We start from the raw sequence: 72,089 nt of genomic DNA, 5'->3' as shown, positions 1-72,089 counted from the left end.
TAATATTTCTTAAGTATTGCGATAAGGAACAGAAAAAAATGTATGACAAATCTTCACAATAATGGTGTGAAGAATTTCAAGCATTCTGCCCATGTAAAAGAAAGCATTATTACCTTCTGTACTGCAATATCAAGTATGTTTGTTCCGTATTCTTGTTCTAGGTTCTTTCCTTTAGATTCCGTAAAGAGTTTCTAATTTTCACTGTATTACCAATAGCTTTAATTATTTTGAGTTCTCCATTTATATAGCTACTGAGGCAGCTGCAGTTCTAGGAATTCTATACATTCTTGGCTAAATAGTCCTTGAAGAAAGGCACAACAAAAGAAAAATTAAGAAATGAGAAAATTTGTATGCAACATGGAAACTTGTGCTCTGAGAAATCTGAGAATTTATTTTTTAAAATGTTTTTATATTTTTAATATTGTATTTATTTGTATTGAAAAAATATGAGATATTTAACTTAGTAGTGTTTTATATTCATTAACTCCTATAGGTTCCTAATTCATTTCCTTTTTATTTGATTGTTTTCTGCTTTACCAATGTTAGCATGGCTATGTTTAAAACATTTTCTATTGGACAGGGACTGGCCTCAAATTTTGTATCCATTACTGGCATGTAAAAAGAAACTTTCCATATTTTCATATGAATCAAGCCAGCGAGCATGTGCTAAATAATATGTTCTTCTCCCAGTCTTGAACATTCTGCCTAACACAGTCTCTGAAAGCAGTATTCTCCCAGGCTTGCATGAACGCAAATTTGATAGACCAACTGGTTTAGATTTTTTGTGTTTTACCTGGCCCTGCCTAGGTGTTTTGTAGGATTCACACTGGGGAAAAGAATGTGGTCATCTCAGGAGAGTAGTCCCGATAAAGGAATGCTCCCCCTCTTTCATTTCTTTGGATGAAGGACAGTCTTGCTTCGCTAGTGCCGTACGACCTTTCTAATAGGATGGGGTTTTTTGTACCTGACATGCTCTTTAAAAAAGAAATTGTATCCTGAGAACGAAAAGACTGCAATTACTGTGCATGTTTAACCGACTGTCTTTTCCTACCAGAAACCCGTGTGCTGTATGCTGTTACTGGCAATCATTAGGCCATAGTAGTAGGTTTTGCTCTCATTCCAAGAGGATCACCACTTTATCCCAGCTTGGAAGTGAATCCTGGGAATACATGCTTGTATTTTTTCTTTGCGTTTTGTGGTTATAGAAAGGATAAGGATATCAAGTTAATAAGCCCTCAAGTTAATTTTGGCTTTTATGTCAAGATTTAAGTCTGATGTGATTTTCATATGAATACTAATGGCTGACATTTTTGCCTTTATTGTCAGTTATTTAGAGCCTAATATTGCTGATACACAAAGTATTGTTTTTTGTTGCTGTTACACTGATGAATTATTTCAGACCTTTAATTTTACATATATTTTGGTGTAGGTATAAATTCCCACCTTTTTTTTTTTTTTCCTTTTTTTTTTTACTTTTTTTTTCATGTATTCTACCTACCATTAATGGTTCTGCTCATCAGCATTACCATTAATCACTTCTCCTCCTAGTAACAGGGACAATTATGGCATTCTCAAAAGTCAATATTTTTATTGAAAAGGAGAATGAGAAAAAAAAATCCAATTTTATTTATGACACTACTTACTTTCAACTACTGGTCAATATAATTATTGATATCTGACTAATGATACCAAAGCAAATCAAGAAGCAGAAGTGTTCTGGCCTTCTTTGTTCTGTCAATGCAGACTGATATAGCCTATGCTTATGTTATTCACACTATGCCTATGAATTTCTCAGTAGAATCTTTGTAAAGAAGCTCTATCAAAATTTTTTCTTATACTATCATCTCATAGTATCTCATCCTCATCTTCTAGAAAAAAAAAAAAAAAAAATCACAGCTGAGACACTTTCATTGTTAGGTAAAGGATATTTAGAGCCCTGGAAAATTCAGCAAATACTTTTTTTAAACTATAGAAAGCTAAATGGCCCTTGGACTTTTCGTCTGTAGGGAATAAGTCAAATTTGACAATAAATAACTCAAATGTACTGTACATTTAAATATAAAAATGTCCCTGTTGTCTGTTCTAGTTGAAGCAGTATGGAAAAAGTCCCAGTATGCATATTGAGAGAATCTGCCATGAAGTCTCTTTCTGTAAAAATGAAAGTTTTGATGTTAAAGGCCAGTATACTATATTTTATAGTGCTTTGACTGCTGATGCTGCTATGAATTTAAGAGTGAATTTTTTTCTTAGCCTGGCTGGTCCAGAAGTAAACTTCAGTTCATATTTCTACTTATTAGGACAGACACAGAAGTTATGAGAAAAAGTTTACAAACTGTGAAGTGACTTTTGATTAAGACCAAAGAGAAAAAGGATGTAGAAATAAGAATGTGTATTTCTTGTGTACTCCATTATCAAGCATTAAACACATAAAATAGCAATAATTGGTGCATGAAATGAAGTAAAATGAATAAAAGAAATAAAAAAAATATTTCTTTTTCTTTATATCTTTTTTTTAGATCTATAATTTAGAGATCTTTTAGAGCTTTAGTTTGTAGTTTATGTTGTTATTTCTGGTTGTTTATTCTATGCACGATGCTTCAGTAATTTTTTCTCAATCCTTAGTTTTGTTTATGGTTTGAATCATTGACAAGATAAACATTTTTAACTCAAGGAAATGCAAGTCAGTTGAGAACTTAAAATATTTTTGGGTTCCTTCACAATAATTGGTACATGTTGATTTGGTTGGAAATTTTGAAATATCTTCATTAACTTCAGCAAAAGAGAATAACAGAACCAATTAGGTTGCAAATGACCTCTGAGATCATTGAGTTCAACCATGAGCCACGGCACTAAGTGCCACATCAAGTCTTTTCTTAAGCACCTCCAGGGGTAGTGACTCCACTACATCCCTGGGCTGCATCTGAAAGGTTCCACAAGGAACAGCGTGGGATAAATCTTAACTAATAGGAAGCAATGTATCATACTCACACTGTATATACTAGTTTGTGTCAAACAGAACATAATTATGATGAGAAGCTGGTTTGAAAAGTAGTGAGTTGGCTGCTTATAGCTCCTCATAGCTATTTCACATCAGTTGTCAATGGATGAAACAATTGCTTTCCAAGACACTTTTACCTGTAGTTTTACTTTTTGTCTCTGACCACTGACCTGGCATGAATGGCATGGACACCTGATACCAAGTTGACAGGACAGAACCTTTATACTTTATGTATAAATATTTGTTACATAAAACACATATTGCTTAATGTAGTCCATTCAGTGTACAATGACTAAACAGAAGAGTAAATATCTTCAGGTTTACTCTTTCTCTTCAATCCTCGGTCAAATCCCTGTCCTGCCTTTGCCTTTCAGCTATGTTTCTAGTTCCTCAGTGTTTTGTCATAACCTTTTTCTTTGGCATCTATTTCCAGGTTAGTTTACTACACAAGTCTACGCCTGAAATGCTCATGTCATCTTAGGTTGCAACAAATGTAGTGGCACACTTCCCCAATAATGCATTCTCTCTGTTTGCTGATGCTAGGAAAAGACAACAAACCAAATAAGATTTGACATCTTTGCCACAACCATAAAATTTTCTTCTTGACTATGGTGGACATGCCTGTTGCATTAATTCTTCCTGTTCACATCAGCTGTCTGCAGACAGGCAGGCAGGTACCTACTTTGTACATCTCTGAGGGCAAAATGTCAGATGCTTGGGTGTTCTACAGATCATATTTTTACTTCTCTTCTTCAACTCATGTTTTCCTTCATGACTTCTTTCCAGTAACTAGTAAATGGGTAGAGTCTGTGACCTACATCTAGGACAGATTTGACCTTAATTAGCTCCGTTCTGTCTCCCTCTGCTTAGGCCAGCCCAAACCTGTCTTCATCACCAAATAGTTCCAGTTTCATAGTTCCTGTTCAATATCCAGTCAATATTTTTTTTTAATGTGTAATACAAAATACCTCTTTACCTTCTGCTATCCATGTTGCATGATCTTCTGGGCTGGATTTGCACTGGTTCTTTTTTTTTTCCGGTATTGTAAATTAACTTTTTTTTTCCTAAGAGCAACTTCTAGGCCAGTATGGCAAATAATATCATAGACACAGTTAATTTCTGAGTCTATCACATTGTTTATGGGTGCTGTAGTGTGATACATGGCAATTTGGTAATTATCATCACACCAGGCATTTAACTCTCTGAAGAGCAGTGGAGGTGGAGAGCTTTGGACTTGACTGATGGTCTAAGAGGAAATCTATATACCAAAGTAACAAAATTTCACATGTATTTTAGTATAAGCTGATTTTTTTAAAAAAAGAAAATATTAACAATACTGGGGAGAGATATGAAACATAGATCAGATGAGATACAAAACACTTCCGCTGGGATAGTAATTTACTGATTTTGGCTAACATAATAAACAACTGACTACTGCCATGGCTATAAAATATCAGAAATAATTTAACTTAAATTGAAACTACTATTTTAAGTTTTTTTTCTTCTAATTTCTGTAATTTCTGCTGCTTGATGATAAGAGGGGAAAAAAAACCCAAATAAATGGTTTTCTAAGTGCATCCATATTTTAAAACTTCAACTATCAAAATGGAACTGAAAACCACTCTTGTATAGGAATTGTTCTCCTGGGTGAGGAAAATAAATAATAAATAATAAATAAAAAAATAAATAAATAATAAAAAATCATAAGGTTTTCTGCAATGGTGATGCAATACAGCTTTGATTTAAAGTTTTTATGTACTTTTTTTGTTTTTGCTTTCTTGCTTAGTCCAGTTTACAAAAGGTAGTATTTGAAATATATTTTATTTTAAATTTATTTTAAATTATCAACTAAAATTACTGTTTTAAGTTGCTAAAAATACCTAAACTCAAACTTTTAATACTCTAATGTTTATTGGAAACTATTAATACATTGTACTTTCTAAAGATTTTAAAATGCTTCAAAAATAGGCAGGTACATGGCAGTTAGCAACAAAATCCTAGCCAGTCCTGACTAGAATATTGCTACCCACAGGTCATATTCAGAGGTAACATATTTCAGACGTTACAAAAACAACCATAAAAAAGAAAAATCCACTTTGAGTTGGAGATAAAATAACTTTTTCATATAAAAAGAGCACAAAATCCAGTGAACTGAATACCTTAAATGCCACTGGCACAATGCATTCAAATGCTTCTTGCAGTAGTCTAAAATCTGTTTTCAAAGAGCATGGTAGTTGCATGTCTCATAAAAGCAAAATATATTTCCATATGAGATTATCTTTGAACTGTCAGAAACCTCCTCCAAACATAAAACCATTGAATGAGCTCTAGGAAATCCTAAAGCAGGAAGTAAACAACCCACTGATCTCATTCCAAGCTATCTATGGTTTAGTTGAGGGAAAGAATTGCAGTACAAAATCTGCCATCAGGACCTTAAGTGAACTGAGTGTGCCTAACTCCTAAGCAATTGCCTGTCTCTCTCTGGTATCTCCCATTTAAGCTTTCTTTTCAATTAGAAAAAGCCAGAGTAATAATAGGGAAATGGAAAAAGAGGGACATGGGAGATGTTCCTCAGTGGCTGCAGATATAAACTTGTCTGGCAGGAAAAACAAAGATCATTATGGAAATTACTAGGTAATCATCTACCCTTGCTGACCTGAAGCAGCAGTGCTAGCCTATAGATCTGAAATCTTATATTTAACCTTAGAACATGATGTTTGTAAACAGATGTTTATTAAAATGTTAACTGGTTTTTACATATATACCCTGTTGCTTTGTGTTGAGACTAATCAAGATACAATACTGGCAATCTACACACTAGTCTTGAACTTTTTACTAAATATAGTCTTTTTTCAAAAATTATTTACATGCATAAATTCTGATATTTTGTGTTCTAGACCTGTGTTAACTCTTCTAGAAATCCATTACTGATGTTTGCAAGCAAGCATATAGAATCTAGAAACAAGGATGAAAAAAAGATCAAATCTGTGTCTTCCAATATGCTTCTATATACTTAGATATCTGACCCTGCACAGGCTTTCAGAGGTTAAAAATGTATTATTCAAATCCATGTACTCTACATACTTGGATAAATATCAACTGCAACAGTGTGAATTCAGCTGCAAGCTCAGGAAATTATTTGCTATTTCTGAAGTAAAGAAACCTCTACTAAGAAAATAATTATCTTCTATGTTCTCTGTTTATATTGTTATTTTCCTAAGCATTTTTCTCTACAGTCTGCTGTTGGAGACTCTCAAGTGGGATGGATGGGGCTCTGTCTGGCCCATTGGCTGAGTCCATACAAAGCTGTTGTTCTGTTCTGAATATTCTACTTAACAGCACACCACCTTTCTGAGAATGACAACTTACCTTTTTCTTCTAAGAGGGTAAAAAGCTGCAAAACACACAGGAGAATATAGAATAAAATTCTCAAAAAAAATCTAATGAACTCCCAGTTGTTGCAAAAAATTCTGTACTTTATATAATATTCCTGATACTTTATGCTTCTGAAGGGAAGAAAACAGAATTAGCCAGGTAAAGACAGTATTAATTAAATAAAAATCATTAAGACCAGAAATTAGCTATAGGTATTATATGACTTATTAAATTACAGAGAGGAATAAAATAGCATTAAGCAATTTGTAGTGAAATGTATATTCTTTATGAGGTTATTTGTTGAGTATATGGATGAACATATCGAGACCCAGTTTCTCTCTCAGAAACATTTCAGAATAACCTATTTTCAAGGGTAAATTAAAAAATAATAATAAAAAAAACCCTTTAAAAAAACCCAAAACAAAACAAAAAATCCAGAAGGAGCTTTCTTGCAGTTGTGGAGTCCTATGCTTAGAGCAGCTCCATTATGTGGAGCTCACTAAAGCTGGTGTAGAATGGCTTGCTTTGAGAAAACAGGTATCCGAAATGTGAAGTGGCTGTAGGGAAAAGTTACTATAGAAGTGAGGTTTCTACTCCTTAGAAAGCTTCCTCCAAACACTAGGGGAAAAGAATAAGTTGCTGTTGAAAAGAAAAATAAGAATTGGTAAAGAAATATATAACTTTCTTGGTTGATCTTGGCCTTAATTGTGGGGAAAAAAAAAACCAAACCAAAAACAAAAACACGACACACACCAAACAAACAGAAACAAACAAACAAACACAAACAAACAAACAAACAAACAAAAACAGCAAAAAAACACCACAAAAACTTCAAGTAAAAGTTTTCAATTTAAACTGATTTAATAAATTTCAACTGCTTCAAAATTTCAAATTCAAGGACATAGGCATAAAATCACTCTATTAGTTAGCCTTAACAGCAACCTTTATCATCTTTATTATCCAGTATGGTTTTTTTTAAGTTCCCCAAATATTTTTTTCCTCTCAATATTACTCATATGGCTTGAAAGGTTTAAATATCTTCAGTATCCCCTTCTCATGGTAAATGTAGAGGCCACCACCTTGAAACAAACTTGATAGTTCCTGTAGGAAGAGCTCTCTGCTGGACCTTCTTAGAGACATCAATCCTATGTGTCACCTTTGTTGTGCAAAATTTGAGGGTAATTCTGTTTAGAAACACAAAAAAAGTGTTGTTTTGTTTTTTTTTTTTTGGTTAGGATTAGCATAATAATTATATTTATGTTTGTAATCCCATAGGCAGCAAAGCTACGTCCCTAGGCATCCTAAGTGGAGAAGCAGCTTGCATTGGCGAGGTGTGGAAGCACCACATATAGGCAGCGATGTTGGTCTGGTTTTGCTTTATTATATCCCTTCTTATGTGTGAAAAATGCTTTGGTGAATAAGTTCTTAAAAGGCCCTGAATTTTTTTGTGCAATCTGTGTGAAATCTGTTGACCATGGTATCTCTATTTTAAGTGTGCACAGAGAGAGGGACACAAACCTTTATGTATTTAATAGCTACAAATATATAGGTCTTCCATATGTGTGTTTTATTTATGGAATGTTTTATTAAATGTATTGCATTGATAAAATATTTTAGATTGTAGTTTGACATGAAAATGAACGTTCTGGGTGATTGGTCTAAGCATTACATATTTTATCATTTAATAAATTTGTTTTTATAAGAATATTTCAACTGCATTAGTTAATTGTCCAGGGCATGCTTCTTCCTGACTGCACAAATTATTTAGTCAATTTTACTTCACTATTTTAGAATCATACTATTATTGCTATAGATAATTACATTTAATTATATAATTATTTACTGAGTTAAATAAATCCATAAAATAGCATAGATATTCCAAAATTGCAACAATCACATATTTATTTTTCCCTTAAAAAGAAAAAAAAAGTGGCATGCTGCAATCATTTTAGGTAGCAGGGCAGCTGTAAACATATTTTAGGCTCTGTGGCTATTTCCACAATTTATTTGCTTATGTCAAATTAAATTCTGTACACAAATTTCCCTGCATCTGCTTATGAAAAAAAAGAAAAGTGTTTGAATGATGTCAACAGTGGTTTTCTAAAATACAGGAAATCTGGCAACAATGTTGAAGAAAATAAATTGGTTTGAGTAGAAGCCCAGTTAAGCCTGAAATCTTACCACAAAGGCAGCTGCATGGACAGTGTGTCTCAACACTGGAAGTCCTGGTAGCTATGGAATGAAGCTGAAATCTTTTTATTGCTGAAAGCAGTGATCTTACACCAGTGTTTCCGAACATTATGAGACTTTGGGTTTATGAAAAAATTGGTCAGAGTTTTGTGTTTTGCTTTGGAGTAATTTCCTACTTAAGACCCACATATGAAGTATCGGAAAGTAACTGAACGAGATCTAGTTTTATAGTCATATGTTATTGTTGTTTAACATTCTCTTACAATCACGGAATGGAAATTCAGTTCCCAGATGACTCTGTAACTTTGGAACCAGAAAATAGCAACTTGAGAGCCAATGTTCTTTAGCCATAACAATAACTTTCCTCTCAATAATATTTCCTGTAAGTATAAATCTTACCCATTTTTCTGACTTGAGTAAATATTTGTGTTCATATTTTTCCCCTGAAGTGGGAATTTCCACAAATAATTTGTGAATCAGAGATTCGTGACAGTGTCTGTGACCTTTATTAGTCATCATATTCTTAAACTCTGTTAAGCAAATATAGTAGGAAAGTAAACTTAATTAATTAATGTGTCTTATTATAGCATCTCACTGTCTGTGCCTTACTGCTATGTGGCCACTCTTAATCAGTTTTTTAAATGAAATTACTACGAAAAATATTAATATTCTTATTTTTAATTTCATTTTTGTTTTGACTTTTAACAAATATATATGACATTTCAAATGTATGTGCAAATATTTAGTAACATGCGCCACTAGTACCCTAGCATATTTATTTTCATTTCAAGTGCAAACACACAACATTTAATAGCATACTTTGTGCAGATATTTTTCTTGTAATTTCTTGGCCCAGACACTGTTCAGATTTCATGGAATGGTACTCATATAGTCACTGAACCAGACTTATTTTTTAAATGTTAGAGCTGGAGAACCAAGTATTTTGAAAAAAGAATTCTGTTATGAAAGATACTCTTTGTTTCCAAAAGGAGAGTCATTCAACATTTCTTGAAGTAGACTGAATATATATGTATAACTCACAGTTAATTTTCAAGACATTTAGATAAGCAGTCACAGATAACTTTTAATTTAAATTCTGTACCTTTTCACTATTCAAAGAAGAAAATAGCTTTTTGCAAATTATCATTTTCAGAGGAATCTGAGTCACACTTGTTCCTAGGAAAGAAAGTATTACTGCCACTTATTTCAGTATTTTAAAATGGCCATCACCTTTAATAATATACATGACAGGTCAGACATCAAGTATTGTATTATATAAAATGATTCATATTCTAATTAACTAGGTTTTTTGGTTTGTTTGTGGTGGTGGGTTTTTTTTTGGGGGGGGGGTTTGTTTGTTTGTTTGTTTTTGTTTTGTTTTTGTTTTTGTTTTTTTTTTTTGTTTGTTTTGTTTTTTTTTTTGTTTTGTTTTGTTTTTGTTTTGTTTTTTTTGTGAAATAGGACTCGGGACTTTCAGAATGAGGTTTTGGTTGTAGTCAGGATTTCCAGGGAAACACTGTCTGTGTTGGCTAATGTCACCGAGACACACAAAGCAATCATACGCAGACAAGAGATTTTCGCAGAGGTTCCTCTGATCCAGCTCCCAGCTGAAAGAGCGGAGAGAAGACACCCCTTTGTTTATTCTTTTACTTTTATACATTTGTGGGTCTAGCAGAAGATTGGCTTTTTGGGGTTTCCACCCCTCAGCCTCAGTGGCCAGACGAATTGTCAGTTACAATTGTTTTCAGGTTAGAAATATGCAAACAAAGGACAAAGAATGAAAAACAAAGGATTTGTTTATATTACTTCTGTGGGAAAGGTAGAAGAACTGCTCTAATATTCTACAGTAACTAAAAGATCTGACTCCATTTATGAAAATCAAAAGGCTAATAAAAAACTCAGAAAAACCAGCGTAACAGGCTAATACAGTGCTTTAGCTGTTCATTTTAAAAATCCATTATTGCCTATTTCTGCTCAGGGTGTACTGCTTTTTCATATAGTAGATGTCAGAGGACATAATTTTATTTTTTTTTATACCCATCTTTGTTCAAACACATAAAAGGAATTACTTTTCTTGATTACCTTTTAAAATGCTATTATACTAATTTTCTAAAACCAAAATCTGTTTTTCTCTGTATATAGCTTTGATTTTTCTGTAGTACTTCTTGTTTTTCTTTACAAGAATTGGTTTCATCCAACCTTTCTTGATAGTATTATTTTATAAGAAATGTAAGCAATAATATATGTTTGGAGTGACTTTCCAGGGCAAATGGTCTGGGAAGCTGCTGGAAGAGTGGCCAGACTTCTGCCATAAGCTGGGGACAGGACACGTGTCACATCTTTCATGCCAGTTGCCCCCAGAAAAGGTACCTGGCTTTTATACAATTTACCCTTCGGTGGTGTTGTTGCAAGCATTGTGGTTTTCTTCAAGTAACCCTAGCCACACCTTGCTTTCCTTGCTTTTCTACTAGAACCCTGAGATGGAGAATCTAGAACCTATGTAAGTATAACTATACCCTATACACCTGTCTGTATGGGTACATATGTACGTATCTAAAGGAGGGTTCACCAAGAGGAGGGATCCAGGTTTTTCTTGGTGGTGCCAGCCAATAGGGCAAGAGGAAACAGAAAGAAACAGATACGCAGGAAGTTCCACAAAATTCCACTTGAACATGAGGAAGAACTTCTTTACTATGTGGTAAAGAAATGTGCCCAAAAGGTTGCCCAGAGAGGGTGTGGAGTCTCCCACACTGGAGATATTCAAGGACCATCTGGGTGCAATTTTGCACCATGTGCTCTAGGAAGACTGCTTGAGGAGGGAGGCTGGACCAGATGACCCACAGGCATGAATTAGATCTCTAAGTATAACACTAGTTTTAATAAAAATAGACAACAACTATCTGTGTATTTTTCTCTCCTGCATACTTTTGCCCCTTTCTATTGTAGTTTTGAATTAGAAGCCACATCCTCCATTGGTTTTCCAGTTCTGGTGCATAATCATTTCTTTGTATCCGTACCCAGGGATCATAACTGGGACAACCCAGATTTCACGGTTTAAGAGTCCAAAGGTTTGAAACTATCCAGTCACATGAAAATTTATTGTGAAGTGTGATGTTTTCTTCAAGTTGTGAAAACGTTTTTCTTCCTAAGTTGTGTGTGTGTGTACATGCATGCATGTGTCCTAAACTGATATATAAACAAAGCCTGCTTGTCCAAACTGTGATTTTTTGCTTCTAGAAATGATGAATGTAATGGCCAGTATTGGATCATTGTCCTAGATCATTTTATCAGTAAAAGGTGCTATGAGAATTAGAAAAATGATGGCAAAGCCCGTTCTGGGGATGTTACTGTGAGCAAGCGCTGCCTGTGAGGCCAGAGGTGTATTTCTCCCTGATGTACCTTGCCTATGATTCATTACAAAAAGGGGACTGTTAGCATTTTGCTTATTAGCCTCAAACAGGCTACTATGAAAAAAAAAAAAAAATATATATATATATATATATATATATCCCCTTCAAAGCATAGTTAAAAACACATCATGGCACAGAAACAAATATCTATTAAAATTGGGACTATAATGACCATTAGTTGAAGGTGAATATTTCTGAATAACTTTGTGATTAGAACAAGTATAAATGCATGGAGATGCGGAGAAATACGGAATAATAGAAAAAAGAACAATTTTTTTTTTTTTTCATTTTAATTAAGGCTTAACAAAGTAAAGACAAAGCGTATCCAGAGTTCAGAATTCTCATGGCAATCTAAACATTTTACAGAACAAGATTTGTAGTCTCAGGCTAAATGAATGGCATAATTAGCCAGAAGACAACATATTATGAAATGTCACTGCAGAAAAAGAATTCTTTCAAGATTCTGAGGGTGAAGTATTTTTGGAAGAGTACATTAATATTTATTTATTTTCCTCAAATCTTTTGTTGATGCTGTTGTTTTGTTGCTTGCTGTTTCAAAAGTGTGGATTTAACATGGTAGTAGTATGGCCTCTTTTTGTAATTTTTTTTTTTTCCTAAGAAAAACCTAATTTTCTACTGACTTAATTGGATCTAAGTGGTGATTCCTCAGTGTAGTTTTGTACAAATCTTCCAGAAAGTGGGATGATCTACTCCATAAAAGGGGCCAGACAATTAAATATGGCTTTACATTAGTTAAAAAAACCACTCTTCCCTTACAGTTTGCACTTACAGAATAAAGGGAAATGCCAACTAGATTAAATATATTTTAATAAAATTTTGAGTGAACATTTCTGATTCAGGAAACACTGACCTTTTCACCACTGGCACATCTCAGAAGAGAGTTTTCTGCTTAAACCCTTTTTCTGAGTATGAGAAAAATAAAATATTATTGTGCTTTTTCCAGATCTGCTGGAGCACTTTCTTGTGTTTTCTTAGATAATTTTCCACTTGTGTCTCTACTTGCATGTTAACACACAATGCGCTTTTTTTTTTTTTTTTTTTTTTTCTGAATTAATAAAAGACAGTGTAAAGGCGAGCTCTTGCAACTTTGATGAAATTTTGCGTGAGGATAATACATATGTTGATCATATCACTTATTTTTCATTCTTCTTCTAAATTTATACCATTAAAGGTGTGTTATTATCACATTGCACAATAATTCCTTTTGAGATGAAAAGAAAATTTATATATAAGTTTAGATTTCTTAACATAAATTACTGTCTTTTGCAGAGCAATAAGGATAAGGATGAGAACACCCTTAGGGGTGTATTTTCTGGAAGAGGAAGTTGTATCCTGTAGGTTCTTTGAAAACTATCTCCTAGTCAATTGGAATCTGGGAACAGGAAGAAGAAGAAAAGCAGAAAAATTGTACTAACTCATATTCAGATGTGAGTCATGGATGGTATATATCACCATAGATATATTGTTATGATGAAATTCAGACTGTTTAACACCAAAAATGACAACCTTAATCCTGGCTTTTTCTTTTCACCTAGCTTTCCTACTCTGTATTAATATTTCCTTTTCAGTATATTCTGCCAAAATACTCTCAAGGTTTTGTTACAGATTAATTTTTCCAGCTCTTAAAAATATTTGCATTCTCTTCTGCTGGAGTCCATTAAGAGCAAGAAAGAAATACTCAATTTTAAACTCTGCTACAAAGATACCTGCAAGTACGAACCCAAAATTTAGCGTCTTTACTCCTTTGTTCAATGACTAACATATTAATTATCAGGTTGATTTGGAATTAAAGTATTAAAATGTCTTTCCTGTAAACTCTCACACATACCCCAACACCCACACGCTCCCCTCCTCCCCAAAAATTTTTTAAAATCCTCAACAATGAAATTTTCAGTAGCAGAATAACATTTTATAAGAAAAATCCCAAATTTTCTTGACTCTATCTTAGACTGTGATATTAATACTGAATCCTTTTTTTTTTTTTTTTTATGCTTTTTAAAGGATGTCTCATTATTTAACCTGCAGTATAACTTGTGTTATGAGATTTACTACATATATATTTATGATATATACTACAGATTCCAGAAATTAATTTAGACAGGTTGGACTATTTAGTGCATAAAAAGTGCTAACCCTATATTGCCAGATCTTTGGGCATGTTTAGTCTCTACCAACATCCACTGAATTTTCCCAGATCGCTCTTCAAAATACACCTCAGTTCCTCACTATAAAGCTACAATTTAAGAGAATCTGTGCAAACCCACCCAGGCTCTGAAGTCCTATCCAGGATTTCTAAATAGAACAGATTTTCTCTTCAACTCTCATTTCTCTTTACTCTTTGCTCTGAAGAACCTTGGCCAGAACACCATGATGAAGCTGGCTCTGATTTTCAGTACTTCTGTTTCTTTCTATTCATGCTTGCATGCTGTAAGGAGAAAAAGATCCAAAGAATGCAAAGCCTGTGAATATTCCACAGTTAAAAGGTTCCCAAGAAATATTAGATCAATGCTGACATATGGTGATTTTCTGTTTAACTGATCTATTTTAACTTCCTAAAATATGCTTAATATTTTGTGAATCTTAACCATTTGTTCTTTTTACTTCATCTGGATTTTGTTTCCACTTTCTAGTCACTGGGACTTTCTGGCAGACACAAATAATTAAATAAACTTTAACTAGAAAGCTCCAGATAGGAATGGTCTTTATTGATGGCTCACAAACAGTGTTTTTAATACTACAAAGCAACGCTAAAGGTTTGATGAAGTTTTTGTGAGTTTAGGGGAAGAGGGAGGGGGAAAAAGGCTGAACATCATACATATTTTGTGTATTTTTAAAATATATCTGTTAAACATGAATAATCTCAAAATATTGAAAATATGTTTCCCCTCCACTTTGCAATTCTGTCTAATGAAGTAGCTTTCAAACTTATTTTGGGTGCAGCTTACACTCAGAGAAAATGAGAAGCAGAAACAAGCAAAAATGTTTATTGTACTTACTAGGTTCCTCAGAGAACCCCATCTGATAATTAAACGTAGCTGGTTCAACTCATCTGGCAGATGGAATGATCAGCTGGTTCTTTTGAACAGTGCTCAATATGCCAGTATGAGTACTGTTTTTTGTTTTCTGTTTTCTATTATGTTTTTTCCTCTTCACCATGTTGTGTATTCTTTATTTTTTATTTTAATCTTTAATGTCACGACAGCCAAGTGAAATGTTCTTTACTATTAGACTTTGTCCAGGAACCATCAAAAGCCTAAACAGTGACCAAAAAAAAAAAAAAAAAAAAAAAAAAAAAACCAACCCCAAAAGATTTTTTGATGTATTATTTATATTTCATTCAAAAAATGTGAGGCTGAGGTAAATTACTTACTGAACAGTACTATTATGTGACAGACTGTCCTCCTCAATAACACTCAAGCAGCTAGTTAAAAATAAAAGATGGTGCACAAAGAACAATGCAGGGTTTTACTCTCCTAGTCTCCCATGTAAATGTCAATAGACATAATTAACATGCTCTGAACAAATGCCAGTTGGCTGAATTTTGAAAACAGGTTTTAAAATACCAAAAGTATAAAGGCTAAGGCATCAGCATATTTTTAAAGAATTACATAGATTTTGATTAAGTTCCTTTTTTTTTAGTTGGTTATTTTGAGCATGTATGTAGTATTCTAGGTAAAGAACACATTTTCCTAATAAATAGATTGACTTAGGGTTTTTTTCCCCTTTAAAATTTTAGGACTTCATTTCAGGAGTTAATGTCAATGAATCATCTCTTGAGAACTATTGTTCTTCCATGTGACCCAGTGCAGTTCTGCCTGTTGTTTTTTTTTTTGTTGTTTGTTTGTTTTCTTTAGATTTTGCTTTTTTAGTTGCTTGCCTCAGTTTGGGTGAGTGGAAAAAGTAAATGCCTTAAAGCCCAGAGGAAAATTATCCATTAAATAAGAAAGGGGCGTATGTGACTTCTTTGAAAAAAATGAAACATAATTGGAAAAAAATTTCAGGACTGTCTATGAAAGAGGTTTCTCAAGTTGCAGGGAAAACAGAAAAAAAAGCTACCATAGTGTTACAAAATATAACTATTCACATACCATATTGAGAATTTTGCCCTAAACCCAATGATAGAATAGAGAGAATACAAAAGAATAGATGGGAAAAAAGTTTCTACTTGCCTTATTTTCAGTCACTAAGTAGACTGAAAATTCCTCCAAGAGGAATACATATGAAAAAAACCCAACCCGCCCCCCCTAAAAATTGGATGCAATCATTTTCCACACTTATTTTTTTCTCCTTCAGTTTTTAATACACAATTCAAGTTTAGGAAGATACAATAACAAAGAAGACTGAAAATGAAAAGTGGGATATTACAGCTGATTTCTTAGAGAAACATTGGTAATACAGCAAATACATTACAGCCATATGTATACATTAACTGACAGATGAAAGCAAGCAAGCTGAAAACACCACAGGAAGTAATCCATACACTGAATGCGTATTCTCATTTTTCTAAAGAAAAGGGAAAAGTGAATTATCTCATCTACTGAGCATAACTGACCATAATTTCTGAAGAAATTGACTTCGGAGATGAAAGGGAAAAAAATTTGGATTAAAAAAAAAATAAATTAAAAAAAAAAAAAAAAAAAGTAAGAGCCTTTAAAGAATAAATTTGGATAAAAAATTCAATTTAATTAAAAAAAAATATTTTCTAATAGAATCCTGGGAAGGGTCTGAAGGGAACAAATAATACTGATAGGAAATGTAGTACTAGGAAAGCTAATTTACAGGAAGCTGAGCTATTTTCTTCAAAGTTCTCAATTTTGCTGTATTAGTAAAAAGGTGTTTTGGTTTGGTTTTTTGTTTTGTTTTGTTTTGTTTCTGCAGCTTTTGTATGGATAAATAAAGGTGTGTTTGTCAGAAGATAGTATTTTCAAATATTTTTAAGCTAAGAAACACAAGGTGACCTTAAACACAAACATCTCCTGATTATATGTAACAACTCACTCTTACAAGCTTTTATTCTGCTCATATGCACTCCAGCATGGAAATAACATAATTTGCTTTATTCTTAATATGCCATTTTTACTGCCCTTCAGGTAGGGAAAAATGCTCCCAATTATATGAAACCACAATTTTTAAGAAATAGAATGAAGCCTGAATGAACTACTTACTTTTATTATCTCATAATTTATTTTCATCTAAACCCTCATCCCTCACCCCTAAAAATCAAAACAAACAACAAAAAAGTAGCCAATACATCTTTTTTGCTACTAACTAGTTTAATGAAAATATAATAATTAAAGAAAATAATTTTGTAGGATATGATCCCACAAAGGGATCAACACAATTCTGCTAGGAATTGGAACATGTCTAGGAATAGCAACCTACGTTAGCGCTGCTAAACTATCGGCCCAGAGGGAGATTTCTGGTCTTCAATACACAGTGGTACACAGCAATTCTTGTTCTCATTCCTCAGCCCACAGCTGTATCTGCCTAGGGGAGATGGCTATGATCTCATTGCATAGCTTGTGATCTGGACTTACATGTGGTGCTCTTACTCCATGCAGAGATTTTCTAGTTTTGGTTTTGTTTTGTCTGTCCAGTTCACCATGTCTGAAACAGTGCGTGGCCCTACCAAGGGTAACATTTTAAACCCTTAAAGCTTAGGAGCTTTACATATCTTCCCTGACATAAGGCATGAAGGTGCATGGCATGAAAAGCATAACATATGCTAAAATTCTGAAGGATGGATGACTTCATATGTAGGCTGGGATCATTCATTGTGGGATTGTGTTCGAAGTATCTGTTGGGATTTCTCCATAAACAGAACTCTTCTCAGAACTATTCCTACATGGACTCCAAAAAAAGGAGTCTGTGCAGACTCAGCTACCTGAGGTATAAATGGCCTGGGAACATGGAAATGAAATCGGAAACAAATTTATTTTTTCATTTTAGAAGTACAGATGGACATGTAGCTCAGCTACTACAGCTTTATAAGAGTTAATTATTCCAGTAACCAGCAGGTTTCTTCAAGGTCTAGAGCCTGCTGAAACTGATAAAGATGGAAGGTTTTCTAGTATTCCCAACTGCTAATTTATCTTACTAAAACCAGAGATGACTAAAATAAAGCATATTGAATCAATGTCAACTTCCTTCTACAGAGAAAGATTTAAATGGAAAGATAAAAAAATGTAACTAGTCAATTATTTTTTCACTTTTAATGACTGTGATCATTATTCTATACTGGGTACAAGGAGAAAAGCTTTAAATGAAATTTCTACAGACAGATAAGAAAATGTAATGAAAATTAGATTAAAATATTAACACCTTCTAAAGTTGAAAATAAATTTAGGCATTACTTTGTGTGAAGATAAAAGAACTCAGACCTAAAAGAACATAAGCTGGGACTAAAGGTCCCATTTCCCTTAACTCCAGATTTTCATTATTTTAATTCTTGTTCAACACTCTCCAAACCCTGACTCTTTTGGAAAATAAAGTTTATACTTTTGCATGGAGATTTTTGAAGTAACAAGAATCCTGGATATGTAGAATTGTCTCATTTTTGAATGTGATTACTAACTCATTATCTAATCCCATACCTGAGTGCTCTCATGATCTAGACATTTTGCCTTATATATTGTTTGATCTCTTATATGCATACAGAGGACTGAGGAGACAATACACTTTCACAGTTTTCACACATTTGATATTTTAAGAGACTTTGAGAAATTTGCAGATGTCTGGAAAATTTCAAGCATTTAGACTTCTTAAACATGAAATCAGCATTGTCTCAGTAACAGTCAGCATGTCCAGATGCACAGAAATGAATGTGTACCAGCACGTTCTCCAGCACTGGAGAACCAGTGGAGAAAGTGAAATCTAATTCCAAACTACAATTAAAAAAAAAGGAGGCAAAGAAGGAAAAAATAGCATGGATGTTTGGTGTTTCTGAGGGAAAGAAGGGGAAATTGAACAGATGTTTGGTGTTCCCTTTTATGCAAGCTGCATGGTCACATTGCATAGGGTGACAGCGAGATTGTAATAATGGCATTTGGGTTGAGGCTGCTGAGCCTTTTTTAATGAGTATTTATCTACTTGCAGTCAAGTTGATTGATTGATTGATTGATTGAAATCACTTTTTGTAACCACTGAGCAGGGATTTGGGCAGGATATTCTGGCTTAAATGGGGATAGCCACCCTCTTGGGCTTGATATGGGGCCTTTGAAGCAAGTGTTTTCCTGATGTAATGTTCTCATGTTTCAGGATAAGAAAGTGTTTCCTTGGCCAGATATCAAATTAGCCTCTCAGCAATTTAAAGCTCAGTGCTCAGGTTTTTTTCTAGATACAGACGATATGCTCTCATTGATACCTTCCAGTAACTACAATAGGATGAAGCCATGACCTAGTTTGCTGTTAAGGAATAAACAGCCTTGTAATGTGCATTTCCCTTCAATACACAAATTCATGTATTCAGTGTGTGCATCCATGTGTGTATCCTGAAACCCTCAGACAGTCAGTTTCTGTTTCTCCATTGCCTATCATGAAATGCCTAGAAGCTTTCACTCTTCTCGTGGGTAGGAGCATAGGTATGGGTGGTGAGTTGGAATTGAAAGGTAAAGAAGGAATTTTAGTTAATTGCTTGAAGGCTGGGCCTTGGAAAGAGACAGAAAATCAAGAGTAGCTGGTGCAAGATTCTGGTTCCTATCTGCAAAAAAAAGTGAAATATTTGTACCTGAGAATCCTCTCTATTGACAGTCATCAATGTAGGAAGTAGAAGATGTTTCTCTATTCTATTTCTCTGTAAATTTCTCAAGTATTAAATTAGGCATTCTTTTACCTTCTTTCTTAAAATTGCCCCATGAACCTTGAACAAAAAAGGCTTGAGAGCCCCATTCTTTACTGATTAGATACTCTCCCTAGAGGATATAGCTACAGATCCATATCTATTTAGACAAAGGAAACAACTACAGTTAAGAGTTTACAACATTCAGAATGAGTGCTTTTATCCTCTAAAGAGACCTCTCACCATTATATTTTGAAAGAAAGATGGACTCTCTACCTCTTGCTCAAGGAAGTCAAGATTTCAGAATCCAAATGAGGTTTCTAAATCCTCATCGACACATCCCATCCTCAGACACATCACAAAGTGAGGCACTTCTATCATCACAGAAAGAAAGAATCCATTTAAGCCAAATCCTTCCCCAGAGGTTGTGCACAGCAGGCTATGTGTTGTGATGTATTTTAATATCTGCAGTTGTTTCTAAGGCAGGTACAACTATCACAGGTTGTAATGGGAATATTAAGAAATAATTACAAATAAGCAAGCAAACAAAAGCAAACCTGCAACAATGACAATAAAACACTTTGACAGAGATTGCAGAGGAGGAAAGTCATACTAATATCTAATCTAGGGAGTCAGGTGTCTGCTTTGGGAATATGGATTTCATAAATGAAGCCAGTTAGAATTGTCAGTATTTTGCTTGTTAAGGTAAATTAAACCTACTTTATAAATTAAACCATAAGTTTCTCATGTTTGCTTCTGTGTAAGTTTGCTTCTGTGTACTTAGTATATTTTAAATGGCTTAAAGGTTTTTGAGTTACTTAGGCCTTATGATATGTTGGTAAATTCTTTCAGAAACTTTGGATCCCAGTTTCTAAAAAGTCTTTGAAAACCTTCAGTAAATGGAATAAATAAAGGAAGTCAGGAGGCTTTAATGTGTACCTAAAATTAAGATTCTCAATCTGTACTATGCTGCCCTGTACTAGGGCAGTTAAACAGCTTGATTTTTAAAGTACTGCAACCTCAGAATTCTTCTGGATAACAACAGAATGCTTGTACGTTTTCTTCTGGGCAAAAGTAAAGCTCTGCAAATAACTGCACCATGTTTTTGCTGTAAACAGTACTATACTGCCTGTTGAGAAGCATATGTTCAACACAGCGCAGAGTTCTATTAATGCAGAACCAATGTCAAAGATTTGGCTGCTCCCCAGAATTAGTTGACAGCATTGTCTGGGCTCTGTGCATTTCATAGAGTCTCTCCACACTCTAAGGAATTTGTGATTTGAAGTGTTTTGAGAGAAGTAGCTACTGCAAATCTCAATATCCCTCTTCCCAACAAGAAGGCAAAAACAAGTGATTGCACGCATCTGGTAATTTTTTTTTTAAAATTTTTTTTTTTTTTAATGAAGTGACACAGAAAGATATGAAATGTTGACATTTAAGTTAGCGTGCAAGCTCAGAGCTTTTGGCATCAGCCATTTCAGTCAGCTGAAATGATTTCTACTGCTGTCGCTGTCTGCAGCTAGGTATATCTTTCCATTTTGCAGGTATCATATTTTCTATTTATTTTGTTTAATTGTATCTTGCAGGATGGCAGTCACAGTTTTTCCTACTGTAAATATTTTTTGGAAAATGCATAAACATTAGATAAACATATAGAAGGCAGATTTTGTTTTTATGGATGTTTTTCACTTTTTTTCCCCTTTACATACTGCAGTTTCAGAGTCCAAGATCTTCTTTCCCAGATAAGCAGCTGATGTCTTTCACAAAGGCAAACTACATGTCTTCAGCTCGTTAATGAGGGAGTTTGACTCATATCACAGATAAGAAATATTCACTGATAGTAAACTGCAGGCTAAAGGATAGGATAAACCATTTGCATTCCCTTGCTGTCGATCATTTGGAACTGTTATATTGTAAGACTTTTAATCTTATTTATTTACCCTGATTTATTAAAAAAAAAAAAAACTAGCATAAATGGGATCTAAAGGCATTTTTATGCCAGCTTTTCTACAAGGAAAAAAAAAAAGATTCTTCATCGCTATCTCTAAAATAATGACCTAATGAAAAAACTTTGTCTAGTCAGTTCTTTAAGGGCAAACAAGATATTCTGTTGTGATAGTGCTTAGATCTTAGTTGAAGCTAAGACAACTCCTTTGGTTAGGAAGAAAACCTTTTGGTTATAAAAATACTATTTAAAGACTTCTTGTACTTATTTGATTTGATTCAATAAGGAGTTTCCCTATATTATGGTTTAACTCCAACTTGCAATTAAATACCATGCCGTCATGCACTCGTTTACTGGTGGAATAGGGAACATAATCCGAGAGAAGTAAAATCCAGGCCTTGAGATAAGAATATTTTAATGACTGAAATGAAGTACTACTCCTGCTACTAAAAATAGTTGTAATTTAAATTGATATAACAAAAATATATCCTATACATAGGGAGAGAAATAAAACTCCAGTTAAAACAAACAAACAAACAAAAAACCCAAAAAACCCCTCCAAACAACAACAAAACCCCAAGTGATGCACAATACCATTTCTTGCCATCCATTGACTGATGCCCAGCCTGTCCCTGAGCAGCAATCAGTGGCTCTTGGTTATCTGCCCCATTTTATACACTAAGCATGACATTCAGTAATGTGGAATACTCCTTTGGCCAATTTGGATCAGCTGTCCTGGCCATGTTCTATCTTGGCTTCTTGTGCACTTCTTCACTGACAGCATGTGGCACTGAAAAAACCTTGATTTAGTGTGAGTACTACTTATAACAACCATAACATCAGTGTGTTATCAGCATTACTGAATGTATACTGAATCCAAAACAAAGCACCAGTTACTAAGAAGAAACTTATTTCAGCCAAAACCAAATGAGATTTTTTTTTTTTTCCAACTAAAGATGTTCTGCTTGGCTTTTTGTTGCATTGTGAATGGTTGAAATGTGTTATAACCTTTTGCTGACCTGAATTTATCCCAAACATTCTGGCTGGTATGAAAAAAATAAAGAAAGATACTCACTTTAGACAGGACGATCTTGCCAACCAATATAGCTGCATCAGTATGTCATCCTGGGAAGAGCCATGAGGTATGGAAAAATACTGTGAAAAATCAGCTCAGTGCCTGTGGTTTAAGCAGAATCTTTTCCTCTTGTGACAGTATCTGGATGTCAACCAATGTAGTCAATCACATATCTTATGATAAAAACCTGTGCTATAAGCCTAAGGCACTATCCTTATAGGTTATGATGGGGATTTTTCTGATCATATTTTTCTCTCTTAAGAACAAATAAGTTGAACTATATTTATACCAGAGGATATCATTTACATCAGAACTGGTTCTCAGCTTCAGGAACAACCAGGTGTTTTGTAAGTGCCACAACTCCCTTAGGTTCTGCCTTCCAGGAGGCAGAAGCAGCCGCAAGCTGCTCTGAGTGACTCAGAGGGATTTTGTTGGGGCAGACATTCTTTTACTGTTCCTTCCAGTGTGACAGAAGCAGTAGTAACCCCTCTCTCTCTCTCTGGGGAGGCTTATTAGTAGATGTAGAACAGGCCATTTGACTCTTTGCACAGTACTTCTTCCTTAACAGAGATTTTCCCTTCTGTGGGGAAAAGACAGATGGGGAATATTCCTATGGGTTTATGTCAGCTCACGATGCAACACTTGGATCACTCCAACTCAGCCTGCAATGGAAGCACTCGAAATTCAGAAATACTGGATGTTATATTCTTTACACTGGCTGAATAAGCCACTTTAGGTGCAAGCACAATATGAACTTTCTACTGACATCATTCCACAGGATTTTTTTTTTATTTTTTTTTTTCCTTCTTCTTTTTCGGAACACATGAATCACTAGAGTACCTAAGAGGGCATGCAAATATAGACTGAATGGAGACTGCAGAAATGAACATCAAATTGCATTTCCTGTTTCTGTGCTTAACTACAAATCTAAAGTTATGGGGTTTGGGTTTTTAATCAGCTTTTTGTAGGTTTCAATTTTTGTGCCTTTTTTTTTTTTTTTTTAATCTAGTATAGATGTATATTTTAAAGAAGCAAGCCATAGCACCTAAGAGACAAAGAAGTGGAATGAAAAATACCAAATTCCATTGTTTTGATTTCAAAAATTTATTTGAACATAATTTGAAAAGTTATCAGTGTTGACTGTTGTTTCTGTTCCTTTTATTTTCATTATGAGATTTGTGGAAAGAATTAAAATATAGCAGGACCTGTTAAGTAACAAAGATATATTGAACTATATGTGTACATTAAAATAGCATAAGATCCTAAATAAAATTCCTTGTAAACACTGGATTCAGCATACAACAGACATCTGTGAACTAAACAGAAAGCATGGAGGAATTGGAAGGAAATGTGTCTGGTCTTCAGCCCAGAAACTAATGATACTTGAATATACAACTTCTGGAAATATATTCTAAAAACTCTTAAAAGTCTGAGAAAATTGAAAAAAATAATACTTGACTTTTTAGTAGACTCATCATCAGGCCAAACATGCAAAATATTCTAATAACTGCAATTTTCTGACTGAAAGAGGAAATAGATACTTCATTCTCACCTATAATTGGAAAAGGAAATAAAATAAAACAAAACAAACAAACAAGCAACAACAAAAACAAAAACCTAAACAAACAGAGAAAACTAGACAAGATTCTGTTTGTTTAGTTCCACTAGCATATGTACCGACCACTGACAAAGGGCAGCAAGGAAATGATAATGATATGTTTGTACTGAAGGCTTCCTCCTCTGTTTGGATCTGGATGGCATCAAAGTAAAATATCTGACAGCTTCCCTTGGCTTGTCAGACTATAATAGCAACTTACAGAAACAAAGCCTTGCTTGCAAAGAGACTTGGAATCACAGCAGAGGAAGCTGCTGTGTGAAACAGAGATGAGGAAAACCTAGCAAAGGTGGGAGACACCACCATATTTTAATGCACTATTTGAATTTCAAGCTTCATAACTAGTATCACTGAAGTCAAAATAGTTCAGCCTCTGAGGAGATCTGAGCTCTGTCAACTCATTTTTAAAAATGTTTTCTGATTGACATGAAGGAAGCTTATTTTATATTAATGGAAAGCCTTTTAAGAAACACAAAAGAAAACAAATAAAGAGAATAAGCACATATTCAAGCACTCTCATAGGTCCTAACACTGACTACAGTCAAGGGACATTGCCCACTTTCCACTGTTGTTCACATATTATTCTTTTTGCTCAGATCATCTCCACTGATCAATTATTAAAACATCAGTTAATTATTAAACAACAGTTAATCAAATATTAAGTATCTGGACATTTTTGAGCCCATTGTTATCAGATGACTTTACATACAAATCTAAATATCATTGAATCTTCTTACCTAATCGGAATAGCTACTGCCAAGTCTGCATCAAGGAACAGTTCCTGGTGGCAGAGATTCCCAAATCATGACAACCACAGGGTCAGTGAAGGCAGACAGCTCAGTTATGAAAGTTCAAAAAGCCTTGTTTGCATGGTGTCATGGGTTAGTACAGTTTGGTTTTTTAGTTATAGAAGAATGTAGAATAATTCTCCAGGTCAAGACCTGGGAATTGCTTTAGAAGAGACAGGAACCTATCAGAGAGTTAGTTAGAATATTGGCATCTGTTTTAACTGAAATTGTTGGCTGCGACTTTGGGAAGTGCCATATAAAACCCCTTGATTTCCTGCAGGTGGGTCCTTTTTCCTCTTTCCTTTGGCCAGAGAGAGACAGGTAACATCGAGCTGGGCCTGCTGCTCCCCCCTTTTTGGGGGGAGCTGGCCTGAGGCCTGGCCGGATTCCATCGGCTCCCAGGTGAAGGCGGGGGGAAGGAGAGGTTGCTGTTTTGCAACAGGTACTTTCTTCAGACTTCTCTAGGGCAGGGCCGGGCCTCTGATAAGAGCTATGGGCGCCATTTGGGCCAAGGCCACCCCGATTTACACCAAGGAGTGGGCTGAGAAGGCATTTATGATCTTGCCTGGGGTTTTTTTTTGTGATTCCGGTCTGCCTGAGTGCTCCGATCTCTGATGTTTCTGTGAGTTCTTCCTCCCTCACCAGTGCGGCCTTGAACATCTGACACCACGAGCTACAGAGAGAGAGATAAAGACTCCAAGCAGATTTAACTCTTTCTTAGCAACATGAAGGTTCCAGAGCTTAGCCCTTCTCTGAGAGAGTAAGAAAGGACAGAGTGAACATAAAGAACAACAGCATGAAGTCAGTAGAGCAAGAGTGAAAAGACTATTGAGACAGAGGGTTGAAGAGTTGGTTGTTCTATTCTTACTTGAGTCATGGAAACGAACTCTATATTTAGATCATTCCTTTAAATCATGGGAAAGATATGCATTTGGGGAGATGATTGTTTTAATCTGTGTGTGGATTTCAGCAAAGGTATTTGTGATGGACTAAGTAATGTTACTCCTATAAGATGCTCGAACAGAGATAAAGATGAGAAGCCCTCTGCGCCAGTGAAGAAGTGAGAAGATATCTCTGTACCTTGAAGTGAAGAATCCTTTGCTTTAGAGTTAGTCATCTTTAAAAGGTGACACCCCAGTATGCAAAAGTCTAAGACCCATGACCCATGAGCTGTTTGGGAACCTGCTCCTGGGAGGGGTCACAAAGGCAGGTTTCTCCGGGCGGTTGTTTTTGTGACAGTTTAAAACCCACAAGAGAACTGTTCTAAGTTGTCAGTGGGATCCATGACTCTAAGAGAGACTCTTCTCCTAAAGAATTGATGAAAGACTCTTTTCAGATAGTGAAACTGACTGAAAATTACAAGTTTTGTCTCTTTATGTTGTTTTGTAAGAAAGTTAACAGTTTGTAAGGGGAGGGAAGAGTGTTTCATTCCGTTTTAGCTTTTTTCCAACTTTCTTTTTTTCCTATTCTTTTAGTGTATGTTAATAAAACTTTTTGTTAATTTTAAAGTTGAGCCTGCTTTGTTTTTCTCCTAGTCTCTCTCCCACAGAAAGAGTAAGTACCAAGACCAAAATTTAGTGAACATGAAACCACTACATTAATTGGTGTTTCTGCCCAGTTTGAAATTAAAACTATGACACATGGTCCTATGCTGAACCAAATAAATGCTGCCTTACAAATCTCATCATCTTGCTACTACTCCAGGCTTTCACTTTTGCAGCTACCACAGGAAAACTCAGAAATCCCTGGTTTCATGATGCAGATATAGCTTCAAAAACATGGAAGGAGAGGCAAAGACAGATCCTGAGCCACATATAACTACAGAGGAAAACAATTACACAGATTTACTTCCAGAAATGAGTGGGAAATTAGTACAGTGTCTGGAAAGTGAGAATGCAAAGCTCTACCTAATAATTAAGAATTATGTAAGATTAAAATTAAATTTAAAGAAAAGCATCAAAGCATTATGAAATAGTACTCCTAAGATGCAATGTTATATTGAGTTTTATATCTGCAAATAAATGTAGTTTTTTTGTACTACCAGCATGATAAAAAACCTCAAAATATACTGTTGTTTTCATTTATCAATGAAGCATCAAGTCTCTTGATGCTATCCACCATCATGTAGGATTCAAAAACTAAATAATTTCAACAAAACTTTGTGATTAATATAAGACAAAATTTTGGAAAAAATAATCATATTAGCTTTTTACCTAAGAAAGCTGAAATTCCAAATTGACAAGATCACTTGGAGTAGTATCTCTGACAAATGTTTATCAGATTGGTAATTTTGTGACAGTGAATGCTGCTTTGCCTTCATTTCCATTTGATATAACTTGCTGATAGTGGACTTTGTGACCCCAGAGCTCTCAGTAAAAGCTGCAGCTTAATATTCATGAATTCAATCAAGAAAACGATAATTGATTTTCATATTACAGGATCTGTTTGCAGAATAGCCAACAGGAAAAAAAAAAGTAATTTGGAGAAATATGTTAATGGATTTTTGTTTGTTTTCACAGGTGACTTAATTTTGTTAATGAGTTTATGAATTATAGCTTTTTGAATTATTTCTACATACATAAAAGGACAGGATGGTTAATTGAAAAAGATTTGAGAGTAGATTTTGACTTTTTTCCCACTTTTTCTCAGAGTGAGCAGGAAGAAAAATCTTTTACAGTCTTCTTTATGTGACAACAAAAATGAGTTTCAAAATTTATCTATGTAATTACTTTCCTACCATTTAAAATATTTGCTGTCAGAAAAAGTAGTATTGATAAAGAGACAGTTTATGTTTTGCTTTGGATAAACTTTCCATAATAAAAACTTAGCAACATGAGGGGTTTTTGTTATTACAATTCATTTTTGTACAAGGGACCTATCAGTAACAACCTTGACTCTTGATCATTTATTAGAAAATAAACAAATAGGTGGAATAAATGACTTGTGGAAAAGACTTGGGCTATGAACTCTCCCAGATGGTCATTAATCCACCAGAAATGCTACAGACCCTGATCGTTAAGGCATAATAAATGTATTAATACAGCATCTAAATGCTGAACTGCATTTTCTTTTTGTTTAATTAACCTTTTGGAAATGTTTTACTTATGAAGAAGGGCAATATCTGTTTGCCATGGAGATGACACATTATTTTTTTTATTCACAGCAAACAAATAAATTATGGCGAGCTCTTCATGACTTTGTACACCTCACACTTCACACTCCTGAGAGCTGTTGACTATTGGAAATGAAGGACAAGGGCATGATTAGAAAGGCTCATTATGCACTGGTTCAATACTTTGGTGCTATTCTTCATGAATGTGTTTAGCACTCAGACAGAGCAGACTATGAATTCTCAGCAGGGCAGGCAAAATTGAATTTTGCTGTTCTACCACAGAGAAGCTAAAGGGCAGAGGAAAAGGGCAAAGCTAAGATGATTGATCTGGGAACAGATCCTTGGGGACCTAGGCTTCCTTTTCCTGCAGCTACTTGGGAACGCTTTTCTAGGGAAGCTGTCATGGACATCGCCAGTGATTGTCATGCGTGTGAGTGGGGAATACTCCTACTGGTTTGGCTGCCTGGCTACACACAGTGCGTGCTCCTGACATGCCAGGACATTTGATTCCACAATGGCCACACCAGGGGCAAGGCTGGTTTTCCAGAGTTCCTGAAGAAATTGAGGTATACAGTCAACAAGAACTGTCATAAACATTAATGTCCTATCAGCATTGCCAACATGATCTAGTGCTAGTCATTTGGAACATAAACTTGATCTTGCAATTTCTAAAGCTAATTGAGGGTTGTAGACATTCATCCTCAATTAGGGAGTTCCTGATTCCCTTACTAGCAAGACTTTGAAAATTCAATGTTTATATCTGTCTCATAACCAATTATGTTGCCATATATAACACAATGGATGTCTGAAGACACTTCATTTCTAGATGCCTACTAATATTTATTATTTTTAAGGAATATGGTACAAAAATTAGTATTTTAGAAGTGGGGGTGTCCTTTTTTTTATACATCTCTAAATATTCTCACAGCTTTCAGATGAATAAGTAGATTGCATTTTGAGCATCCATCTGCCTCTCAAATATGCATATTTAAATATAAATATGATACACCATTTTAACATAGACTATTCCAATTTTAACAGTTATTATGTACTAAGTAAAAGCTTCCCCTTTCTTGCTTAAAAATCAATCAATCAACCACAGCTTGAGACATGAATTCTCAGCTATGAATTATTTCTGTTATATCAAGAAAAGTTTTGCCAAGGAGTTCCCAAATTGTTAGAAAGAAAGTTTTTGTTACAAAAGTGTTGATAAACAGTTTAGTTTATGCTTAACATCTTCCTTTAATTTAGGACTATAAATTCAATCAAAAATTCTGAAAATGTCGCTTTGTCAGATATGTATTTACCTTGGAACAAGGGGCAAAATATTCAGCCAGGTTAATGGAAGACAAGGCAGAAAGATAATGAAATATTTAGTTTAGCCTTTATCTGATTTATCATGCAATTTTCAGCCTTATTATCCCATTTTGCTAAATAATTTATTAAATACATTCCCTTTACTTGCACCATTAGGATCAAAAACTTAGGAACTTGATAACACATAACAAGTACACTAGAACATATGCTATTGTCACTAAGACCTATAACCTTCACAACAGTCTGAAACAGATTACTTATTCTACCATTAGATGTTGTGAGGTAGAAATCAATCCCCTTAAAATGAGCAAAAATTGGCATATAACTGGTTGGGAAAACTTTGTTATCTCTTTATTTGTTTGCTTGTTTGTTTGTTTTTCTTGTTAAAGAAAATTAGAATTTCTTGCAATAACTTTCCTGTAAATTTGCATTTTGTTTGTAGCAAATGGAAAAGTTTTTATTGTCTTGCATCCATATTTTAAAAGCAAAAAAAGCCAAGCAAAAATCAATCAGGTTCCAGCTTTATCCCTACAGCTATTGAAGTTGGAGTACCCTAAAGTAATATGCAATTTAATCAGTGAAAAAAGTATAGTGGAGAAAACTTCAAATTAATTCATTACACTAAAACACTTACATCTTCATTGTATTTAATTGTTGTGAGGTTACAGAAATTCTATCTGCGCTATTTCATAAACATTGAACTTAAGCCTCAGCACTAAAAGGTGTCTATTGGAGGTGTCTGCCTCAGGCTGAGCATTTCAGGTGAATTTTAAGCTAAAATAGCCTATTTTCTTTTTTTAAAAAAAATAAGTTGATGCTAAAAAGTCCATTACAAAACTGTACCATTTCCTTTCCTTTGAACAAAGAAAAGGATCTCACCAGGGCTGAGATGGTGCTCTCTGTCTAGCATGATTATTGTGTCATTTCACATAGGAATTAAAAGGTTGAACTAAGCTTACAGGGGTCAGGGGAAACACAAGAGCAAAAGAATGATTGTAAAAAATGGATTTTTCATATATTAAGTTGAAACTGCATAGCACTTAGCTTCTGTCGTAAGAGGCGTGAAGGCAGAAGTTTTTCTGGCATGCCAAATAAAAATCAAGACTACAAACATGGAGCTTCTGCCTTCTGCTTAACCTGCACTCCCCCCTGCCGATGTCTTGCTGAGGCAGAGGAAGGGGATTGGAAATAAGTGAGTAGCCTGGAGGGAAACAGGGAAAGTGGGAGAGTGCAAGGTCAAGAAACAAAAAGCAGATGTTATGATGTTGGAAAATAGGACTCTTGAGGAATGGAAGAGGGTTAGGTAAGAGTTATGAAATTGGAATAAAAACTACTTTATCTCCTCACCATGCCACAGCATGTTTTTTTTCCTAGTGCCGGAGTAGAGGGAGAAGGAAAGAACAAACCCATTCCATGCAAGAGAAAAGCTTAATATACATAAATTGTAAAATGGAACATTTTGTCAGCATAAGCTATCTTTTTCCTTATGCTTGTTATTGCCATCGTTTTGCTCTTGTGCTTATTGTGGTCTGGATGCAGATCCTAACCTTTAGACTGACAGCTCAGAGGTAGCCCTTCTCATGAGTCCAGCATTATGGAGAACATTTCAGACATCTATTGCCAAATGTATAAACAAGACTGGGAAATTCCTAAGGAAATAATAGAGTAATGAGTTTGACAGAGAAACCGCATGGAAGGAATAAAGTATGAAAATCTATGAATAGTAGTTTATATCTTGGTGAAGTAATTTAAATAGATATATATAGTGACCACTCTTTTATTGCTGATTTTGTTTTCTTGAAAGTGATTATTGTAGTCTCTTCATTTTGATGTATGACCATATCTTACCTTGGATACTTCAGAAGTCATTTTGGAACAGCAGGGCACCTTTGGTTCTAGAGTAAAATGTGGGGGAAAATTTTGATATTCATATTTAGACATATCTTTCCAGAAAGCTGTTGTGTGCAAAAATAATCAAAAATTGCTGCAAATTCTCAAATATCTGCTTGTAGATTTGCTATGAAGGCTACAGAAATGTTATCTCTCAGTATCCATCCTCAGAAAGAAAGGAACTTGGCTTTGTGCCCTTATCTCCACACATTACAAACCCTCTGGAAATTCACTCCTTATTTCAATAATACACTAAAATGGATTCACTTCTATGTTAAATTAGAATGCTTTAAAGTCCACTACAAAACTGCAGTGTAGTTAATAAATGCTTACTAAGACAAACCTCCAGAGATAGCAAAGCCTCTGCATAAGTGGGGATAAGTGGAAACAAGCTCCACTTTAGGAAAGCCATTGCCATTCACTTTTAAAACATTACAGCAAATTCTCTGCTTCTGCCCTTTGGTTGGAATTTCAGAATAAAAAATACAGAAGCGCTGACTAGACAAGTCAGTATAATGAACAACAATATTTTTCTGATTATTTGAGGTTCAGATGCTTCCTGTTTCAGAAGAGTATGTTTGGAGATGCACACCACACCCAAAGAGGTGTTTCCATATAGGAAAAGGTTTAAGAATCACCCCAAAACCTTTTAGAGGAAGAACACTAGAAGTTTCTTCACTCTCCTGACAGTAATTGGCTCAGTGCCAAGACAAGACTTTTAAGCCTCTTTACCTGTTCCTCAGATAAGTAGCTATTCTCTGTTGGGCTGCTTGCCAAAAAACCCACCTAAATAATTTAATACTTAAAGGAGAGCACAAGGCTTCTCAGTGCATTATCAAGGTATTGTAGCAAGTGGGTGAGACCTGTCCCTGTACTGACAACTTGACTTTGTTCCTTTATTTTTGCATTGTTTTTTTCTTTTATTAAAACTTTTTTGCTTTTTCATGACATACTCGACCATGCCATCTCACTAATTATTTATGCCATTTTCTGTGAGGTGATGGACACCCTCAGAGATATTGAACCCTTGCAGAGCTTATTACACCTGGCTTATTGAGAAATTCAATAAATATGCTACTTTACTTTTCTTTCTCTCAATGGTACTCAACTTGAAAAGCAAAGAAGCCTGCCTATGAAGAAGGCTGATGGCTTAATTTTTCATTTGGTGGGGTTTTTTTTGTTTGTTTGTTTGTTTGGTTTGGTTTTGTTTTTAATTTCACATGTACTGAGAAAATTATCATTTACCCTTGCTCCTCAATTTGAGTCAAAAAAAGTCCACAGGTAATGGAGATTTGCCACCCACACTCTTGTGAAAAAAATTGTCCTATATATAAATAAATCAAATGATAAATTCAACTGCATACAGCTTTGCTTGTATATGTTATAACTGGCTTTTACTGTAGTCTCTCACAATTCAGCATTTTTATTAAGGAATTCTTTCTAAGATTTTTACCTCCTCTTTTTCCTTCCTCCTTCTCATAGAGCTGCCACAGAAGGGTGCTTAGCAAATCTCACTGCCCCAAATAAAGCTGTGTTTGAAAATAATGATGATGACAGTCTCACATTACATCATCATGATTTTATGTCTTTTTACTGCAGTCTCTTGTTATTGTTAGGATGAAAACAAACTACTTTTATGGCAAGATATTTCCCTTACTATTCAATTTTTAAAATAAATTTGCTGCAGCATGTCAAGAAAACCTTTAAAATATTGCACAGTGTAGGACTGATGTAGTACATTATTTCACCAAATCTCTGATGCTACAGAAATCCCACTGCTATAGACTAGCTTGTATCTTTACATATATTTTGTATCTTTTATATATATATATATATATTTTTTTTTTTTTTTTAAGGATGTTGTACATCTCAAATGGTAATGTCACAAGATTGAATTTGGCATTGATTTTCTTCACTGTTAATGACCAAGGGGTTAATTTAATGTCTGAGAAGTAGACAATAGATTCTCCTTGATTTCAGATTTGAGATAGTGCCAGACTGGGAACCAGCTATTGGATTCATCTCCATCTTAACCCACATATCTAAACCAGTAACCTGTATCTCAACTTGTTACCTAGGCTTCTTCAACAGAGCAAAAAGAGGTGACCATTGTATACCATTTCACATATTCTAAGACAGATGACTTAGGAGACATATCTGTCAGCACCCTTTAAGATTTCAGGTTTTTTTCCCTTTTCTAGAGCAGGCCTTTGGACACAGAATGAAATTTTAATACAACAAGGTTTAAGGAAAGTTTTACAGTTTAAAAAAAAAGCTGAATTTGCTTTGAAATATTAAAATTGTTTGATGCTTGACATAATTAAATATGTAACTTCTAGTTTTTTTCTTCTGACTGTGGTTCTATGCTTTATATTTTGAAGGCAAGTTTTTTGATTGTTTTGATTTTTAGTAATACGTGTTCTGATTATGGAAATAATATGTATTTTTATTTATTTTGTCCTTTTTGATGTTCCCAGGCAACCTAATATGTTGAAGCCTAAAAAAAGGTTTATTCTGTGGTAGAACAAAGATAGAAAAACTGCTTGAAGAGGTTTGTGCTATTTTCTATTATATTCAAAGCACTCATGCTAATTTAGCAGCAAACTGAAATATTTTATTTCCTTATTCATTAGGTTGCTAAGGAATCAGAGGTTGAGAGAAGGTTGGGCACCTTGCTCCTGAGAAGTGAACTGCCGAGGGGATGAGGAATGTAAGTGCTAAGATGACTAGAAATTTGCTCAGTTATTGTAACAGTTTCAAAAGATTTGATAAGTTGCCTCAAATGTTTTGATCCCACCTATCAGTGATACCAATAAATCATTTACTTCTACAGAGAAGTGTCAGGAAATTTTTGAACAATTCTCAGTAATTTCTGTGCAACTCTAAGCAGCAGCAGTGCTTATCAGTCACAAGCCTAATGAGCTCTGGGCTGTAAGAGCTGGAACTTGGATAATTTTCTGGGCAAATTGCAAACCAATGTGGATTTGTGAGAAGGAAGCCTATAGAGTCTTCCAGGCTGCCAGAGGTAATCCCATGTTTGTGGGAGAGGCATAGTTCAGCACATACAAATGAACTCATCTTGGTTTTTGACAGGCCTCGTCTGTGTATTTATTTGCTTGTTGCTCTTGTGATTGTAAATATATTACAAATGAACTGGAGATAGGGGGTTTTTGTGCACTAGAAAAGGGAAAAATATTTGAAACTGAATTCCCCAAGTTTGTTGGCAATTAGATAGAAATCTATCAACTGCCATGTCTTCTGGAAATGAATAAATGCTAGAAATATGCTAACTGCTGAATTTTTCTTTGAAGCATTTGTGATGGCAAGTATCTCATGTTAAATGGATGAATATTTTTTGTTCTTACATTTATTGCTTTTCAGTAGTGCTGTTTAGAAAGCACTCTTGAGTGCATTTATCTTTCTGTAAATACTTCATTCCTGTGAGTCAAAATAATACTGTTCACATGTGCCAAGGATATCTGTTGTATGTATTATGAAAAAAAAAATCTTGTCAGTTGACATACACCACCTCTGTATGGATGTTTGTAACTTCATAAAGCCCCCTAAACAAAACAAAGTCTTTATGGAACAAATTAATTGTTGAAGTTATACTGCAGATTGTTACAGATGGCTCATAATGGTTACTAAAGTGGGATTCTAAATGAGCCCAAGGTAGATTAATGAATCACTAGTATTTTCAGGGCAAACTTCAGGTACTGGAAGTAGAGGCAGTTGCCTAGGTGGTAAAACTGGAATGGACAGGAAAATATCCATAGTTTAATTTTTTTTCTTTAAGAATATATTTAATTATGTTCTTCCTATAGCCATGCTACATGTCTGGAAAGACCCTTTGGTTAGCTAATATAAGATCAGGGTGTATGGGCTTGGAGTTACTGCTATGCAGAAGCAGGGCAGGAGAAAAGAGGCAGTAAGAGTGACGTGAAATTCTGTTGCCACATTTCAGCCCTACTTCTTTTCCTCATGTCTTCTTGCCACACTTAGCAGTGGCAAAATTAATTTTTGTCTTATGTTCCTGAGAGGTCTCAAGCTGCTTCCCAAACCAGTTATGCTGGAAGAACAGAAAACAACTCAATTGCCATTACAAGAAACTTATTTATATGACCTTTTTAAATCTCCACTGTATTTTTCCACTTTTCTAGATGAATGAATGTCATAAAAGAAAGTCTGATGTGATGAAAAAAATCATATTTTAAGACCTTTGAATTTCTCCTGATAGTTCTTATAGCATAAAATTTGACAATATCATTTGAGAAGTGCATCTGGTCTTAATTAAAGACTTCAATTTTGGCTAATCCATCCATATACTTTGAAAAAGTCTTCCAGTCTTAATTACAAACACTGCTAATAATGTAAAACTCATATATCATTAAAGTTCAAGCTTCAGGTTTCAGCTATTTGATAATTTCATTCCTCTTGCTATTAATATATAAACCCTCCAGGGTCACCTCTCTGTGTAGGGATCTATAGATTGATTAACTTGCATCCTAACTTCATCGTCCAAAATTTAAATAAGAGCCTTCTCTTTAACATGGGTCAGCTAAGAACTGTCCACTGCCCTGAAGTAATATTCAGGCTTAATTTTGATATGTCAGCTTAGATCCCAGGAGGAACAGCCTCATTAATAGAGCATGTTACATATTCCAGTTAGCTGAGCTTGATACAGCTGGCTTGGGTACCTGAGCGCAGAGGTGCACAGTGTTATGTAGACATAATCGGTCTCTCTGGCTGCATTTACAAGTTTAGGGGAAAAGGGGAAAAAAAAAAAACAAACCACAAAAAAACCAACAAAACAAAACAAAAAACAAACAAACAAACAAACAAAACACCAAAAAGCCCCACAAAAAAACAAAGGTACGCAGAATAACAGATGGAAACAATACATTAAAGGAGACCTACAGGCCAAAATACATTAGCAGGGAAAATGGCAAAAAAAGTGGAAACTTCTCAGAATTTTGTCTTTGAATGATCTGGGTGAAATCCAAAGAAGTTTAATACAAACCCTGTGTTCTAGGCTGTGAGAGTCACTGTGTTGTCTATAATCCAGCCTAAGTCACTGGTATATATACTGATATATTGTTAAGACAATATTTCTGCCCCACTTTCCCAGCACCACTCAAAGAAGCCCAGTGACAACCTATTTAACATTTAGCAAAACAAATGTGAAAACTGACTGGTAACTCTAAGAACTTGAGAATGTAATTTTTACAATACCATAGAAAAGTATTTGCAACAATGAGCTTTTACTTCAAAGGTTTGATAGTCTGTATTTTCAACACTTTTACATGCCTGACACTAAAATTTTTCAGGTTCCCCTGGATGATTAAAAAGATTTAGCATTCTAGACCTCTCCTCCTACAGAGCAAAACATCAGAATTAAGAGTGGAAGGATCTGACCAAGTTACAAAATCGTTTACCTTAAAGTAATGCAAAAAGATGTGTTCTTTACTACTGCCCACTTTCAGACATATTATTGCCTATGCCAGGTGAACTAAACTGAGGGAGATTTTTCTAGCTGAAAACTAATAGTTATTTTGTCAGGTAAGATTTTTGCAAAACCAGTCCCCTTACCTGGTTCATCACAGCTATCTAATCCTTGGAAAAGGGGGAGTTGAGAATAGCCAACCAGGTATGAGAAAAGATCACCTCATCAATGTTAAAATTCTTGTAGAAACACACTTTTCTGTTAAGTAGTGTTTCATAGTAATTTTATTAAATCTTGCAGGCCTGTGCAAAGTAAGATATCCCACTGAGGTGGATGAATGTGGCCTTTATTGACATAAAACCACTAAAGATATTTAGGCAGAATGGGTTAAGTATAATTTGAATTCAGGGTGCTGTGCTGCAGACCGAGATACCCCATTTTAACCTGAGACTTTCCCTGTTTCCCTGTGATAATGACTGAACTAATACATGCTACTTTGTCTGACATTCCTTATAATATACTACGCTTTGTTCAAGTAAATACAGTATTTGCATTCTCTGTGACGTAAATCATCTTAATATCTGTCTTAACTATTGTGTAAGTTATAAAAAGCAAACCCAGAAGATACTATTAATCACTGCTGCCAACCTGAGCACACCCATACGGGTTGTAATCTGTAGCTTTCCTGTTTTCTAATGCTTCTAAAGCTGCTAAATATAAGCCCGTACATTAGTATAATGAATAGAACTACAAAAATATGCTTAGTTAAGATTTGTAGTTGTACCTTTTCAGTATAATGTATAATTTAGTATCTCCTTGATCATATAATTTGGATACAACACTGTAGATCATAAGAGTTTTTGTTTTCAGTCTTATGATTTAATTGCTAGCTCTGTAGGTTCTGCTTATCCAGTAATAACATTTTTCATATATATTCTGTATGGGCTGGACAATATATTTAAAAATATGTTTGGGCTAATTCTAATTTATGGTTGCTAGTGAGTAAGAATACTCTATTAATAACTGCTGGTGAAAGGACCCCAGTGATGAGATATTGGGATTCAGGCTCAAACACAGAGCTTATGAAGTCAGTAGAAGGACATGCACATCATTGATGGGGCTTATATTAGGATTGCAAAACTACAGCTGAGATCTCTCTGCTGAAATGAATGAAAAAAAAAAATTTGTTACCAATATTTGTTACTTTGATACCAAAATCAACAGAGAGGTGTACCTCCATGCATTGATTCTTCACAAGTGACCTCTACCTGCAGCCCAAGGGTAGAACCCTATTTACAGCAATACTATATAAACCTTATCTACCTCAGAAGATTATAATGTTAAGTTTTTCTCTAGTCCAAATTGTAGCATATATTTGATATAAGTCTGGTGAATGTACCACACTGAGGTTTAAAACAATGCATGGTAAATTTAGTGTTGAGTTTTTATGTTGGTTTGTTCTTCTGAGTTTTCTTTGGCAGTGGAGAGTTAAATGTCAAGAATTTCATAGACTGTCAAGATACTGGGTCAATGAAAAGGGGACTCTTTTCTCTTGCACTCTTTTGGGCTTTTTGTTATGATTAATTTATCTACATACTGTGCTTAATATGTCAATATTAGCAGGTTGAAAAACACAATCAGAAAGCCTTAAATACTCCCATAAATACAACATTTAAAGCATTAATATTCTTCCTCTGCCTGCTGATGAGTTTTCATAGCGAAACATTTGCTTTGACGTAGATGTGCACAGATGTTATTCCAATGAATCTGATACCCAAAAAATCTGGCTTTGTGTTGTTCTGACTGCTGAGAACCTTCTTGAGATCCCACCACTGTACACAACATCATCCCTGACGCTTTTAAACCATTTCCACTAAAGACTGATTAAAGTGCTAATACAAATCGTCCCATTTGCTTCATATGCGGCATCTGAGGTACTCACAAATGGATTTAAAATTACCCCTGTATGCAGCTGACATTTTTAAGGGGCAGTTTAGCATCTACTTAAGCTGGCCTAAAACTGTGCTGCCCTGCTGAGTCTGGAGTACCAATTCTGCCACAAAGAGACTGCCTACTGCTCGGACACAAAGGGGCTGCTGGCAGGAGCACACAGCTGGGACAGAGGAGGAGTGCAGCACCACAGCTTTTGGCAGTTGCTCCATCCTCCTCCTCTCCACTGACAGTGACATCAGGCACTTTTCAGCCTCTTCAGTCATACAGTGATGGAGAAATGCACTAACAAGAGTCTTTGCAATATGTAAAAACACGTCACTGCCTTTTATACTTTGCTTGTGCAGTGTGATAAACATGTTCATTTTCAGTTTTAATAAAACCAGGATATTCTTGCCTGCTTTTTTGTGTTTTGTTGCTGTTGCTTTTAGCTAGTTACCATTCCCAAATGAAAATGAAAAATCTTAAATAAAATAGTAATTTATTACAAAAATAAAGAATGTCACCATATGCTCTTTTCTGTGTACTCTACTCTCCAGTTCCCCTGAAATCACTTGATCCCCAAAAGACAGAAACTTTGATAGAAATGATTTATATACGTTATCTTTCACCCCCTTTATTTGTCACATGTTCATCAGTAACATCAGATTTCCCTCCCTAAAATTAGTAGTCTCGCAATGTGGACTTTGAATTTGTTCCTAACAGGTGGAATTACACAAAGAGGAAACGGACCTGGATATTGCAAAAAGAAGTTTCATAGTCAAGAAGTAGACACAATTTGGAGGACTGTTCCTTTCTCTGAGAATGTGGTATACATTTTGTTTCAATCCCTCTTTATTGTAAAACATGTGAGCTGTTCTTGGGTGGCAGAGGGTCTAATTTCTTCCTTCTATTACAATTCATTTATGTGTGCAAGTTTCTATGTGTGATTATGTTATTGAAAGGTAAAATGACCTTTCACAGGATGCCCCTAGTTTGAAACAAAAAGATCCTGTTTGCTGAAACAGACAAGAGATTAGGTCTCTTGAGAGTTGAGAGATTGTGGTTATCATTCTTAAAGGGGAAAAGTCCATTTCACCCATGTTTTCTTTGTGAAAGATGGGTTCTTCTGAGAACAGATTAATGCTTTAAAGTGGATCCTCATCACCACTGCATTATTATCCAATATTTTTTCATTTGTTGGTAGTAAAAGAAGGAACTGTGCATGAGTGTTTCAAGAATACACAGTGAACTAGGTCTTTGAGTAGATTTAGATTCAGAAAAGTCTATCTTTCCATCTATAGGAAGGTTGAGCAATGAAATAAGTGTCAAGCCCTGCTAATATGGAAAGACTTCTGAGTAGTCAAGAACTCTCACCCAAACTTGTGATGTCTCTGAAATAAAACCTCCACTTTAAACTTAGGAATTTATATATTTGCTTATACTTGAAGAATTCACCACCACTGGATCCTAATTATCTCAATCCAGGTCCTTCCTAAATACCTGTCTCCTTTTGTGAATGTTGATTAAAGTCTCATATTTGACAGCAGCACCACATTCACATATGAACTTCTGAACTATTATTCTATTTGACACTGGCAAGTACTTTTTTGTAGTCCTGATGACTGTTCTACTCTTCACTTCCATCTGTTAGCACTTGGCCTGTACTCGAGGAAAATAACCCTACTAGCATGTTCAAGATCATTCAGGTGGCTGATCTTGGTATCTCTGTAGAATGCTATCCCTGAAGCAGCACACCACAGCGTACCACCAACAATGACCCATGATTTCTTACAATAAGAAATTGATGTGACAGTCAGGTCACTTTCCCATGACTCAAAACTTACTCTCTGTTACAGTATCTTTCTCTTCCTGGTTGCTCATAAGCCTTGCTTTTCAGCTCTTCATAGTTATGAAGAATATTTGAATATGTAATAATATAATGCAATTTGTTGCCAGATGGTCAGTGTCTCTACAAATAAAAATGTAAATGGTAACTTTTAACAGTTGCTTTCACAATTAACAGTTGGTCTGAAAGTGACCCTGATTTTAGTGACCACTCTTTAAACAGCATTATGCAATCAGGTAAGGTGCAATGAAAATATAATTCAGATTCTTTTTGAGCAAAGGAGTTGGTTACAAACCAGAGTCACTATTTCTAATAACCTTATTCCAGCTCCTCTGAAGTTTGCTTCACTTAATTGTTTATCCTTGATACCAGTTGTATCCAAATTTTCGGTTTTGTTCTTGAGTTGTAGTATAGTTACTATGTGTCTCTGCTGACTATTGAAAATTACTAATAGGAAAAAAAAAAAAAAAAAACAAAAAACCAAACCAAAACAAACGCCAAAAAAACCATCACCAACAACACTAGCTTTACCACTATTAGTTTTTTGTGTCGGTCTGAGCTTGGTTTTTGTTTGGGTTTTTTTTTTGGTGGGGTTTTTGGGAGGGGTTGGGGCAGTGTTGTTTTGTTTTGTTTCTTATAGGTTGTATTTGAAGCAAAGTAACTTGAAAATGAAAGAAATTAGCCTAAGCTGTTTGAAATCATATATGGTTAAAGACACGCCTGCCTTGCAATTTGCTTAGCAAAAAAGGAGTCTGAACTATTTTACCAGCGCATCTTTGTTAATGTGAAAAAAGCTGCCATGGAAAAAAGTGAAACAACATATAAATGCCTTCATTGCCTTATAAATAAGACTTTTTTCTAAATGGTACCATTTGTGAATATATGAGGCCAGTCAGTAAATCATGTTCATGCTTCTCCACAAATATCACACTGCAATTGAGCACTGTATATGTAATGATCTCAGCACAGGTCCCAGGGAGTGAGAAAAGCTCTTGGGAGAGCTTTACTCTTGCTTTTAACCTAACATAAGTCCTACACATACTCTGCTCATGCTGAATTGCCTGACAATTTATGGGAAAAGTCATTCTCTGAGACTTTAATATGCTCCAGAATGGGCCAGCCTTGGGGAAAAAAATGTAATGGGTACAATGAGAATAGAAGGAAAGACTTGGGAGGTTTTCATCTGTAGTGTATTCCACTCAGTTTCTACAGACTTAAAGGGGAATGTGGCCTCTATTGTTGCTTTTAATTCCCTTTTGCTCTCCTCCTGGAATAACTTCCCTGGTAGCATAAAAAGGCACAACTGTAAAAGATTCAAGGTCAGGGAATTATGTGCTGATCTTTGCTCATTATGCAAATTTCTTCTGATGGGAAGATATCATCCAGGCAATAATCAGTATTTTTCCCTTTTAAGCCAAGTCTATATGGCACATCTGAGAGATTAGGATGGTTCCAGGCACAGTTCATCACTAATGTAAATGTGCATAATTTAATAATTTAATCCTTCTAAGGTGCACTCTGTAGCACAAAAAAACTAGAATCACTTTCCATAATGTATGGCCTTTATATAGTTATATATTAATTTCAAGATAGTTACCCATTGAGTAGCTTAAGCAATACTTAAATATGAAACAGTATTTTCTAGGTATGGAGGCAAATAAAAAATAGAAGAATATAGGCTATGTCTTGGAAAAAGTTATGTCTTTTGAGATTATTAAAACCCATATCTTTCAAAGTACAGATTATAAACACAGTAAGTGGTAACACACCCAAAATCTCACACCCTTTTTTTTCCTCGCACCCGACTACCGAACAACAGCTTGGTCACAAACATCAGGTCACAAAATCAGACTCTGAAATTCAGTCATCACCGACAACTCAAACTCCTTCAAACCCGAGAAGGGTGCTATATATCTTGGATTTCGTGGGCAGACCACAGCACCATGGGGGCAGGACAGTATTTTCTGCTGGCCCTTTAGCGCACCACTGACCGTGACCGAGATCAGCGGCAGAGGATTTTACTCCTCATGACGCCTTTGTATTTTACTTCAGAAGCCTTCAGCTAAAGCTGAATGTGAACCATCTTAATGCATCGCATAAAACCAAGTGCCAGTCCAGGAACGCAGTTATAAAGAAGTGTGACGGCCACAAACGAAAGCTAATGGTGCGAATCCCCGTGGTCCCTGAGCGCTGCCAGGTAGTTATTCCGCTCTCACAAAGTTGTCACCCAGAGGAGCGGCGGCTCCTGACGCCCAGCCCAACCCTGCCCTGCCCTGCCCTGCCTTGCCCAGCCCTGCCCTGCCCAGCCCTGACGAGCTCGCCGGTCTCCGGCCGCCGCCGCGACCGTCCCTGACACTGCCCCGTCCGTGAGCTGCGGGGGCCGGTCCGCGGCGGGGCGGTGGCTGTCGGCCGGCCACGGGGGTGACCGACCGCGGCAGCTTTTCTTCCACGAGCCCCCTCGTACGTCCTCAGCTCCCCGCAGCAGGACCCGCTGCAGCGGGTCACCGCGGTCCTCTCTCCTTCCCCTGCCGCCTGCGCCGCTGCCAGGCGCGGCCCCCCCGCTCCGGCCCCGGCCCTGCCCCCGGGCGCCCCCGCCGAGCCCAGGCGCAGGGGCGGCGGTGGCATCCACGGCCGAGAGCGGGGCCGGGCTGGGCACCGGGAGCAGCGGGGCAGCGCACGCAGCCGCAGGAAAAAGCCGCCGGGAGCCGCGGCGGGACCGGCAGCCCGCCCGCCGCCGCGCTCGGCGCGGAGGATCGGCACATCCCCGTTCCGCCGGGGGCGGCTCTGCCAACCCCCCGCCGCCGCCGCCCTCCTTCCCTCCCTCTCTCTTTCCCTCCCTCCTTCCCTCCCCGCCCCTCCGGAGCGACATCCCTGTGAGTTTGCCTGGCTGCCCGCGCCCGTCGCTGGGCGCTCGCCGCCGCATCTCCCTCTCCATCAACTCCTGGGAGCCGCCGGCGGAGGGCAGGGACCAGAAGTTGCGGCCAGCCCGGGTGGAAAAGTAGCGGTAGAGCGGAAGAGGCCGGAGCCGAGCGCAACCCGGCCCAGCGGAGCGGGGCCGGCGCGGCGGCCGCCACCCGCAGCCCCCGGCCGGGGCCGGCCCCGCGCTCCGGCCAGAGCGACGCGGCCCCGCGGGAGCCGGTAAGACGGGGCTGGGCTCGGGGGCGGCGGGCGCCCGGGGCGGCGGCCCCGCGGTCCTCGCCGAAACTTGTCCAAGTTGTGCGGCCCCGGCGCGGGCAGCGGCGCGGCGGCGGCGGGCGCCCTCTGCCGGGCTCGGTGCGGGCGGCGCGGCGGGGCCCCCGCGTCGGTCCCGTCTGCAGGGTTTCCGGCTGCCCGCCGCCCTTTCGCCCGCAGAGCCGCTCGCCTGGTGTAAATACGCGCGTGCTTTTGTTTTAATTCGAGCTGAACTGAATTTCGGTGGCGTGTGTCAGGTTTATTTCCGTGTGGTGCTCCTGCTCTCGCGACTGGAAAATATCTCCTGAGACCTCAGGTTCACGCTGGAAATGGTGACATAAAGCGAGCTTGAGTAGCCAGTCTGAACTGCTGTTTTGCCAAGGGTAAATTTTGTGGAACTTGGAAAATGCTCCTTCTTTTATTTTTTGATTTCCTTAAAAGAAAAGGTTAATTAACTCATCTTTCCTATAAACTTAGCAGCACTTTTTTTAACCAAAGTACTTTAAATATGTTGTGACATCTACACAGCCTCAGAGAACTTTTGTTTCTGTTTCCACAGAAAGAACCTACATGCGAAGTGAAAGGAAACTTGAAACTGCTCTTATAAAAAAGTATTGGCTTTCTGCCTTTTTCACATGTTTTCCTTTTGCATCATAATGGAAGGAGCAGGATTTTTTGAATCATCGAGGACAAATTTGGGCATCAGTAGCTGAAGAAAAGATTAAAAAAGACTTGAAAATATGTCAATATGACTCTTAATTCAGATGCATCTTTCACAAACAGAGAGGAATAGTGGTTAAAACCGCTGCAGTTTCATCAGAAGGATCTAATGGAGGATCTGTGTTGATTTTTTTATTATTATTATTTTCCTTCCCGTCCCTCCATGAAACCCAAAAGAGAAAGATGGAAAGAGTGTGTAAGGAAATTGAGAAAAGGCGAAGACTGAAGACAATGACTTCAGTTTTGGAGTCTGTTTTCCAGATGTTGTATATTCCCTTTTTTATCAAATATAACACATTGTTTTGAATAAATTATATCATTTTGTCATCAGTAGAGTTTTCATCAGCTCTAAAAGTGGCCTGATCGAAAGCTTTTTAAAAAAGCAGAAATCTAACTGATTCGCTTTTCAGATCATGCTTTTCAAGTTACCAACAGATAGTGTTTCAGTCTGTTATTGTGCAGTCGACCTGTGCTTTATATGCATATCTTAGAGATTTCACTTTTTCTCTGATTTTAGTGTTTATGCTTGTAGTGTTGTATTTGAGAAGTGTGAAGAGACAAGGCACCAGAAATTTAACTTTTCAAGGGCTTTGTCATCTTTACGTTGTATCTCAGATTATAGACTGAGCCTTTGTTGTAATGCACAGTATACAATAAGTCTTTTCCTCATAAAAATATGCTTTAAGATATTTGTTTTTTTTAACAAACCGGATGAAAGTTTGATATCTGAACACTGTTTTGTGAAAAAATGTATGTCTGGGGAAGAGGAGCTGCCTAATGGATCATGGCTCTGATGTTCACGGGGCATACTCTGTTTCTAGCATTAATGGTGTTTGATGTCTTCACTTCTGAAGAATCTGTAAGCAATTACTCTGATTGGGTGACTTTCATAGAAAATGTAGATCAATATGAAAAACAGCAACTTGAAGGTCTTAGTGCTGAGCAGAAGCTGAAAAGATCAGTTCTTCGTCCAAGCTTGTATTTTGATGCTGAGGATGTTCAGGCCCTGAGGCAGAAGGCTCGTACGAGCCATTTGCATCTCTTCAGAGCCATCAGAAGTGCGGTGATGGTTATGCTGTCCAACCCTTTATACTACCTACCTCCACCCAAGCACATTGATTTTGCAGCCAAGTGGAATGAGATTTATGGTAACAACCTGCCACCTCTAGCGTTCTACTGTTTGCTGTGTCCCGAAGATAAAGCTGCATTTGATTTTGCCCTAGAATATATGGATAGAATGGCTGGTTACAAAAACTGGTTGGTTGAGAATGCACCTGGAGATGAAGTACCACTCGGCCACTCCCTAACAGGATTTGCCACTGCTTTTGACTTCTTGTATAATTCATTGGGAGATGAGAGAAAGCAAAAATACCTGGAGAAGATATGGTCTGTAAGTGAGGAAATGTATGAGTACTCCAAGGTTCGTTCCTGGGGAAAGCAGATTCTCCATAATCACCAAGCAACCAATATGCTTGCTTTGCTTATTGGGGCTTTAGTGGCTGGAGTGGACAAAGGCTCTCAGGCAAATATTTGGAAACACACTGTTGTTGATGTGATGGAGAAAACAATGTTTCTGCTCAATCATATTGTAGATGGGTCTCTGGATGAGGGAGTAGCTTACGGGAGTTACACAGCCAAGTCAGTAACCCAGTATGTTTTCCTGGCCCAGCGCCACTTCGGTATTAACAACTTGGAGAATAACTGGCTGAAAATGCACTTTTGGTTTTACTATGCCACCCTATTGCCAGGCTTCCAGAGGACTGTGGGTGTTGCAGATTCTAATTACAACTGGTTTTATGGTCCTGAGAGCCAACTGGTTTTCTTGGATAAGTTCATCATGAAGAATGGAGCTGGTAACTGGCTGGCACAGCAAATTAGAAAACATAGACCCAAGGATGGGCCAATGGTGCCATCCACTGCACAGAGGTGGAGCACGTTACATACTGAATTTATATGGTATGCTGCTGAAATCACTCCTCAGCCGCCTCCTGGCTATGGTACTGCTAAAATGCATGTGTTTCCTAACTGGGGAGTTGTTACTTACGGGGCTGGATTGCCAAACAGTCAGACAAACACCTTTGTATCCTTCAAGTCTGGGAAACTCGGTGGACGTGCTGTCTATGATATCGTTCACTTTCAACCCTATAGATGGATTGATGGGTGGAGAAGTTTCAATCCGGGGCATGAACATCCCGATCAGAACTCCTTCACTTTTGCTCCCAATGGACAGGTGTTTGTATCTGAGGCTCTTTATGGACCTAAACTCAGCCACCTGAACAATGTCTTGGTGTTTGCTCCATCTCCTACAAGCCAGTGCAACCAGCCTTGGGAGGGACAGCTTGGTGAGTGTGCCCAGTGGCTGAAGTGGATTGGTGACGAGGTTGGAGACTCAACTGGAGAAATTGTAACAGCCTCCCAGGCTGGTGACATGATGTTTGTGAGTGGTGAGGCAGTATCTGCTTACACATCAGCAATGAAACTGAAAAGTGTGTATCGTGTCTTGCTGCTTTTAAATTCTCAGACATTGTTAGTAGTTGACCATATCGAGAAGGAGGAAGACTCTCCTGTTAATTCTGTCAGTGCCTTTTTTCATAATCTTGACATTGATTTTAAATACATACCCTATAAGTTTAAGAACAAGTACAATGGAGCTATGATGGATGTGTGGGATGCCCACTACAAGATGTTTTGGTTTGATCATCGTGGGAGTAGTCCTGTTGCTAGGATACAGGAGGCTGAACAAGCTGCTGAATTCAAAAAGCGATGGACTCAGTTTGTAAATGTTACCTTTCCAATGAAAAACACACTTACAAGGATTGTTTACCTTTTCTATGGCCCGTATGTCAATGTTTCTAACTGTAGACTCATGGATAATGCAAAATCTGGATTTCAGATTTCACTCAGTGTCAACAACACTGAAAATACCGTCTCTGTTGTGACTGAGTATCAGAATTTAAAGGCAAGGTTTGATTACTTGGGGTTTGGTGGTTTTGCTAAAGTAGTTCATGAAAATAAAGTGACCAAGTTTGGTTTTGGTACTGAATCTGTGAAAAAAGATATGAAAAATAATAGGGTAGTTTTCCCATTTGGATTCAAAGTGAACATAATTGCAGGGTTAATTTTGGGTGTCAGTTTGGTCATACTGGCTTTTCAGTGGCGGTTTTACATATCCTTTGGTAAAATGTTGCGTTGGATCCTGATACTGATTGTCATACTGTGGCTTATTGAATTGGTGGATGTGTGGAGCATGTGTACTCAGCCCATCTGTGCAAAGTGGAGCAGTGACATGACAAGGCTAGAACGTGATAAGGGCAATAAAGCCAAACAATTAGAAGGAAACCCTGTTGTTTTGCCAGATGTTATCATTACTTCACTTCCCACTTCTGGTGCAGAAATTTTAAAACAGCTGTTTTTCAATACCAGTGACTTTTTATACATCAGGATACCTACACCCTATCTTGCAATTCCTGAGACTGAATTTGAAATTGACTCATTTGTTGATCCATGTGAATGGAAGGTTTCTGATGTCCAGAATGGTAATTTTCGTCTTATCCAAGGGTGGCTACAGTCTCTAGTTCGAGACACAAAGTTGCATTTGCAAAACATTCATTTATATGAAGCTAGCAGAAGTAAAATTGTTCAGCATTCTCCTTTAAGCAAAGACAAAATGAAAAAGTCCAAGAAGAGAGAATCCCTGTTAGAGCAAAGAAGCAGGGCAAGAGGGAGTCAAGAAAAAGATGCTGAATATATTAGGGAACTAAGAAGGCATCTCGTCTACTATCCAAATGCACGACCTGTGCTTAGTTTAAGCAGTGGGAGCTGGACATTAAAGCTTCCCTTCTTTCAGGAAATCTTAGGACCATCAATGAGAGCATTATATGTAGTGAGGGACCCACGGGCATGGGTCTATTCAATGTTGTACAAAAATAAGCCAAGCCTTTACTCCTTGAAAAATATTCCACAACGCTTGGCTGCGATGTTTAAAGGGGAGAATGGTAAAGAAAAATGTGGTATAAATGAAGGCTATGCCTCTGAGTTTGAATCACTAAGAAATGAAATTTCAAATTCTAATTCAAATGCTATTTCTGTGTTGTCTTATTTATGGCTAGCAAACACAGCAGCAGCAATGAGAATTAACAGGGACTTGCTGCCAACAAATTATCAGCTGGTCAAGTTTGAAGATATTGTGACCTTTCCTCAGAAGACGGCTGAAACAATTTTTGCCTTTCTTGGTATTCCTCTTCCTCCTGCTAGCTTAAACCAAATATTGTTTGCCACCTCCACCAGTCTTTTCTATCTTCCTTATGAAGGGGAAATTTCACCAAGTAGCATTCATGCCTGGAAACAAAACATGCCCCATGAAGAGATTCGACAGATTGAAGATATCTGTTGTTCACTGATGGACCACTTAGGATACCCAAAGTTTATGGAATAAGTGCTGCTGGTCAGCAGAAATTTGCACTAATGATCTCTGACTCCCAGTTTGTGGATGAATATTATATAAGTTTGTTTATTCTTGTAAAATGTGTACAGTCTGCTATTTTCAGAGAGATTATTTTAAGAAAAATGTAACTGTTCCTGAAACTGTGGAAGAGGTTATTTTTTTTGTTTTGATTTGTTTTACTTTAAAAGATATTGTAACTACTTCTGCGGCCTTTCAAAAAAAGCTGTGTAAACCTTTGCAGGAGTGCCAGCTGAGGCCTCTAGAGCTCAGGGGTTTAGTAGTAGAACAGAGCTTTTCACTTCCAGCTCACCAGTTTGACTCCAGCCCAAATGGTTAGTTCAGAAAGTATTTACCATCTGATGATTGTATCATGGTTTATATGAAAATATACTTGTCAAACTGGTCCTATTCCCAGTGGTGATTGTTGGCCCCCTTGGGCAGGTTTACTGATACATGCTGTCTCACTGATCACTACAGTGGTGTGAAATAAACATAAGCTGAGATTTCAGGCTGTTCAACATCCCCTTAGTGGGAGAAAACAGAACATTTGAGTAAATCTGGTTTCTTATTTACCATTTGAGCAGACAGGCCCAGGACTGGAATGGACTCAGATATTAAATCTCGTTCTAGGTTATGGTTCCTGCATGTCAGAGATGTGGTACTTAAATTGGGGTTTGATGTTTGACAAAAGAGAAGTCTTAATTCTCCATTCCTGACGATGTGGTACCCTTCATGAGCCTGAAGTAAATTATCTGGAGAAAAAGAAATGGGATGAAGTCCTAAGAAACTAGCAAGATCCCTCAGATGAGCTGTTAAATTTGTGTAATTTAGACCTGCCTCAACATAACCTAATTTTGAAGGTTGTTAATGTATTGACTTCTTGAACTGTTTTATTCTATACCTATTGTCTGAGAGGTTCTGCAAGGATTTTCTCTTTCTGAGTGAGACTCTTCCATCCTTCTTTGTTGTAACACATTTCTCTGCTGACTTTTGTGCATAATTTCCCTGGGACCAGTGCAGCTATGTGATGCCATTGGCAATGGCTTATTGTTGATGTCTGCATAAAATGCAATCTGAGATTTAGAAGACCTCAAATAAATCTCTTGCCCTGTGTTGCTGTGGGATGTTTTGCTTGTCTGTATAATGAATTTCTGAAGGACAGCCGTTGCTAACCGTAGGTCTTCTGTCAGAGAGGGGAGAGATCTGAAAATCACCTGACCCTCAGCCACCTCACAACTGAGTGATGTTTCCCTGCAGCAAGCTATTTCCATAGCTGTCTGATTTTTATCATGATTGGTGTTTCTTTAACATTATGTTGTGATATGATATTTGTTTAAAAACAGATAGGCCAGAGAGGATAGTTGCATCTTTGTCGCAGCTTATTTTCTTCTTGAGTCACACTCTTTATCTGAGCATGTCCGTTAAGAAAAAAATTCCCATTTCCCAATTTAACTTGCTCAGCATTCTCCGGAAGTGCATGCTTATTGTAAATGTCTGCAGATGTGTATATCAGATCACAGAGACATCTATTTCCTTTACCATCTGGGTGGGGGGTTTTTTGGTGTTTTTGTGTTGGGGTTTTTTTTGTTTTTCTTTTTTTTTTACAAGTGGAATTGTGTTTAAATATGCTTCAATTGGTTTGTGGGAGCTGGAATCAGAGCTTATAATATTGAATATGCTGTAGGTGTTATTTATTTGGGTGGTAAAGTGTGTCTGGTTCCATCCCGCACCGGGTGGGAGATGACCTCTGGCTAGCTCGAGTCAACACAGCCACAGAATGGTCCCGGTTCATTTCGGCTTCCCGGCTTAGCAGCTGGACCCCAATTGTGTTGTGACAGCAACAGCAGCAGAAGAGAAAAGGCTGGCTCTCAGCTTAGCAGGTTCAAAGATGTTTATTAGCTCCAGAGCTGAGGAGCAGAGCGGCTCCAAGCTCCGAGCTGAGAGCTCCGAGGCTGAGACACTGAGAGAGACTTTGAATCCCCCTCCTACCCCCTATAAGCGGGGGGTGGGTTCCAGGGGGGTACCACAAGACAACAAATCAGGGGATTCAGGGGGCAACAAGGTGTGCCCACCCCCAAGCCTTGGACCACTAAAATCCAAAGCTAAAGGAATTCTCCCCAGGGGGCCTATCACCTGAAGCCCTCTCCCTGAGATTTCACAACCTGGGAGGGTTCCTCAAAGTGATAGACAAGCTGCCCCAGAGAGGGGGGTGGGAGGACTGACACTAAACACCTTGTTATACAGACAACACAAAAAGGGTTACAACATTGGGGATACAGTGAAATGAACCATAACATAAACTTCTTATAAAAACCTAATAAAACAGTTCTGCACCACCACAGTAAAGTGTTGGGCAATGTCAAAAGTGCAGTGAGGTTCTTCATAGACATTACAGATACCCTTGCTGAATTTTAATATAAAGGAGTTATTTTTTCTTCCAGTCTTACCATTATGTCCCTGTTTTGCCCAGCTCTTTTGTCCCTCCCACATGTACATTTCATATCCTTGAGATATCTCATTACAACATAAATAAAAGTACCTCTTTCTCAGACAGTCATTAGTATGGCAAAACAGGCCACTACCATGATCAAGCTATTGATAATTTGTGGTCTCACTCACAGTAAATTACCTGTTATTTACTAGCAGTGCCTGTGTTTTCCCCTTCAAACCTGTATTTCACCATGGCTAGGTAGAGTGCCATGTTAAAGGAAATATTAAACAAGTTAATACACATTGACATTTTAGCAAAACTATTGTTTCCAAGTATCATTCTCTCAAATTGACTTCTCTCTGGAGCCATTTTTGATTGTATGTTAAAAGAAAGTATTGATGTCTGTACAGTTTGTACTTGACAGAATAAATTTCAGCACTTACTTTCTATTTCCAGAATTTACAGTCTAGAATCAGAACAAATAAAAAGGCCTTTCTCTGTCAGATGTTTTAGGGCAGCTGAAGGTAAGATTTTGTGAGTATACAGATTTATTCTTAAAATTCTCTTCTATTACTAGAATTCAGAAGAATGATCACTACCTAGACACAAACATTAACCTCCCCTTTCTCCATATAGTAACATTTAAGACTGTCAATAAACTTTGAGAATCGTTTGAATTTTTTGAAAAGCATGTCTGTTTAGGTACACTGTATTGAAAAGTGTTCTGATGCTTCCATAAATACACTCATGAAAACTACTCTCAGTACTTTATCTTCTTAACTTTTCTTCCTTTTTCTTCCTCTGTTAAATGTTGATAATTATTTGTACTATTATTTGTAGTTTGAACTGTCCAATTATGACACAGCTTGGATTCTGATGTATTTGTTAAAAAGGCAGGCCTTATTTAAATGCTTCTCTCTAAATCATATTTGGAAGCACAAGAAAAATAAATACCAAGGAAAACATTTCAGTTATTTACTTTTTAAGTAGGTGACATTGGCCTTGGGGAGATGCACATGGATCTTGGCATTCAGAGTTCTATCAAATAGGATAAATCTGTAGTCTCTAAGCACATCCAAAGGCCTCTCCTGCTCCCAGTAGGCTTCTTCTAAGAGCAACGCCTGTGGACATGATCCTCAGTATCATGGTCAGATTGGTTCCTTCAACCTTTTTGCACACAGCTAGCATGCAGTCCTCATCAGATTTATGTTTGAACAGTTAATTTGCCAGATACAAAATTTAATTTCTGTACAAGATTCTCAGTTATGTAAAATATATGGCACAACTCATTTGACAGTGTAATACTATTCTATTAATGCTAGAATACAGTCCAAACAAAAATCGCTTTTCAGATTTTATAAAGTTATTAACTGATTTGTAAAGCCTCACTCATGGATCAGAATTTTTTAAAACTGAAAGTTGTCTCATTTGTTGTTGAAACATAATGGTACAAGGGCTAGCAAATTCCTGTCCATCCTACAGCCAATTACTAGTATTACTGAACATAATACTGCATTTCATCAAAACATTTGAAGTGCACAGTTCAAGATAAAGGATGAAAACATGTTATCAATATTTCTGTAAGTTACAGAAATTATCCCTTTTGCAAGTGGCCCATATGTTGAGTTCCATATGTGAGAACATTTTGTAATTAGAAGCTGTGATACTTCTTTATGTGACTTAGTAATTTATCAGAATTATTTCTTTTTATTTACATATAAATTTTCTTCAAGAGGATAAGTACTGGATCTTAACAGTTCTATGGTCAGGGCAACATAAGCTTTCATTCCTTCTTCTGTACTCCTTATTAGATTTTGTTCAGATTAAAAGCTGATTTGCTTGAATCTCATGATGAATGGGCTATTTTCCAAGTGAAGAGTCTGTCTGAAGACTTACAGTCTCAAATACCATATCTCAGTGTGGAATATGGACTATGAATTATGTATCAAATCTGTAAATTTTGAGTTCTTCGGAATTGAACCATAAGTGGCATGATGTCTTGGTGACCTCAGTGAATGTTGTGCCATTGATTTCAACAGGAACAAAATACTGTCATCTACTATCATAACTTTATTATCAGCTAGTTAATATGAATATTCCAAAGCAGATGACAGGAAGTAAATACCTTAAATGATCATTAAAAATATTCTTCTTGATTTTTGGTGGCAAAAGTAAATGTATTTTAATAATTTTAAAGATATAAATTGCTCTAATCAAAACTACCTGTAAGATGTCTGATAAATTTATAAGCCCTTAAAAGGAGGTATAGGAACAAACAGATACTCAAAATAATCTATAAAGCACAATTTCCTAATGTCAGGACTTTGATTTTCTTTAGTGAGGAGGCATTTGCTGGTATGTGATCAACACTATTCTCAGAAGGGATGTGAATGGATAATCTCCTGCTGTCTCAGAAAATACTTAATAATGTGAAAGTGCTGTTTCATGTTGCTGAAATGATGCTGTTTTAAATTAAACTATACATCTTTTGAGCAGGCAATGTGCTGAGAGTTATATGTGATGGCAGAAAACAAAGACAGTCTGATCTCATTCACACAGAATAATTTCTGAAAGCTTCTTCATTTATGGTGGTATAAATTCAACTATGTTTCCTGCCTTTACTGAGAAAAGTATTGTGGAGTTTTAAGAACATGACCTGAATTAATCTGTCACATTAGGTAATTTAACTTCACACCTAATAAGGAGTCCTGTCACCTTAGAATCAAGGGAAAATGAGTGTTGGCCTCAAAGGTAAATCAGACATTGCTGCTATCTTTTTAAATACTCAAAAAACAGGAATGGTGAAACCTTTAATTTACATGCCCACTGACAGGCCTCAGATGAAACAGGATGAATTTGGATTTAAATGTGTATGATCTTGCATTTAAGTAGGTATCTGTGTCTGAGCAATTCCAGTGTATTCACTGTCCAAACAAAATTTTCTGAAACATCCTGCATAAAATAAAACTATAGTTAGTAAAACAATAAGTTTGTGTTATCCTCTTTTTATTTTCTATATTATTTCACCTCTTCAGATATCACAAAACTTTGTGATATGGTCAAGAGTATGTATTTAAAATTTTAATATACTGCTATTCTTGTTTGTTTTGAATATGGAAACCATTGTTATCTTTCATAAGGTATTAGTATCAAGACCTGATTCTGTCTGGTCTCAAAAGCACAATAAGTACATTTGGTACTAAGTGAAAGACCACAAAATAGCTATATTCGTAGAATAGAAAAGGTGATTTCTCACCCAGTTTTTTGGGAACTGGACAGCTGGTGCAATCCATAAATTTGAAGTCTCTTAGTCTATAAACACTATTTACAAACTGTGTATTTAGAGTAGTCCTCTTCTAGTTCGTGAACTATACACAGGAGTTTCGTCAGAGACAGATATTTGGCATAGGAAACCATTCTTAAATGTAAGTAAGTAACCAAGTTGCAGCAGCCATGAATGTTCCCATGTTTGTTTTGCTTTTTAAAGACACATAATCAAGTCAAATAAATGAAGCCCTCTGGATATCTTTTGCTGAATATGGGCTGGCACAGGCAACATCTCTCAGATCTGGAGGCACAGGTAGTTCAGCCTCCTTATTGCTGCAAAGACCTGTAACCTACAGGAAGTGCAGCTGAGCTGCATCTAGTGTTCTGCAGCTGCATTTTGCAGGTTTAGCTGGGTTTTGTTCATTTAAGTTTGCAGATTATGTTTGGGATATAATTTACAGGAGCAAGAATCTGATCTGTCTCTCCTGTGAAATTCAGCTTTCAGTTATAAAGAAAAGGTTTGCATGTTTTTAAGTCTTTTTTACATGATATTTAACTGTGAAGCAGATAAATGCAGTTGTTTGGGTTTGGGGTTTTTTAGTTTTGTTGGTGGTGGTGGTTTTGGTTGTTTGTTTTGTTTTGGTGGGTTTGTTTGTTTGTTTGTTTGTTTGTTTGTTTTTGTTGTTTGGTTTTTGGTGTTTTTTCTGGAGGGTGTTAGCCCGGTGCCTTCTCTGAATGATTTTGCAGTGGGCAGTGTGTGTTTATGCTTTGTAGCTCATCCTAGGTCATGTCACTACTTGCACAAGTAATTTTTTTTTTTTTTACTTTCTGAATCTTGAACCCAGCTTTGGCTTTTGAGAAAGTTATGTGGGAAATGCCTGTTATGATAGGAATAAAAATGTGTTTTCTAAAAAAAAAAAAGTTGCTGTTTATTGCAAATTCTTTGACAATATTTGTCTCCCGCTGTTTTCTGAAAGTGAATATATGCTAAGTACGAAGCTTAGAGAAAACTAATACCAGGAGCATGATAAAAGGCAGGCTGTCAGAGATAATAAATGCACACTTGTATCTGTGAAAGCCATTAATATTTTCACTATTAATTGATTTTCTAAGAGACTAGTTGTTTATATTTTCTTTGGGTTTTTTTTTTAACCTTTTTCTTTTTCCATCCTACAGCTTGAAAAAATAGACTTTTTTCCTACGCTTTCTGGATTTTAGTTTCAAATGTTGATTTTGCTGCATTTTCTTGAACCTTTTTTTGTGTTTCAGCATCTTCAAGTCTGTTCTCTTTAAAAACTGCGTCCTACAGCTGCCACTTTATTTCAAGAAGCATAATCACAAAGGTAGTGAGGGGTATAGGTACACAGAAATTAACTGAGAAACAGGAGAAACAAAATGTTATGTTGCTGAAGAGAACAGACTTTAAAATGTGTGTTGGAATATTTAAATCTTAATGAGCTAACAAATCATGCCTGGATAATAGACTTTATTATTCACTTTAACTGATCAGCTGAATACTGTCCATTTCAAATTCCCATATGAGTACTGATGGGAAATGAAGTTAAAAAGAAGTTTCGTATATGTATATATGTTTGTTTGTTTGTTTTTTTCTTCAAAACACTGCTATTCTTTTGTGTTCCCAAGATGTGTTCATTTGCAATAAAATAGCTATTAACCAATGCCACTCTATAACAAAATTGTTGATACCAAAGGACACTTTTCAATGATAGGAGACAGCTTTACCTGCCGAGATTCAATATTGATGGTTTCTCAACTACCAGCATCCTTTGGTGACAGATTTGAAAGAAAAGTTTACTTCTGTTAAAATGAATTGTTTCGTGTTAAAAAATGGACCACAGTGTTGCTGATCAATATGAGGTAACATGAGAAACTGCATCATACAGACAGAATACTATCACTTAGTCATGGTTAAACCATCACATAACAGATTTTTAAAATTTTGGATCTAGCTCTTATCTATTCCTCAGCCTAATTACTAACTTTCATTGCCCTCTTATTTGCAGGCCAGGCTAAGATGAATTTCCTTCTATTTACTGGAATAAAAGAGCAAGCTTACATGAAGATGCCCTGGCTTTGTTGATATGCTAGGGTTTTTTGAAGTTGCTGTCACATGAATTTGTGTCTGTATCTCTCAATCACTCTGGGCTATATTTTCAAATCCTATGTAATGAATGATCCTGTTGATTTCAGCGTGCAGGAATTTACCTATTTGTATTGTGTCCTTTTCTGACAATAGCCATGTCTTAGTACCCCTAACACATGAAGTGAATAGAGTGATTAGTAAAGAGCCAGGCTAGACAATAAAAAAAGATTTCTGGGTTTCATGGCTCATATCTTGTTGGGAGTGTTTGCCAGCGATCTGCTTCATCTGCATTTAGCTCAGCTGGCTCTGCATAGCAACAGACTCATAGCACCCTTTGAAGAATTTCCCTTGAGAAATTTGTAAGTTAAAGGTATAGTTTTAAACAGCTAAATGTTTTTATCATTTGTTTAGGGACTCTTAAGTTAATGTAGGTGAATTTTTCTTTCTGATTTAAAGGTACAAGGAAAATAAAAGGAAGAAAATAACATTTCCTTGACAGGTTAATAATTAAAAAAAAAAAAAAAAATCAGATGTTATTAAAGTTTAGGAAAAAATCTGTAGGGTCAGTCAGTTTGGTAAAGCTTCTATCAGTTGTGTTGTTAAATTATTCCTCTTTATTCTCTATAATGTGTCCTGCCAGACAGATACACGTATGACCAATTTGCATTTGTCGCATTTCTGAAATAGTGTAAGATAGATACACAAACAACTTTCAACTGAAAGCAGATGCAATAACCTCATGAAAAGGTGTTCTTAGACATTTAGATACCTTTTCGCTTCTCATGTCCTTAGTGACTTTTATTTCATGTTTTCAGTGGTGATTTAACCAGTTCCCTGGGCCAGCTGCTCCAATGCTTAACAATCCCTTAGGTAAAAACTTTTTTTTCATAACCTTATTTGACAAAACTTGAGGCCATTTACTCTTGTTCTATTACTTGTTATTTGGGAGAAGCTACTGAATCCCAGCTCACGACAACTTCCTTTGAAATAGTTGTAGAGAATGATAAGGTCCCCCCTCAACCTTCTCTTCTCCCGGCAAAACACCCCCACCTTCTTCAGCCACTCTATCAGATTTACGTTCCACATTCTTCACCAGTTTCATTGCTCTTCTTTGGATGCACTTCAGTACCTCAGTGTCTTTCTTGAAGTGGGGGGCTTCTCAGCCTTTTGTTTAAAATCAAGTATTGTCTAGTGTAATATGTATGTTTGTGCATGCATAGCATCAGGTTCCTAAAATCCTGCTAATTTGGGGTAAGAGTCAAAATGCTGGAAAGCAAGCAATGCTTGCTATGGTGTTGAAGTAGGTCTTCACCGAAAATGTATGCAGTGAAGTGCGGAGAGATTGAAAGGTGATGAAGGCTCTCAGCAGATACACTGAATTTGTTCTGAATTCAGAACTTAAAACAGGCTCTGATATTTGAAGCTTACTGGGAGGTGTTTAGGTTGTGGCTTACTTTCCTTGTAAATCAAGCACTTCTTTTTTATTAGTGGGGCATTTTAGCTGAAAGTTTTCTGAGATTGGCCATCATATGTTCATCTTCTTTTTTCATGCTGTGTAGTTTCCCTATAAGACTTCTATTTATCTATTTTAGAAAGATATATTTGTTTATCAAGAATGAATTTGATGAACAGTTTCATTACTTTTTCCTTCTGTTGCTTTAAAAATAGAAATACTTTCAGGCATTTTGTGAAGGAATCCATCAGAATTTCTGAAAGTCAGAAATTAGAGAAAGCAGACAGAATATGACTGTGCTTGCAAACTCCACAAACATTTCAAAATGTCATGTTATACCAACAAAAAGAAGCATAAGAATTAACTTTATTGTATTATGAATAGCTCATAGCTGGAATTCTGTGATAGACCAAACTTGCAATATCTCTTGTACCCTTTGTGAATTCAACTACCACAACTGTTACTTAACAGGTCTCTTGCTCTAGGGAAAAATCTGTTCATAGCACTGAAAACACTGGCAAACACACCTGGAAAAAATAATTTTACCATATTTTAATCTTGTAGACCTTATTTACAAGTGAAAATTGAATATTCTGCTTTCATTTTGATATAAAATGCACTTGTCTGAGTAAACTCTCCTGCAAATTTGTATATCTGTTCCCCTCCAGAATTCGCAGAGACATATTTCTAATATGACTGTTAATTTCTTCTTTCAGTAAAATGTAATTTTGATTAATTGGTTAGAGAATGTGGAATTTAAATAAACAAGTATGGAACTATTTTAAATGGTTTTTGCAAATGGCCATGGTAAATGATTACATCTCTTTTGACTTTGATTTACAAGTGTACCTCTCCAAAAACAAATTCTCAAATGTGATATCTCAAATCCATCTCATTGACCATTCAATTCTTACTGCAAAATGGTTGTAAAAGTGGCCTAAGATCTTTACCCAGGACATTAGTAAATAAAAAATAGTTGGTTTTCACATCAAACTGAGAACTCTTCTTGGACCATGAATATCAAGGCACAACATGACTTCTCCTCTTGCTGTTATATGATTGTCTTTTTAGGATGAAGTGATACTATGTTCAGTAGTTTTAATCAATATGTAGTAATATTTTTTGCCTGAATGTATATAGAATCACATCTTGCTGGGGGGCTATATTTCTAACTGAGGTCAGTATCTTCTCTAGGAAAACATGATGACATGCTAGCTCATATTATGCATTGACAGGGGAAGTAGTCAATGCAGGATAGTCTATAGCCTAGAGTTCTTAATTTGTTGCATTTTAGCATTGCCAAAAATATACTGTGAATAAGAAAATTTTATTGTGCTCACAGGGCACACTGCAAGCTGTGGAAACAATATTTTTTTCGTTGGAAGTCTTAGCAGATTTCTCTTTGTGCTGTCTTTCACTGCTGCCAAAACGGCAGAGCAAAAGGACATAGCTGGAGGAGATGTATGCCAGGATGTCCCTGTGATGGACCTCAGAAGTGTCAACTTAGATGTGCAGCCACAAATAAAAACTGAAAACCTATTGCTTCTTTCTAACTCATGGATAAAATCTTGGAATTCTCTTACTTTTGAGCGCCCTACAGGCTCAGAAGTAAGGCATTTAAAAAACAACTCTTGAAAGTACTTTTAATGTCATGATGTTTGAAATAATCACACAACTTCAGTGACCTTGACTGATGCTCTTAAGGGATTGAAAATGCCCAAATGGGGATATATAGTCATGTAAAAGAAAAAGTAATTTCCTGGAATGTAAGAAATACAGTATTTTAGATTATGAGGCTCTAAGTGTATGAGATGACACAACTCAGGAGTAGGTAAGTAGATGGACAGCACAGATTTCTAGACCGCTTCTAGTGCTGGTTCACATTGATCACTGTGGCTGGAGTCAGCACAAAGGCTGGACACTGATTAAGATACTGATCAAAACAAATGCTGTTATATGGCCTCATTCAGGTGTCTTAAGAGGATAGAGGCTCCACCCCCTTAATTGCCTGTGTTGGTCAAAAATGCTGTTGTAGGTCCTTAATGCATTTGTTCTGAGTGAAATCTGCCAAGGTGTGTACAAGGCCATGTTCAGGAATCAGGCTGACAGTGGAGATGAGAGGAGGGAAGCTTGTAGCACAGAGGAAAAGACAGTGACAGCTTGAGATGAACAACAGGAAGGAAAAGGGGTGAGATATGTATAATCTGTAGAGGTCTAGAGATTCCAGACATCTGCAAGGAGGAAAAGTTTGGCATGTTAACAAGTGTCCATTGTAATTCTTGTTATGATACTACTTCTGTATGTTAGCTGCTCTGCAATGTGCTGTCATTTCAGATTTCTGCAAAGGAGAATAGCTCAACTGGTTCTGTAGAGAAGCCTCATTTAATTTTATAATTAAGCACATTTTACAAAAGTGACAATTACTAGCATCTTTTTTTTTTTTTTTTTTTTTTGACAAATTAGATCTTAGAATGTAATATCTTGAGGGTTAGTTTTAGTTTTAATTTATTTTTTTAATCACAGATTTCCATTAGGAATAGATGAATAAAATATGTACCTCCATGAACTACTGAAAAATAATATGTAACAGTGAGGGATATGAAAGCTTTGCTATTTCTAAGCAATTCAAATGAAATGCTTTAAAACTGGGATGCCATTGGCAAAATCTCTAGGTCTCCTGCCTCAGTTCTATAAAATTAGATAGTAGCAAGATAATAATATGTAACAAAATCCTACTATGTCTCATCCTGTGTATTTTTTTTTTTTTTCTCAGTTTTGTCATTTGTCTTATATCCCTTGGGGGTATTTTTTATTTTCTATTAATAAACACCGAATACTTATATTTATGTATCCTTAAAAACCACTGTAAATTAGCATAGTACCGCTGAAGATAATGAAGCTGAACAGGGTTGTAACAGCTGATGTTAGATAGCCTTCTTTGTGCAAAAGAAATGTCAGTGTGGGGTAGGGACTTCGTCCTGATGAGAGAGTGGCATAATGTATTGGGATGCGAGCAAGAAGACAGCCAGTGTAAAACAGCCTGGGAATGCATTATAGTCCCTCCATATGCCCTCTGCTCTTTTCCTTCTGTAGCTGAAAAAGCACTGTCCACAGCCCCATTACTACTGGGAAAAGAGATCTCTTTAAAGATTTAACCTCTTGTTTTTCTGCATGTTGGCTTCTGTTCATTTAGATAAATATATAAAAGCTCCCGTTACTGTTGTGTAATCAGCCTGCAATCAGAAACACAAAAGGAAAATACTGACTGGCACTTGAATGACATGTTACTTTGTTTTCTTACAAGGCAGTATGGCAGTCCCTGCTCTGATAATAAATAAAGGAGGATTTTGAACCTTTATCTAAAAATTGTGCAAGAACTAGCTGTGTACCTATTTCTGTGCTTTGGGTACCTGAATAGCGAAAAACCTATTGATAGCAAAACAGATCACAGAGGTTTAGAAGATAGGCCAAGTGGTTGCTAAGCTTTAGATTTAGAGCTGTCTTTGAAGACCTGACAGAAATTATAATGATAAAGGATTTTTGCTTAGCATGCCTGCTATGGTTTTGTGAGACATCAAGTACCTTAGGCTGTGTCCATACCTGTATGCTGAACTCCTGGAAGCATATTCCTGGGGCTGGTTTCTATCCACTTGCCAACAGTGGAGGTATTTTGTTTTACAGAGCAGTCCAAGAAAGGATGATACATGTTCTTTTTCTAAATGGTGAAATCAAGAAACACCAGCCATTTCTACTCAGTTTCATTTAAAAATAATAATCTTGAATTTGAAACCCAAGTGAAATTGAAATAAATGTTTAAATCAGAGAGTATCAAAGTTGATTGCCATTCCATGTGTTAGAAAGTAAAGGTAAGGTAGTTTGACAAGTAGTTGCAGTTCGTTGTTTTCACTAATTGGTTCATTTCCTTTTTTCTTTTAAAGTGCACTGCAGCCCATGGCTGCTGTTTCTTTTGCATGAATACACAATGCTGCTTGTGTTTCAGTCAGGCCAGCTGAACAGAACATCAAGTTAAGATCAACAATGAGTTTAGGTCTTATTTAGAAAACATCATATAAACCAGCCAAGTAAGCCAAATAGACAAAAGTAATGTGAACAAAAAAACCTGACCTGAACTCGCAGTGATCTTTCAAGCAAGATAAGAGAATTAATTAATTAGCCTAACCTTTGGGTGGAATTGAAAAGCATTTACCTGCATACAACTGCAGGACTCTTGCCTATGTGGAAGAAGTTAACTCCTTAGTGAGGGCTGAGATATTCTGAAAGAGGCATCCTTCGTATATTTTCTCGAATCTGTAGACACATCAGCTGTAATGCTTTGCTTATTTCCTATCACAGGCTTACTTTATGATAGTGGTGCCTGAAAAATGAGATTCTGAATTGCATCATGCAAAGTAAGATTTTCTTACTCTTGGCAATTTTTTTGTAGCAGATGTTGGAGAAATTACAATGCAGCAAAAATACAGGTGTTCTTCTGTTCTGCTCAAATTTGCTATTGACTTTTTAGGACTCGGTCCCCAGAGACTCAATGAATAGGTAGCTTTTAAAGTCAGTAGAGTTTCTCTCTGGTTCCTAAAGCTAATGTATGTCTGTTTTAATGTGCATGAGCTAGCTGATAGCTCTCTTGCCTCCAGCCTTCTGTAGCTAAAGATAGGCCATCAGCAAGAGGGGTGAGTATGAGAAAATTACTTTTGAGATCCCTACAGTTATAAATTCTATCCCATTTGATAAACAGAACCAAGATTACAGGTCCAAGGGACGTGTATCTTAGCCTGTTTTTCCCCAAGCATATACCTTAACATAGATGAACTAGGGCATGACATTTTGGAGCCCCACAGCTACCACATTTCCACGGGAATTCCTCCTCCAAATTAATAGTTTGGTGAAGGGAGAAAAAAGAAAAAGAAAATAAAAAAGAGAAGTAAAGAAGAAATGCCTGATTTTTATTGGTGACTTGTCCTTCAGGAATGAAACTATCCCATCAGGACACGAGTAAGGAAGAAATAAGATTTCAGGTATTGGAGAGATATGAGTTTGTTTAAGCACCTAATGTAACTTGGTGCAGACAAAATAAGTTTCCCACTGAATACAAAGGAAGGAAGAGTGAGTTTAAGATTACAAGAAAGTAAAAAAGGCTTTACTTGACTGGAGCAAAGGATCATTCAACTCAGTGTGCCGTTTCCAGTAGTTGCTGTATATGAATACTTCAGTAAGAGTACAAACAATGTAAAAATAGGATTCTTCCTCTGAGCGCTTTCCCTGCCTCAGGACTGAGCTAGATGCATTTAGCAAATTTAAATAGATTTCTTTTCCATTAGGTTTTTCAGTCTTCCCCAGAGTCTATGTAAAATTTAGAATCTATTATGTCCTCTGGCAAGGAGTTCAACAAGGCTGTTATTCCTTATTTTAGGTGCCATCTTTTAACATTTGTTTTCACCCTGGCTCCTGTCATCTCTTTTCTAAACTGAAAAGTCCTTGTTTACTTAGTTATTCTCTGCTTGAAAGCATTCTACTCCCATAATCATCTTCTCTTATCTGATTTTTTGTTACTATCTTTGTTAGGGAGGCAAGAGCTGCTCATAATGTTGAAGATATGGACAGACAGAAATTTAGATATAACTTATGACTCCAAGTTGGTGCAATCATATTTTAAAGATACTTACCTTTTTCTGCAGCTGTAACCAGTTCTGTTTTGTACTCTGATTCTCAGAGAGAGATTTTGAAGTTTGTATTTGAAGCACAGAGATGTTATAAATAAATTAAGACCATATTAACTGAATGTATACAAGTCATAGCAAAAATCTTCAGACACTGCTCTACAAAGCAAAGCTTCTGTTTACAAAGAAGAGACTCTGAACAAACACTCCAATGAGAATTTGTCATCAAGTTTATTTTTTTTTCTTAGAATCAAAACTTGCTACTAGTTTTCAATATTGTCACAAGGAAGAATATGTGAATTTTTAAGACCAAATAGGGAAGGAATAGCTTATAAACTGATACAAATATAACAGAGCAGCAACAGCTTCTTTATTCTGACCATTAATGCAACTTGTCTTCAAAGTCAGCTGTGTACTTCTGAAATTTTTACACTGCTTTTTAATCTGCACAAGATGTTGCTTGCTAAATCTGAAAGTAGATTCACCTCTGGATTTTGTATGGTACTGCACAAAGCAAACGGGAAAAACAAAAACAAAACCAGAGAAGATCAAATTAACACTTTAAATATTTGAGGGTTCTTACCTAGCTCCAGGAATATATGAAATGCTGTGTACTACAAAGGTTTACACTCCCTGTCTCTGATTCTCTCTTTATAGAAAGGTTTCTCACACATATGTAGGAAAAATATACTTGATGTTAAGATTCCTTGTCTATGCAAACATGAATATGCTTTGAGAAGGAGTATTTTCTGCTTGGAATGCTGTTCTGGAGCTCTTAGTGTTGTTTGCTGTGTAATCATCTGGTGTAATCATCCTATATCAAGAAGAAAAGAAATCAGTCTCTTTTCTGAACACATAACTCCATGTCAGTAGAAAGGAGGAGATTATACAAAGGAGAGGATATGCTCCCTAAAAATTGCTTTATCACTCAGTAGACTTTGGTGGACACCTGAAAAGATTCAGTTTTTAAAATTACCCATGTACAACTTTTCCCCAGTTGCCTGGCTTCAATGTTTAAGTCCCATTTCCAAATAAAGTGGCTCAATGGATGCACTTGATTCTTTAAATAGTAAGAATAGACATCTAGTCCACATTCCCTGGCTGTGTACAGATGAGTCACATGTACTCGTAGTGTGTCATGAGAATTAGAGTAAGGAGGAGGATGCAGAAATCTCTAGCCTATGTAGTGCCATGAAAGAGCCTTGAGAAATCTGAGTTATTCACATTGGCTTGAAGTTCCATTCTGTCTGATATACAGCTGATATCACAAAATGAGACCCTCTGTTTTCTAATCACATCAAAACCCTGTATCCAAAACAAACTAAGCTCTCTATATTACAAGAAAGATGCAAGGTTGCCAAATTTATAAGTCATCCATCCATGTGATTAGAGCAGTCTATATGCATTTGGCAATCTTCAGCCTTCAAAGAGCCTACTGGATTCAAAAGAGCCGAAGGATCCATCTGTGACATGGCTATCAAAGTGGTGTAGTGGCTAGAGTTCATGCTCTGACTGATCATCACATGAGCATTCTCACCCCATCTGAGTTATTAACATAGCAAACACATTACACTTACTGTTGCTGTACCAATGCTTTTGACCACAGTGACAAATCACATCTGCTGCTTAGCTGCATGTGTGAAGATAGAGCCGAGTTCCAGCTCAACAGGGAATGATAGAGTGTTTCAAGTCTCTGCGCATCATTTTTCAGATTGCACACAGTGATAAAGAGGACTCTAACTTTTTCAATGTAAGGGATGAAGCAGCGAAGAAATTGCTGATTATAGAAGACAGAACTTCTTTGCTGCTGCTAGCAGGATTGTGGAAGTCTTCAGTCAGGGCAAAGGGAAAAAAAAAGAAAAATCTAGAAGCAAATATGGGATTAGAAGAAAAAGGTAGGAAAGGGAATAACTTGGGTAGCAGTCTCCATAAATGTGTCTCTGCTTTATGTCTGACACTGCTCCCCCACTCAGGCTGGGAGTTAAAGATGCTGGATTTTTACTGTGAAATTGCAATGAATGGAGGATGTATGCATGTATCAGAAAGTGGTGTATATAAATATATTGTCAATATGGACCTTCCAGCATGAAAGTCCAGGATGAAATTCATTACCATAAGTATCTCTTTCAAAATATATTAGAAAGTCTATTTTCAGAGTGCAAAACTGCAATAAAAAGCCATTTCCCAAGCAATTTCCCCTGTGTTTTATTGAGAGTAGAAATGCATAGTTTTGTCTGTTCGGGATGTTGAAGGAACAGCTCGTGTCTTCAGAGGTGATTGAAGCATTGGAATTTATTTTGAAGTAATGAACTTGGAAGAAAAGGATGGAGAGAGAAAGTTTTTTCATAGTTTTAGAAGGTCTTAAAGGAGGAGGGGAGGATGCTGAGAGTTGAAGAAAAAGTGAGACTGCCAGCAAAGGCAAAGGCGGCATCCTGTCTGACCTTTCCTTCATGATCAGTGGGACATCTCAGAGTGTTGTATTCTCCTTTTTTATTTTTTTAGAGCTCCCTCCTCCATCCACTGCCCTCTTGCCTTTCCTGCTGTTCTTTGTAGCAATTTATTTTCCCAGGGAGAAAACCACAGAACAGAAGGGAGACAGCATTTGGTGCATTGTGGGATCCAGTGTCATCCGCACGAAGTAAGTGTCAAGAACATGGTGGGTTCTTCTGGATGTGTCTTACAGACTGTGATATCTGTGATTCCCAGCATATTTATAAACAATACTTTATATACAATGTTTATAAAAGTACTGTTTTTTCCTCAGGTTATTCTTGCTATACTTTAATTATAATCTCTTTAAAAATGTAGGCTAAGCTCACTAGTTAATTTTCATTGGCAATGCTAGATGGTACAATAACAATTTGAGGTGGCCTACTAATGTTCAATTACAGTAATATGCTTAGTGAGCTGAAATGCAACATTAGGAAAACAAGTTTATTTTTTTTTTAATGCTAATATTTGTGAAATGTTAATTACAATCTTACAGTTGAGAACGGCTTTCTTCAGTCTTCTGTATTGTCTTATGCTTAATTTTGTGACTGTCCCTATCATCTTAATTTCAGGAAATTAAAATTATTAAGAAGTTTCATATTTTTAGATCTGAAATGGTTGCCATCCTAAATAGGGGAAAAAAAAAAAAAAAAAAAAAAAAAAAGTAGTAATATCTTGCTTGGGGCCAAATCACTATAAATTTTTTAACTTATCTAGTGTCAAAGTAGCATAGAAGTTAACATTTCTTTGCTTAAAAGAAGCCAATGATTACTTATAGTACTCAAGCATGCCCTCTTTATCTGGTAATTTCAGAGTCTTGATCTAACAACAGCTAGTGCATCGCTCCTTCATGGACAGAATGGTGGTTAGAAACAAGATTTAGCAAAAAATAACTGCATAAATAATCCTCTTGCAAAATGTATTTAACTATACTTGAATTTGCAAGTGCGTGATAATTTCCTAACTTACTAATAAAGATAGAGTTAAATTTTAGAGATGCTGTTAAAAGCCCTTCTGGAAAATATTCTCCTAAGGAGTTAAAAACCCCACAGATTATTAAGGTAGCATTCTTAATTTCTGAAGTTCTTTAAACAAAGTCTGTGTAAACAGCACAGATTATGTACAGAGAACCACCCAAGCAGTGTGATTTGAATAACTGAATAACTAAATCAATGTTTCTCATCTGGCAATGTTTTTTTTTTCTTTAAATATCTCTCTTCTCCCATTTACAAGCATGAAAGTGACTGAATGGTTACTACCACCCCGTGATATATTCATGTGAAGGGCATCAATTTTCAGTGTTGGAGGGTCATGCCTTTTGACTTGACCCAAGGACCTAGTGTTAAATGATTTTTATCTGCTTTCTTCCTAGGAACATGAATTCAACTAGCAGAGGAGTTTGGATCTGTCTGGTTCTATGTGCAACACAAGGATGGCTTGGACAGGAAGCAAAAAACGCTGCTGGGAAAGCTTTTGTATATGTTTTTAAGGGGGAAAATAAATGTTTACTTATCTGCTGTGTTTAATTGGGTTGGGATTATAATTGTTCAAGTTTTCATTCCCGACTGCTTTTTTAATGGGAACAGTGTTTGCAGTGTGTTTAGTCTTCCCGAGCTTCACTGTGTGCATTAATCTAGCTTTATGAAGGATTTACATTTTATATTTCCTCATCATTTTTTTTATAAGAAAGAAAAAACTCCCCAGATAATCCCATCAGGCAAGGCTATAGACTTTTAAAAGGAAAAGATAGCTGTTATAGTAGGGATTTGTAATTTGAGTGTAACAAGGTTGGCAAGAAAAGTCAGAAAACTACTTACACTCTCAAAGGGTAACTAAGGGTTTAATAGTAGATGGCATGCAGAAAATAATTGATATAAAAGTTTACAGGATGCTTTTATTCCCCAGTGAAAAACTGAAAAAATATAGGGAAAAAAAAAAAAAAAAAGGCCAAAAGTATGATAAGAGCTTTAAAGATAGAAAATTATACATCAGGGAAAAGAGGAATTGTTCAATTTATACCACTGTTTTAATAGACCTAGAGGATTCCACTTGACTTGTGACCTTTTGACACAAGCCAAGATTTTTGTATAGGTTTTCTATTTTGGGTAATAAACTTATGTTGGACAAGTAAACACCTCTTGTATCTTGATACGAATGCCAATTTTATGGTAGAAAATGTATAGTAGTGGTTGTTTATATAAATGGATAAAAATAAATGGGTTAGTTCTGAAAATTATACTGAATGCTGTTATAAAAAATACACTGGGAAATCATGAACTGGGGGATGTGGAATTTGGAACAACATGGAATCTGACTTTTAAAATTATTTAGCTGAATTCCTCTATCTCCTTTCCTATCTATCTATACAAACATAAGCACATACAGTATTTAAGAAAGAGGGAGAGTCCAGAGTTCAAAGAAAATTTCCCATGCTCATAAACTAACCTGTAGCAGTGGAAAAACAGGAAGAAATATTAGTCAAGGAAAGACTATTCTGTAAATAATTAATACATAGTGCTGCATCTTTAGCTGAAACTATTACTGCCTGTAACTGCTGCAAAAACTGCACTAGATGGGCAGAACACTCTCAGGTTTCATCTTTATTGCAGTGTTTTTGTTGCTTTTCTTTTAATTTTTTGAGACATTTACTATTTCATGGTTTTGATATTTCCCACATTTTATTCCTATCTAACTGAAGCATGAGCCTTGAAAGTTGCATTTGCTAAGGCATTGATTATTTCCTTTCTAACAAATAGAAAAATACATCATCTATCACTGATATTCACAGAACATTAACTAAGTTTTAGTTTACCCAAATTTATCCTGAGGTACAAGTCATTTTTAAACCCTGTACTAGTCAATCAAGTCAACCTTAAAATTCAGATCATCCATTTTACAGGTTTCCCTTGATGCTATTTGTCAGAAGATTTAAAGTCACTTGAAAATTTGTAAAGCTGTGGTAAGACTCAGTTATCAATTGCCATTTTTTCTTTTTCTGCACCTTTTTTTCCTCTGCAGCCATTCTTTCTTGTTTCTATACATATTTCCTTCAGTTTGATATGATTCATGATGACTGTTTTTAAAACATACGGTGATCATTGTGCATCGTGAAGATGAGATCCTTTACCCACATTTGAGATTATGAAATGTTTTGAGAAGAACTCCTATTCTTTCTCTGTATCAGTAATTCTCACAAATCACTTACACAAACACATACATCTCCTCCGATCCCAATGCTTCTAGGACCTTTGGAGCCAAGGTGTTACACATATTTACATAAAATTTAAAAGTAAAATGATTTAATCTTTTTAATGTAAAATATTTTAATCTCTTGATAGAAGATCCAAAGAACAGATCTTATGCATTTTTTCCCCTACGGTCAAATTGAGTGTATCTTACATTGTATGTTTCCAGCAACTTATTTTGAATCTATGTACACTTTCAAAGGACTATTATTTATAAACTGTTTTATTACTTTGCTACTTTTTGTAATCAGGGTGTACAAATATTGAAGATGTATAGGAAATTGGGCTACTTGCTGGCTGGGGAGCAATTCATATTAGCTACTGTCTACTTCATCTGCTCTTATTGTTTGGAGTGGAAATTAACTCTCCAATACCTATAGTGCCATGGAAAACATAATCTACTTTTTTTAATAGCTTGGAGATCAAATAGTTCAACTCTGGGAAATGGGTTCCAATAAAAGCTCCATTTTGTTATGCTGGGCAGCAAATCCATATTATAGACACTATCTTCATTATTCATTGGTATTTCCCTAACTTAAAGTTTCCTTCAAGTAGTGTTAACATTTGATAATGGAAAATGAAGGCCAATAAGCTGTACAGGGTATGTGCTTTGTAAAATGAATTGGCTTCTTGGGAATAGAAGAGCTACAACTTCAGTGATAACAATTATGTTTTTATGGCCCAAGACAGAAATAAAATGTTGAAATGGGAAATTAATGCAAAAGCTTAGTAGGAAAATTATCAAAAGCTGAGAATCAGAGCATGCAAAAATCATAATAATATATCAAAGAATCTGTTTATGAATGATCAGTTACACAGAAGCTGAGAGTTATAAATAAGGTTATATTTTCCCATTCTCCTAACATCAAATACTAAAAAATCTTTTTAATAAAAATATGCATTCTGTGGGTTTTACTTCCTTTTTTCTCAGGTTCAATTTTCCTCATTGCTTAAGGTAATAATTGAACAAAGAACAATTCATGATTCAAAGACCACTTCAATTTCTAGTTTAATGGTGGATAGACAATGACAGAATATATGAATATGAAGGCATATTATTTGGACACGGTAAGCTTCAGAGTAATTTATGTTGCTGTATTAGAAATAATACTTTTGTTTTCAGTCTGCAGAGGTTGTCAAAACAAAAACAAAAGCAAACCAAAACAAAAACAAAAGCAAACCAAAACAAAACCCAAAAAAAAAAGAGAGTGAGTTTCTAAAAAATCCATGCTGTGGTAATGTTCAGAGATTTATATAATTGCCTTCTGGTCAATGCAAGTTAGTGCACTTTTTTTTTTTTTTCTTTTTTTCCTTCTTTTTTTCTTTTTTTCTTTTTTCTATTTTTTCTCTTTTTTTTTTTCTTTTTTTTCCCATTTGTTATTCTGTTGTTCATTTGAATTACAAATGAGTCTATGATGGTTGGCAGCAAATAGCAGTTGTGTGTACAGGGATGCAATATGCTTCATAAACTTTATTAACAAAGGTTTTATTCCATAAAATCCAAAATTGCATTAAAAATTCCCAGTTAATTCACTGCCCATAAATTAATCCTTTTTTGGTTTGTTTAATCTGATTAAACTTTTCATGCTCTAGTATCTGCATGCATATTTCCATGTGCAGTGTGTGCATATGCCATGTGCAGGATAGAAAAAAAGACATTTTTCAACTATTTTAAGCTTCCAGTTACTGGGAGGCAAACCTTTGGTTTCCATAAATGAAGCGGGTGCCATTGACCTGTTTATATCTGACTTTATAGACCTGCTGGAAAGACTCTAATGTGTATTAGAATGGACAGAAAAATACTAATTTTTGTGTCAGCTCCCATCTCAACTCAGGATGACACTACTGTACTCCATTTTGCATGAGCACATTAAATCAAATAAACATATAAACAATCTCTCATCCTACTTAAACTATTTAGAAGTATGAATGATAGGATTAAAGGATGTTGTGTCTTCCCAAGGTCTGGCAGAATGTTTGTGTCAAAATGAGAAGCCGAATACAAACATGTGAATAGCTCCTTACACTTCAGCATTCCAACAGCAGATGAATAGTAAAGAAACATTTTTCAGGAAAAGCAAGTTCCTTCAAAATTTTAAGGTTATAAAAAAAGTACTGAGATTTTAAGCTTTCTGGACAGTGCCTGGGGAAAGATTAGCACTTTCAAACAAGATCCACTTGAGTCAGCAAAATGAGTAAGGATCTGCCAGAAGCCAGTTCTTGCTCATTGTCTGTTTAGACACGTAGTAGGTGATGGGAAGTGTTGAGATGGGGAACTAATTTAAAAACTCAAATCTTAGAACTTCACAGGGACTCACTTGAAATCCCTATCCTGAGATGTTTCTTCATTAATAGATA

The 72,089-nt window shown here is 36.3% G+C and overlaps 1 protein-coding gene across 1 annotated transcript; it reads left to right on the top strand.

The window, feature by feature from the left end:
- Nucleotides 1-43,825: 43,825 nt before the first annotated feature.
- DSEL (dermatan sulfate epimerase like) lies at nt 43,826-50,182 on the top strand. Its single transcript, XM_040085467.2, has 2 exons — nt 43,826-43,872; nt 44,465-50,182. The coding sequence occupies exon 2, from the start codon at nt 45,410-45,412 to the stop codon at nt 49,058-49,060; it is 3,651 nt and encodes a 1,216-aa protein (XP_039941401.1). The 5' UTR covers nt 43,826-43,872; nt 44,465-45,409; the 3' UTR covers nt 49,061-50,182.
- The last annotated feature ends 21,907 nt before the right edge of the window (nt 50,183-72,089 follow it).

Source organism: Hirundo rustica, chromosome 1 (assembly GCF_015227805.2).
Source record: "Hirundo rustica isolate bHirRus1 chromosome 1, bHirRus1.pri.v3, whole genome shotgun sequence".
Taxonomy (NCBI): domain Eukaryota; kingdom Metazoa; phylum Chordata; class Aves; order Passeriformes; family Hirundinidae; genus Hirundo; species Hirundo rustica.
Note: the sequence above shows the minus strand (reverse complement) of the source record. Positions and strands in the feature narration are given on the sequence as shown.

Coding starts and splice junctions, on each gene's coding strand:
- DSEL (XM_040085467.2), top strand. CDS start 45,410: ATGGCTCTGATGTTCACGGGGCATACTCTGTTTCTAGCATTAATGGTG.